Source organism: Choloepus didactylus, chromosome 21 (assembly GCF_015220235.1).
Source record: "Choloepus didactylus isolate mChoDid1 chromosome 21, mChoDid1.pri, whole genome shotgun sequence".
Taxonomy (NCBI): domain Eukaryota; kingdom Metazoa; phylum Chordata; class Mammalia; order Pilosa; family Megalonychidae; genus Choloepus; species Choloepus didactylus.
Window position 1 is genome coordinate 18,763,764 of NC_051327.1, and position 54,181 is coordinate 18,817,944.

At 52.9% G+C, this 54,181-nt stretch overlaps 5 protein-coding genes across 5 annotated transcripts; 4 read left to right on the forward strand and 1 right to left on the reverse strand.

Annotated features, from left to right (window-relative positions):
• The first annotated feature begins 296 nt into the window (after positions 1–296).
• FIS1 (fission, mitochondrial 1) lies at positions 297–3,966 on the forward strand. Its single transcript, XM_037815239.1, has 5 exons — positions 297–455; positions 1,276–1,408; positions 2,681–2,757; positions 3,217–3,322; positions 3,610–3,966. The coding sequence occupies exons 1-5, from the start codon at positions 411–413 to the stop codon at positions 3,705–3,707; spliced, it is 459 nt and encodes a 152-aa protein (XP_037671167.1). The 5' UTR covers positions 297–410; the 3' UTR covers positions 3,708–3,966.
• A 725-nt stretch (positions 3,967–4,691) lies between these two features.
• CLDN15 (claudin 15) lies at positions 4,692–10,921 on the forward strand. The gene is made up of 5 exons (XM_037815238.1): positions 4,692–6,147; positions 8,759–8,923; positions 9,707–9,788; positions 9,882–9,998; positions 10,096–10,921. The coding sequence occupies exons 1-5, from the start codon at positions 5,931–5,933 to the stop codon at positions 10,226–10,228; spliced, it is 714 nt and encodes a 237-aa protein (XP_037671166.1). The 5' UTR covers positions 4,692–5,930; the 3' UTR covers positions 10,229–10,921.
• Positions 10,922–16,181: 5,260 nt separating this feature from the next.
• Positions 16,182–27,395, reverse strand: ZNHIT1 (zinc finger HIT-type containing 1). Its single transcript, XM_037814744.1, has 5 exons — positions 27,295–27,395; positions 17,341–17,511; positions 16,806–16,885; positions 16,505–16,674; positions 16,182–16,403 (listed from the first exon to the last, which is right to left on the reverse strand). Exons 1-5 carry the CDS (start codon positions 27,314–27,316, stop codon positions 16,382–16,384), a joined length of 465 nt encoding a protein of 154 aa, XP_037670672.1. The 5' UTR covers positions 27,317–27,395; the 3' UTR covers positions 16,182–16,381.
• Positions 27,396–27,695: 300 nt separating this feature from the next.
• On the forward strand, positions 27,696–35,860 carry PLOD3 (procollagen-lysine,2-oxoglutarate 5-dioxygenase 3). The gene is given in 20 exon segments (XM_037814743.1): positions 27,696–28,401; positions 28,766–28,857; positions 28,993–29,129; positions 29,212–29,375; positions 29,496–29,608; positions 29,762–29,825; positions 30,342–30,439; positions 30,632–30,733; positions 30,947–31,072; positions 31,282–31,403; positions 31,779–31,883; positions 31,994–32,119; positions 32,371–32,512; positions 32,603–32,716; positions 32,923–32,991; positions 33,508–33,612; positions 34,521–34,667; positions 34,966–34,986; positions 34,988–35,092; positions 35,392–35,860. Coding segments are annotated over 20 exon segments (2,229 nt in total). The 5' UTR covers positions 27,696–28,283; the 3' UTR covers positions 35,551–35,860.
• Positions 35,861–38,031: 2,171 nt separating this feature from the next.
• On the forward strand, positions 38,032–40,689 carry MOGAT3 (monoacylglycerol O-acyltransferase 3). The gene is made up of 8 exons (XM_037813744.1): positions 38,032–38,314; positions 38,358–38,477; positions 38,633–38,740; positions 38,827–38,897; positions 39,175–39,379; positions 39,601–39,775; positions 40,195–40,397; positions 40,482–40,689. Exons 1-8 carry the CDS (start codon positions 38,032–38,034, stop codon positions 40,634–40,636), a joined length of 1,320 nt encoding a protein of 439 aa, XP_037669672.1. The 3' UTR covers positions 40,637–40,689.
• The last annotated feature ends 13,492 nt before the right edge of the window (positions 40,690–54,181 follow it).

A 54,181-nucleotide genomic window follows, 5' to 3' on the forward strand; every position in this document is an offset into this window, starting at 1 on the left:
AATTATGTGATCTCTGCCCGGTGGTCTACACTCCTCTTTCCCCTTGTCCTAGCCCGCGGGCAAGACGAAGTTCTCGCAGGTTTGGGTACCGGGGAAAAGGAATGTGGCGAATTTCGAGGAAGGGAGTTGTACTTGGCGACCACCGCGGGCCGGAGGAGGGGGAAGGGCGCACCAGTCAGAGCATGCGCATTAGCCTTCCCTGGAGCCGACGGCCTGGAGAGAAGAAGGGGTGGGGCGTCGCCAGGTCGGCGAGGGGCGGGCTCAGCGTCCGCTGGCAGAGGTGATTGGCTCTGCGTAGGGAGGGGCCCGCGTCCGCCGGGCTCCGGAAGTGAGTTTTCGCCTCTGCCAGTGGGCCATGGAGACGGTGGCTCTGTAGTGTCTGTGGAGTAAGGATTGCAAGGGTGGCGGCCATGGAGGCCGTACTGAACGAGCTGGTGTCTGTGGACGACCTGCTGGTGAGGCCTGGCTCTGAGAGAGGGACAGGGAAGATTTGGACGGGCGGGTCCTGAGGAGAGTCGGGTAGTGAAACCCTTCCATCTTCAGCTTTGCTTGGGGTAGCAGGACTACGGCTCCCGGCAGCCTCTGCAGCGTCCGGCTCCTGCCCAACGGGTCTGCTGAGTCCCAGAGGCTGATGGGAGTTGTAGTTTCTTGAGCCACCATTGCCTCAAATTAAGCCCCTAGAATTTGGGGTGGAGAGTCAGGGTATGGATGCCTTTATTGGCGGGGAAGGACGGCGACTAACCATAAAATTTCGCATATTGTTGTGTCTGGCACGGTGCTAAGTGCTTTTCATGCGCTATCTCAAATCTTTGTATTTCTAAGAGGTAGGCACTATTTTTATTCCCGTTTTACATTTAGGAAAAGGTCTACACTCGGCAGGGTGGGTAAAACAGTCTCGGACGCGAGACCGCGTGGGCTGTGGAACAGTTCTGACAGCGTGTTTACTGTTCACCCACACAGGGTCAGCTGCTCCAGGAGCGGTGTCTGGAGCTGCCACCAGGTGGCATCTCCGCCGGGTACCATTGTGGGGTTGGTGGGGGCAGGGGACGGGGCAGCTGTCCAAAGAGACTGCTTGCCGTTGAGTCCCAGGGATGGAGGTAGCAGAGCCTCGGGGGTGGGGGTGGGGGGGAGCCGGGGAGGTGCCCAGACACGCGAGGGAAGTGAGGCAGAGACCGGGGCAGATGGAGTGTGATTGGGAAAATGGACACCCGGGACCTGATGGAGAACGGTTTGCACCCTTCACTTCTGAATGATTCCTCTCCTCTCCTCTGGCAGAAGTTTGAAAAAAAGTTTCAGTCTGAGAAGGCAGCAGGCTCAGTGTCCAAAAGCACTCAGTTTGAGTACGCCTGGTGCCTGGTGCGCAGCAAGTACAATGATGACATCCGGAAAGGCATCACACTGCTCGAGGGTGAGGTGCTGGACCCCCCAGTCCCTCTCCCCTTCCCAGCTGCCATCGGGATCTAGCCTTCCTTCCTGCCACCAGCCTCATTCACCTCCTTCCTCTTCGGTGCCAAGATCCTTTTTCAGCATGGGACCTCGCAGCGTTTATCCAGTGGTTTCACTGCAGCAGAGGGCTCTGCTTAGTTGACTTCTCCCAGTGTACTCTTAGCCCATCACCAGACCCATCATTGTTTTGCCCAACATGCCAGTGAGCACCTTCCTGATCCAGTAGTCTAATCACAGTGGTAGTCTAATCACAGGGAGAGTGACTTGTCCAAAGTCACATAGCTAATTAATTAGTGGCTGAATTGAAACTAGAAGCTCCCGTCTTCAGTCCCAGGCTTGTGCACTTTGCCCTCCACTGTGTTGGCTTATTTAGCAACTATTGAGAACCTTCTGTGAGGGTGGTGTGGAAGAGTACGGAAGACTGACCTTAAAATTTCTGGGCAGATGGTGATTTTTAGCTTGAAATCTATTTCTCATGATTTGGGATGGGTCGTCATTTGTCAGAGGCAATGATAATTTAAATGTCTCTGTACCCCTGTAATCATTTATAAGCAAGCAGTGTATTATCTAAGGAAGCCTGTTCTATGTCTATAAAAATAAGAATGTATTTTAGTGCAAATAATCTCATCTAACATTTATCTATTTTACCGATTGAGATTTTTCAGGTTTACTTAAAAGCAGGGCATAGATGTAGAAGTGGTCCATCTAAGCATTGCCATTCTAGTTGAGGAAATAGTTCAGACACATGGGAAGATATACCTTCAAAACTACCTAGCAGGAAGTTCTGGTGCTTAGAGTATAACCAAATACCAAAAATGAGGTGGAGTCATTCAGGGAAGACCAATTGAAGCTGATTTTAAAAGGGAAGAGAGAGTGCAAACTTACTGTAGCCTTAACCTGGACAGTAAATAACTGTAGTTAAAGGACACAGCAGATGCCAAAACTGAGTAGAGATGCCTTTTGACTTCTCCAGTGCCTCATTTTCCTTTCAGTGCACTTGGATGAGCCATAGTTGACTTAATGTTGGTCCTCAAGGTGTTTATCGCCAGTGTGTTGGTGCAGCCTCGATTCATGCTGCCTCAGGGCCTGACAGAGAAGCTGAGAGAGACCAGACTGAGGACAGTGACTTTCCCAAGATCATAAGGGGGTTCAGAGGGAGAAGTGGTCTCTGGGATACAAGTATTAGGAAAAGGGAGAAGCAGCTTTTCACTTCCTCCCCCTTTCCTCTCCCCAGAGCTGCTGCTCAAAGGGAGCAAAGAAGAGCAGCGGGATTATGTCTTCTACCTGGCTGTGGGGAACTACCGACTCAAGGTAAGAAGGGGTTCCTCTTTCCCAGCCCACCCTGTTTGAGTGGGCCACATGCCTTTTTGTCTTCTCCTCCAGGATGGAGTCCCTGGACATCAGGAAGGTCTGAAGAAGGGCAGTGGGCAGGGGGCAGTGTCAGGTATAGAAGTGCAAGTTGCTATCAGATCAGGACTCTTGGGAGGTGAGAGAGAAGATCCTGGTGCTGAAGGTGTGGGGAACAGGATGACATCAGGATAGGGGTGCAGCCCCAAGCCTTGGGCTGTTATCTCCCCAGCTTATCACCCCCACACAGTGGGGTTGTTTGTGGACTCTACTCCATAGGGTAGGGCTGAATGGTGGGGTGGGGCAGGGGGTGGGGGTGGCAGAGGGAGGAGCCCCCAGGGCAGGAGAAGGGAAGGCCCCTCAGATGGGCAGGGGGACTGATAGACTCCTGAGAGAGTGTGTGTGTGTGTTCCCTGAGTGTAGGAGTACGAAAAGGCCCTAAAGTACGTGCGAGGGCTTTTGCAGACAGAGCCCCAGAACACCCAGGCCAAGGAACTGGAACGGCTCATTGACAAAGCCATGAAGAAAGGTGAAAACCTTCCCCTCTGTCTTCCTCCGCTCCCCACCGTCCTTCCCTCCTGCCCCCTTTGTTCCTCATCACCAGGTCCATTTAAATGGCCCACCTCCAAGCAGTGCCTCCTCAAGCCCCCGAGCCCCCTCACCAGAAGCTTCTTTCTCCAAGCTGGGAGTCCCTCATCCCTAACTCAAGATAAAGAAGCTCAGCTTCTGCTGGGCAGGGGGCAGGGGGAAGATGATAGCAAAGGTCCCTGGGGCTGGGACCCCTCCTGACGCACTCTCCGTTTGCCTGTACCCCAGATGGACTGGTGGGCATGGCCATTGTTGGAGGCATGGCCCTGGGCGTGGCGGGACTGGCTGGACTCATCGGACTTGCTGTATCCAAGTCCAAATCCTGAACGAGACTACACCTCCTCTGCCCAGAGGAAAGAGCCTGGCCCCGGCCCACAGGAAACAAGGCAGCCTGCCCAAGCTTCGGGGCTAAGCCTGGTGGTTCCTTGAAGAGGAGCTCATCCTAGCTGTCCCCTCCCTGTTCTTCCCCTGCACCCCAGCACTGTCTTCTGTGTCCTTCAACCTCTTCTCCCCTGGACCTTTCCTTTTGCCCCAGATCACGTGCTTTGGGATGAGTGTCAATAAAACTGGGCTTTAGCCTGAGAAGTTCTGCATCTGTATTGAAGGAGGGGGCAGGTTACATTGGGTACTGAGGGTGGAGGGGATCACAACTCCAGGCCTGGCCTTGAGTTCTTTGTCCACCAAGCCTCCCAGACCTCACACCCTTCCTTCCTCCCCCGACCCCAGGCACTTCCTTGAGCAGTGGTGGCAGCACAGGGCTGTGGCCTTTGCACAACCCTACAGTCCCGAGTTAAGGGCAGAGCTGAGGAGACAAGCTGGAATTTATGCATCCTGTCTCCTCTGGCCCACTCAGCCACCTCTAGGCATGTGGAGTTTTCCACACCAGGGGGGCACCCCATTCAGTTTCCTCTAAAACCTCTGCCCTGCCCTCCCTTTGTCTTCCTGCATCCTCCCCCTCCTCCTCCCTGTCCTTCTGGAAGGGGGGAGGGGGCACTGGTGGGGGTAAAGAAATGGAGGCTTCTGGCATGGTGTGGACAGGGGTCTTGGTAGAGGTTAGGAACCCAGCATACCCCAGTTTTAGACTCCAGGATAGAAGGTCAGGACCCAGTGCCTGCCCAGCCCTCCTCGTGCCAGGCTCAGCCTGGGCCTGTTTTGCTTCACTACATACCTCTCGTTCTACAGCCCAAAGCAGCCCAGCCTGAGGGGGGAGGAAAAGGGCAGGGGGAGGCACCGGAGAGGGGCACAGAGGAGCCTGCCTGGGGAGGGGGGTGCACTCGCAGTTAGCTGGCTTCCAGCGCAGTGGTGTCCTGTCTGATGGGGTAGGGGTGGCCCCACTGGCCAGAAGCTCGTCTGACTGTGACCTGTGGCTGCTCCTTGGGAGCGGGAAATGATACTGTTTATACCCCGCCAGGTGCTCAGCCCCGGCTTGGGGTGTGGACCCAGAGGTTTCTAATCCGTCATGATTAATAGAGCCATTGACAGCTCCTGATAACCAAGCTTGTTGAAAGCAGCCATAAGGTCACGGTCTGGGCCTGTGATTTATCCCCCTTGGGGCCCCTTGGCAGCAGGATCAAGTTCGTTGCTGAGAGTCAAAGATCAACCTCGTGGGGGAAATCTTTGAGCTGAGGAAGTTTGGAGAAAAGCGATCCCCTGGTGGCCTCTCCGTGGCCAGGGCAGTCCCCAAGTATCAGGCGAGTCCCACGTGCGGGAGCTTTGATGTGTGGCCCCAATCCTCATCCAGCCTGGGAAGGAAGCGGGATCTCTGTCATTTACAGTAGCAGAAGGAAGTTCAGGCGGGCTAAACATTCATGCCCGAGGACAGGCTGGTTTGAATCGAGGTTCGTTAGACTCCAGAGCCGCTGGTTTCTCCCTGCTACCTGCCCATCCCCCTTTTCACCCTTACTCCTTCTTGTAGACAACTGTCCCAACCTCAGGGTCTTTGAACTCCTTGAGTTGTTCTCACCATCTTGGGGGGCGGCTCTGCTCCCTCCCTATGGGGGAGGCTATTGAGGGGCAAGTAGACCTGTTCAGTCCGTCTGTCTCTCTGTCTCCCAATCACCCTTTCACCCCTTGTCCTCCTCACTCCATTCTCTGGCCCCCAGTGGACGCTGAGTCAGAGACAGACAGCTCCCCTTGGCTCCCAGTGCCTCCCGCGGGAGCCCTCCTGGGCTGTATCCGTTAGTCACCCCGGTCGGTCCTCAGCCCCCCTTCGTGGGGCGGGGAGCCTGGGGCAGCCCAGAAGCTGGGGGAGGAGGTGGACTTTTGGCCCGTTTAGTTTATTCCCTCCATCTCCTCGTCAACAACGGCTGCGCGCTCCTGGCTCATTCCACTGACCTATCTGGAAGCAGAGAGACCCGGAGCTAGGAAGCAAGACAGCAAGTGGAAGCTGGACCTGAGCCCAAGGCAGGGGCCACCGCGGGACTTCTGCCCTTTACCTCCCCTCTCCTCCCAGCCTCAACACCCCTCTTTTGCCAGCACCCCCAAGGGTCCCTGGGGTTCCACCCCTCCCCCTTTGGGGCCCCAGGCACCCCTTGGGACCTGCTCCCACCATGTCGATGGCCGTGGAGACCTTTGGCTTCTTCATGGCAGCCCTGGGACTGCTGATGCTGGGGGTGACCCTGCCACACAGCTACTGGCGAGTGTCCACCGTGCACGGGAATGTCATCACCACCAACACCATCTTCGAGAACCTCTGGCACAGCTGTGCCACTGACTCCCTCGGCGTCTACAACTGCTGGGAGTTCCCGTCCATGCTGGCCCTCTCCGGTACGGGGCAGGGGGGCACAGGGAGGCACCGGGGAGGGTGGGCACTGCCTCGGGTCAGGTGCCCGGCAGTCCCATGGGACACGCACATAGGAAGGCCTGGGTCTAGCCTGGAACCCCCCAGCCAGAAGTGCTGGGCAGCCCCACCCCTGCATCCGGAGTGGAGACCTGCTCACGTGTGCCTCTGCCCGCGCGGTACTCTCTCTCGTGGTGGCTACACGTGGGGGCGCCGGGGTCAGCCTGCTGGGCGAGTTACAAGATGGGCTGCATCTCCCCATCTGTAAAACGAGGATGATAATAGCACCAGTTCACAGGGTAGTCGTGAGGAACATATGAGAGAAAACACAGAGTGTTAGCATGATGTTAGCTTAGATGTGCACTCAGTACATTTAGGCAGCTTATTTTGGGGGTGAGGTTCGTTGGGCAAGGAGGAGGCCCCATCTTGGTGGCTGAGCCACACACAGTCTCAGTAGCCTCTCCAGGTTTCCACTGGCTGGGGCCTGGGGCCCCCTGCCCCTTGCCGAGTTCTAAAGCACCCTTTCAGAGTCCTGGTTCTGGTAGAAGGGAGTCTTCTTGCAGCCTGAGTGTCAGGTGAACGGGGTGGGAGGTGTGTGTGTACATGTGGCAGGGATTTTCATGCAGGGTACTTTTTGAGGTTCTTGGAGGACTGGTGCCTACAGCTCTTTTGGCCCAGAGTAGTTCTGTCTGGTGCTTGTAACATCTTCCTGCTCACCCCTCCTTTCCTCAGGGGTCTCCCCTCAGTGGGCCCCAGGCTGGAGACTAAAGAAGATGCCTGGAACCCTTTGCCAGGCCGGCTCCCCAGCCCTTCCTTGGGTCCTCCCAGAGCCAGCTGCTCTCCCAGGCACCACACAGTGGAGGCCAGGTTGGCAGGGGAGGGAAACCAAGGCTAACAGGGTCAGGAGCAGCACTCTGAGCAGTTATGGGGTCTGGGTGGGTCTCTGGAGCCCCCCTTATTCCCAGCTGTAGTAGCACCCTTCAGGCAGAGGCTTCAGACTTCCATCCAATTCTCCAGCACTTACTATGTACAAGGGAGGTGCCCAAAAAATTTAAAAGCTGAGGATGGACTAGGCCAGAGCACACAGCACTGGGTGGCCAGAAGGACATTGGAGGCTGCCTGCGCCACAGCCCCAGCCATCACCTCCTTACCTCCCCCCCACCCTACCCCACACACACACCCCGAGTTCAGGAGGCCATATCTGGTGTGAGGAGGGGACTTGATTGTGCATCTGCCCACCGGGAAGGTCCCCCACCTGGAGCTGCAGCCCTTGGCCTGAGGGACACACAGGTGCAAGAGTGTGCACAGGAGAAGAGCAGAGGGTGCGAGTGGAGGGCGAGCTAGGGTCCAGGTTTATGTCCCATGCTTCTACATGCATGCTGTCAGCCATGTTTGCAATAACCCTGCCACGGGGGGATGCTATTAAACCCGTTTTACAGAAGATGCCAGGTAGATGGGAGTGGGAGGAGCTAGAATTCAGACCCAGCGCCCATCTTCCAAGTCTCCACCAGTGCAAGTCCTAGAGGGAGGCTGCCCCACATTCGATCACCTCCCAACTGCACAACACCGCCCCCCCCCCATGTCATTACAGGCCCTCCAGCAGTCTCTCCTTTGGCTGCCAGAGGTTCTGGGCGATCCCGAGTTGGTCTCGGTCCCAGGTGGAGGTGGGGTGGTGGTGAATGGATGGGGGAAGGATATGGGTAGGGGGAGAGGGCTGGAGCTCCCAAGGTATTCCCAGAGAACTTTCTCCCTCCCTCCTCCCAACTCGGGCCGTTTCCCATCCTGGCAGGGACCCAGCCTTTCCTCTTCACACACTGGTAGTGCTGCCCCACCCAGGAAAGGGGGGCAAGGTCCTTGGGAGTGCTTGGCAGCTATCAAGATCAGAGAAGAGGGGAGAAGACCTGGAAGGGAGCCAGGGTTTTCCTTCAGTTTTGAGAAAGGGGAAACCAAGATACTGAAAGAACGTGGATTGGTCCTGGGCCCAGTATCCCACCTTCTGGGTCACCACTCCTGTCTACCCTCCGCCGTGGGCCACTGCTGCCCCCTGCTGCTTACTCCAGGAAGAAACCCAGTTCCAGATGTCAGGCGCGGTGCGAGTCCCCAAGCAAGGTGGAGAGGAAGGAGACGGGGTGCTCAGGTGCAATTTCTATGGTTCACAACAGAACGCTGGTTCTCGGGTCCCTCCGCCCCTGGGGACATTTGTCCAGAGATACTTTTGATTGCTGGGTCAGCGGGGAGGCCACTGCTACTGACTACTGGGTAAAGACCAGGGATGCTGCTAAACGTCCTACAATGCACAGAACAGCCCCCAGGCCAAGAATGAGCTGGCCCAAAATATCACTAGAGCAAGGCCGAGTAATCCTGTAACAGAAGTATAAGCAAAGGGTGCGCACTGGTGGTGGTGGTGGGGGGCAAGGTGCATTTGGAGGTGAACTGGGAAGGAGGGAGATGTGACTCTTGGAGCCTGGGAGGCTGGATGGGGCCCAAGGGGGAAGGAGAGGACAGAAGCTAAGCCTGAGCTGTAAGGGGCTGGCTGTGTTGCAGAGGGGAGAGGAGGGGCCGGGTCAGGGGACTGATGGCTGTGGCCCACCTCCCCAGGGTACATCCAGGCCTGCCGGGCACTCATGATCTCTGCCATCGTCCTCGGCTTCCTGGGCCTCTTCCTTGGCATAATGGGGCTGCGCTGCACGAACATTTGGGACACGGTGCTCTCCAGGAAAGCCAAGGTGGCGGCCACCGCGGGGGCCCTGCACATACTGGCTGGTAATTGGGGACCTGCAGTGGGGGTTGGAGTGCCTCACCCCTCCCCTTGACATTGACATTCCCACTGTGAGCCAGGCATGAGCCAGGAGTGGGAGGGGCTTCAAAGGTGAGAGTCAGTCTCACTACAACCTGGCAGTAAACACACTGACTATGAGAATACCTTACTGGCCAGCACTTTCCAACTTGCAAACATTTCTGTACACGTTACCTCACAGTGAGCCTGGGTAGGTGTTGCACTATTTGTTTTCCAGAAAGGTGCAGAGGCTTGCTGAAGGAAACGCCCCCAGTGAGTGGCAAGGCCAGGCCTAGAGCCAGGGTCTGGCCATAGGCATTCACTGAACTGAGGGGCTGAGCCCAAAGGAAAAGGAAGTCAGGCAAAGCAGGGCTGGTCAAGGAGGCTGCTTGGAGCAGCCAGGCTTTCCAGGATGGGTAGATTCCAAGGGAGGACACCATGTGATCAAGCCTCGAGAGTAGGAAGGAATAAAGCAGGGCCGGGACCGAGAAAGGGCATGAGAGAGCTGACGGCAAGCAGAGTGTGGGGGACGAGACAAAAGCCTGAGCCGTGGCTGGGATCTTGAGTGCTAGGTGGAGAGGCTTACAGGGAAGTCTGCAGGACGAGGAGGGGAAAAGAAAGGAATTGAATGAAATTGTTGCTCTCAGACTCGGTGCTCCACGTCCTGCTCTCCGGGCCGCCCTGCCTGCCCCTCCCCCAATTCCCTTCTGCCGCCGGGGCCGCCGCAGCAGGCGGGGGGCGCTAATGCGGACCCCTCCCGCCTGCCCCAGGCATCTGCGGGATGGTGGCCATCTCCTGGTACGCCTTCAACATCACCCGGGACTTCTTCGACCCCTTGCATAGTGGGACCAAGTGAGTGCGGGAGCCCCACCCTCGGGGCAGTGGGTGGGCCTCTGCCCTGCCGCCCGAGCTAGCGCCTCTGCCCCGCGTCGCCCTTGTCCCCAGGTACGAGCTGGGTCCTGCCCTCTACCTGGGCTGGAGCGCCTCCCTGCTTTGCATCCTGGGCGGGGTCTGCCTCTGCTCCAGCTGTTGCTGCCCCCCTGACAAGGACCCCGCCGCCAGGTAAGGGAGGGGGCGGCGGCGCGGGGGCTCGGGCGGAGGGGCGGGGCTCGGGGGCGGGGCTGCAGCCTCACCTGTGGCCCCGCCCCTCCCGGCCCAGCGCGCGGCTTCCCTACCCCGCTCCGCAGTCGCTGCTGCCCTCCGCGGGCCCCGCCGCCCGCCTGGCCCCCGCGGCCGCGGATGAAGAAGACGACGGCGGCTTCGGCAAATACGGGAAGAACGCTTACGTGTAGGAGCCCGGCCAGCGGACCCATCTGCTCTTCCCACTGCGCCCGGCGGAGAGAAGTCCTGCCAATGCTCTCTGGAATAACCAAAGGGGAGGGCCCAGAGGCCACGCCCAGCCCCGACCTCCCCAGGCCCCGCCTCTCCGCGCGAGCCCCGCCCCGGCCACGCCTCCTCTGTCTGGGCCCTCCCGGCTCCCGAGGACCCCGCCGGACCCTGGAGGTTGGACCCTCTGTTTCTTCTGAGTCTGGGCTCTGGGCTGTTGAGGGGGAGGGGTCATCCCCAAGTGTTTATTTTCTATATAAATACATTCAGAAGTACAGTTCTATTGTGAGCCGTTCAGGGGTCCAGGGAGTCAGGAAGCCACTGGCCAAGAAAGGGAAGGGGTGCCAGGGGTCCTCGCAGCTCACGGACCCGACTTCTTATCCAGCAGAAGACAGAAGGGTTGTGAGTGGTTTCAAAGTAACGGACATAATTACTGATAAAAGTCATCAAGGGGCAGAGATGGAAAGCCCCACTCTAGGAAGTTTAAAATAGCAGAGCTGCCCCTGGCACCGTCACTCGTTTTACAGTTGACCTGTTTTCTCATGGCTGTTCAGGGAGACAACTGGTCTACAGCCGTTTCCCACCTTGGAACAGGAGTGGTGTTTTGGTTTGCTAATACTGCCATTATGCAAAATATCAGGAATGGATTGGCTTTTATAAAGGGGATTTGTAAGGTTACATTTTACAGTTTTAAGGCCAGAAAAGAGGCAAGCAGGAGGATACCTTCACTGAGGGAAGGCCAATGGCATCCAGAACACCTGTCAGCTCGGAACGCACATGGCTGGCGTCTGCTCACCCTGGGTTGTGTTTCAGCTCCTCTCTCAGCTCCTGTGCGTCGTTGCTTCTTTCCCCCAAGGCATTTCTCTCTAGTGTCTGGGGGTCCTTGCTTAGCTTCTCTGGGGCAGACTCTGGGCTTCATCTCTTAGCTTAGCATCTCCAAACATCTGTCTGCAACTCCAAGCATCTCTAAGCATCTCTGTCAGCTCTGGCTCTACTTCTCTCTCTCTTCCTGAGCCTCTTAAAGGACTCCGGTGATCTAATTAAGACCCACCTTGAATTGGCGAGGTCACACCTCCATGGAAATAATCTAATCAAAAGTTTTCACCCACAGTTGGGTGAGTCACATCTCCATGGAAACAACCTAATCCAAATATCCCACAAGATTGGATTAAAAGAACATATCTTTTGTAGGGACATAATAAATCCAAACCAGCACAAGTGGGTATCAGAATTTGACAAACCTTTGAAATTATTTACCGAATTAACTGGGCTTAGCGCAGGTACATTCTTCTTCTGGGTAAAATTCCATAGATTCCACCAGTTCTCTCTCTCTCTCTCTGTGTGTGTGTGTGTGTGTGTGTGTGTGTGTGTGGTAACAGCAAAAAAAAAAAAAAACAAAAAAATAAAAAATAAAAAAACACCTCTCATTTTAACTACTTTCAAGTCTACAATTCAGTGGTATTAATTACATTCACAATGTTGTACCACCGTAACCACCATCCATTATGGTAATTCTATCTTTAACTTTCTGAGGAACCACCAAACTGTTTTCCACAGCAGCTGCACCATTTTACATTCCCACCAAGAATGTAGGAGAGTTCCTATTTCTCCCCATCCTTGGCAACATTTATTTTCTGGTTTGTCTGTTTTTAATGGCCATTCTAGTGGGTGTGAAATGCTGTCTCATTGAGGTTTTAATTTGCAATTCCCTAGTGGCCAATGATAAGGATCTTTTCATTTGCTTCCTGGCCATTTGTACATCTTGGAGAAATCTCTGTTCAAGTCCTTTTGCCCATTTTTTAAATGGCTTGTCTTTTTGTTGTTGAATTGTAGGAGTTCTTTATATATTCTGGATATTAAGCCCCTACCAAATATATGGTTTCCAAATATTTTCTCCCATTCTGTAGGATGTCTTTGCTTACTTGAAAATGCCTTTTGATGCCAACAGTTTTTAATTTTTATGAACATCAGTTTATTGTTTCTTTTGTTGCTTGTGCTTTTGTAAAGTCTAAGCATCCATTGTCTGATACAAGGTCCTGAAGATATTTCCTTGTTTTCTCCTAAGAGTTGTATAATTTTAGCTCATATATTTAGGTCATTGATCCATTTGAGTTAACTTTTGTATATGGTGTAAGGTAGAGCTCCACATTCATTCTTTTGCAGGTGGATATTCAGTTTTCCCAACACCATTTGTTGAAGAGACTATTCTTTCTCCCACTGAGTGGATTTGACACTCTTGTCAAAAATCAGCTAGCTAAAGATGTACAGGTTTATTTCTGAACTCTCAATTCCTTTCCCTTGGTCTATATGTCTGTCTTTCCAGCATATATACTTCTGGAGCTATACCCAAAAGAATTGAAAGCAGGGACTCAAACAGGTATTTGTACACTGATGTTCATGGTAGCATTACTTACAATAGCCAAATGGTGGAAACAACCCAACTGTCCATCAATAGGTACTGTGCCAGTTTCACAAGGTTTTGATTACTGTGGCCCTGTAATAAGTTTTTAAATTGGGAAGCATGAGTCCTCCAACTTCGTTCATTCTCAAGATGATTTTGGCTATTCAGGGCTCTTTACCTTTGCTTATGAATTTGATGACTGGCTCTTCCATTTCTTCAAGGAAGGCTGTTGGAATTTTGATTGGGATTGCACAGAATCTGTAAATCACTGTGGGTGGGTCATGTTGACAAGTCTCATAGTCCATAAACTCAGGATGTCTTTCCATTCATTTAGTTCTTTAATTTTGTTCACCAAGTTTTGTAATTTTCCATGTAGAAGTCCTTTATGTCCTTTGTTAAGTATATTCCTAGATATTTGATTCATTTAGTTGCTATTGTAAGTAGGATTTTTTTCTTGATTTCCTTTTCAGTTTGTTCCTTGCTGGTGTATAGAAACAACACTGATTTTTTCATGCTGATCTTGTACCCTGCCACTTTGCTGATTTCATTTATTAGTGCTAGCAGCTTTCTTGCAGATTCTTTGGAATTTTCTATATATAGGATCATATCACCTAACAGGGAAAATTTTACTTCTTCCTCTCCAATTTGGATGCTTTTTATTTCTTTTCCTTGCCTAATTGCTCTGGCTGGAACTCCCAGTACAATGTTGAATAGCTGTGGTGAATGTGGCCATCCTTGTCTTGTTCTTGATCTTAGGGGGAACACTTTCGTCTTTTTCACTGTTTACTATGACAATAGCTGTAGGTTTGTCCAAATATACTTTGCCAAGTTAAGGAAATTCCCTTCTACTGCTAGTTTTCTGAGTGTTTTTATCAAGGGTGTTGGATTTTGTCAAATGCCTTTTCTGCATCAAATGATGTGGTATTTTTCCTTCATTCTATTGTGATGTATGACATTAACTGATTTTCCTATGCTGAACCACCTTTGCATTCCTGGGGTAAATCCCACTTGGTCATGGTGTATAATCCTTTTAATGCACTGTTGCATTCAGTTTGCTACACCAGATTCTTAATGAGAGCTATATTCTGAGAAGGCTCTGAAGGACTCAGTGTCCCCAGAGACTGAGCCATGCATGGCTCATGAAGCCTAGCTCAGATGTGGTACTAGGTTATGGGCAGTTATTGGCATAGTCCCTGGGAGTACTGAGTAGGGTTGGTACCCACTGGAGACAGGAAAATGAGGCCCCAAGAAAGAAGCCTGGCATCAAATGGAGGAAGAGAGGACCAGGGCCCTACCCTAGTGTTTGTCCTCTGCAGCACTGAGGCAGCGGCCAGTCACTCGGCTGTGCCCCCAGGTCCACCCCTCCCCTTACTCTTTGACCTCATCCACTCACCTGCAGGTGAGGTACAGAACTCCCATAGCTGTCTTCTAGCTGGGCCCTCCCTCCCACACTTCAGAAGTCCACCCACCCTTGTATGGTTTCCCCAGGCTGAGCTCCTGGCACAGCTAACTCATCACTTTTCCCCAAGGCTGCAGTTCCTGCCATTCCTGGTGACAGCATCGCCCACCTTTTGGCCACACGGACCGACCCCTGTCATCCTGGCTTCTCCCTTCACCCCACCTCCGCCACCCCCTCCCCTCAGTAGGAGCCAAACCCTACTGATTCTCCTTCTGTGGTGTTTTTCACATCCATCTTCTCTCCCTTCTCCACTGCCTGTCCCCGGGCCACTGTCATCCTTTCTTGCTAACCCCTTCCATGTTCCTCTGCCAGAGGGTCACCTGCTGTCCTGCTGCGGCAGCTCCCCAGGACCTCAGAAAGATAGTCCGAGACTGTGGACCAGCCCCGCTCCACCTTTCTATCCCCACTCCTTACTCCATACAAACTGTGCTCTCCCCAAAAAAGGACCCCTCATCAGGCCTTCAGCACACACTCACGTCGGGGCCTCCCACCCTGCTCCACCAGGAGCACCAGTGCTTCCTGAGCTGCTCCCTACATAAAGGCTCCACAGCCAAGTAAGTCTGGGAAAATCTGATTATCCCACTCTCCTTCGCATTCTGTTCTCGTAAGGTTTGCAGGTGTCACGTTGGCCAAAGCCTGGCGTCCCAGTTATTAGTGTTGCGTAACAAACCATCAGTGGTATATCTGTAGGTCAGGAATTTAGACACAGCAGAGCAGAGATGGCTTGTCACTGTTCCATGACGTTCACAGACTCAGTTGGGAAGATGCAAATGGCCAAAAGTGACTCGATGGCCGGGGACTGGAATGATCTGGAGGTCATCTTCACCTCATGCCTGAAGCCTGGGCTGGGATGACTCTACAGGGGCTGTCAACAGAAGCTCCAATGTGGCCTCTCCAAAGAGCCTGGGCTTCCTCACAGCATGAAGCTTCCGGATAGCTGTTTTTCTTACATGGTGACTCATAGCTCCAAAAGCAAGCATCCTAGTGACAAAGCAGAAGCTGCACTGCCATTCTCTACTGGTCCATGCTGTCACAAGCCTGCCGAGGTTCTAGGGGAAGGGGACACAGACCCCACCTTTTGATGGAAGGACAAAGAATGTACAGCAGTTTTTTAAAACCACCCTACCTGGATTGTCTCTAAGCCCTGTCCTCACCACCATGCAACACGGAGCTGTCACCATCACCACTTGCCTAGCCGCAAGTCTTCAGAGAAACAGAGAGCAGACCCTCAGGAAAACACTGGGACTATCTGGGTCAACCCCCAAGAAAATTCCTGATGGTCAGGAGAAGAGCCTAAGAAGCCTGACGATGACTTTGCTAGATCCCATTAGCCTCTCATTAAGATCATTTCTTCAATAAACTCTTCCTAAGCACCTGCTTTGCTATGTACTCAATGGGGTACGGGGCCTTCACATAGCAACACCAAGGACAGTATTGCTCACAGCCTGCTCCGAGACAAGACGCGAGTGCAAGAGGCTCTAGTACCATCCCAGACTGACAGGACTCAGGGGCCACCAAGAACAGGAACCTCTGCACCATGAATTCCCCCATGCTTCCCAGACATGTCTGGATTTTCTGTGCTGCTAAGAATTTCACACAGGGCCTCCCTGAGGACAGTGCCCCCTCAGGAGGGGAGCACCAAGGACAAGGGCCCAAGCTCTCCCAATTGATTAAATACCAGAGGACAAAGTCAGGACTGGCTCCTCCTGCAATACCATTCGGTACCCCCTTCCCCTACTCTCTCCCCACTTCCCCATCACCCAGGCCTGGAACCCAGCTGTACCTGGAAAGTACTCAGGGGAGCTAGAGAAACAAAAAGCAAAAACAAACAAACCATGACCAAAAACAGACCCAGCAGAAGCCAAAAAAGACAGCGACATGGAGGTGGCAGGACAGGAGAAAACCTTTCATGGTCAGGGACACAGAGTGGGGACGAGAAGTGAGGGCCAGCCAGTGGGAGGGGGGTGACAGGCAGGAGAAGGGACAGCATGGTGAGTGGAGATGGTGGCCCATTACTCTCGCCCTCAGGACACCGCACAGCCAGCAGACAGGCTGCCCCTCGCGTCAAAGCTTTTATTAGAACAGCACTCGGAGGGCTCAGCCCACTGCCTGCCAATCTGTCCCTGGGAAGACGACAGGCCTTCCCTGAGAGGTGAGACACACGTCTTGTTGGGGACGGGGGAGCCCCTCTCCTTTTGATGACACCCTCCCTGAAGCCAGGGTGGCGCTGGGAGGGCCCCGCTCCCCAGGATGCCCAGGCTACACGGTCCACTTCAGGCACCTGCAGACAGAGAGGAGGCCCAGGTTCAGGAGGGAGGTCAGGTGAGGCTGGGGTGGGTGGGAGGGCAGTGCAGGGGGGCACAGGTGAGGTGCCAAGCTCACCTGGTCTCCTGGTGAGTGCCCAGGCAGCGCACGGTACAGTACCGGGCGCCACAGCTGACGCAGGTGTATGGGGAGGGGAAGCCGCAGACAGCACAGAAGGGGCGCTGGGGCCGGGCCGGGGGTCCCGCACAGGCTGTCAGGTAGTTGGGGCCCTCGGCCACACTCAGGTTCTATAGAGGCAAGAGGAGTGGGCTCCATGCCACCTCCTCCCACCCATGAAGCAAACACCCTTCAGGTACACACATCTCCCCAGGCTCATGCCTTCCCTGTGGGGGGCTCCCCCAGCCTGCTCCTCCCTCACCTGCTCCTCCAGCAGGGCCTGAAAGTTTTTTCGGAAGCGAAGTTTAAAATGATCACCTCGAGTTTTCTTCTTTTTCTTTCCTAGGGTTAAGAACAAGTAGTTGTGTGACATTTGCCAAGAAAGACACCAACTTTCTATGTCTCATCACCTCCGAAAGCCACCTGTCTGTTCCCTGGCTGCATACTCACCTGGCTTATCCATCTGCTTCTCTCTACCATCCTGTTCCATTTACCCCCACTTCTCCAATCCCAGTCTACCTTCACCTCCATGTTCCCCAAATCTAAGGCTTTATGTCAGAGCTGGAAGGGTCTCCAAGTCCATCTCCTCCATCTTCTGTATTCTATATACATGAGAGGAAACTGAGGCACAGAAAGGAGACAGCAGCTGGCTCACAGTCACAAGAGACAGTTACTGGTGGAGCCAGGAGCTCCCAGGTGATCTGCCTCCCACCACCCTGACGGGGACAGACCCTCTCCATCCTTCAGCCTTGTCTTCCCTGCCCCGAGCCCTTCCTTCCTCCTGCCCCCCGCCTCACCAGTGTCTGCATCATCATCAAACTGAGGCAGCCTCTTGCCGAGCTGGGGAAGTCCTGCATGGGGGTCGTCCTGGAAGTTGTCATTCTCCAAAGCCTCGAGCTGCCTGTTGATGCGGCGCTGCCGGGCAGCCCGGTCCAGCACGCGCCGCTGTCCGGGGTCCTGCGAGCGAACTAGATGGGGCAGGGCAAGAAGAACTATGAATCGGGGCAGAGCAGGGTCACAGAGGAGAAGCTGGGGTGGCCTTGGCTCTGGGCAGTGCGTGGAAGATGTCCGGGGCGGGGGGGAGCCACGGGTCTCTGATCTTGTCCCAATCACCCAGCCCTTGGCCCCCTTTATCTTCTCAATCTCTCAGCTCCTTCTGGCTTTGCTTCTTTCCCAGCTACCTGAAATGACGATTTCAATCACCCATACCTGTTCTCTGGCCCTTTGACCCCAGCCTTCCCTCTGAATCCCAGACCTAACCAGTGAAACGCTTCCTCTCACTGCTGGTAGAAATCGCACAACCGTGCCCAAGGGGGCCGCCATAGATTCAGAGCTTCCAGGCTCAACTGGGCCCTTGGGGCATTCGGCCTTCATGATCAGCAATCTCTTCCTACATGAAGGAAAGAAGGGCCACCCACCTGTCGAGATGCCCACCTTTCGGACCACCCTGAAGCATAATTGCATGGGCCCCCATCTTCCCTCTGTTCCAGGTGGATGCACCCCAAAGTCCCACTGTTGAAGCAACTCTTCTCCTCCAGCCCCAGAACCCATCTCCTCCCTCTTGCATCTTGAACCCCTTCCTCCCCAACTGGTACTTTCTCTTCAATATAAAACCCTGCTTGACTGTCCTGTGTCTACCCAGCTTCACAGCCACTCTTCTTTGAAAGAGTAGTGCACCCGATGTTTAGTCTACTCACCTCCCGTCTACTCTTCAACCCCTGGCAATGCTACTCCTACTTGACCATTCAATGGGAACCACTAGTACCAAATCCAGTGTGAATCCTGAAAATCCTCCTTTTACTTACACTCTCTATAGCCTGGGGTTTGTTCCACCTCCCTTGGGTTGGAACATTCCCATCCTTTGCTTCCATGACACAACTGAAGGCCTGCCTTCTCCACCTCGGGCTAGGCATCTCAGCCTCCCATCTTGGCTGCTTCCCCACCTCCATGAGAACACCATTCCTCTTCTCTTTCTCAGTATCTACACTCCTCCTGGGATTTCTAATCCAAACATGGGGCTCTCACTATCACCTACATGCAAATGACTCCAAAATTGATTCCCCCAATCCAGAATCTGCTCCTGAGCCCTAGAACCGGCTGTTCAACTGGCTGCAGGGAAATCACCTGCAGATTCTCTTGACACTGCAACTCAAACTTAAAGCCCGTCCCTCTGCCTCTCCTCCTGTGGACATAGAGATGTATGCAGATATCCAAACCAGAAATCTAGGAGGCATTTAAACCTCTTCCTTCATGACTGTATTCCGTTGTTCCCAGGTTCTGACTGTGCAAATGCTGCACCCATAACAACAATAAGCAGCACCAGGAGCTGGCACTTACTGGGCACTATGTGTCGGGCACTTTACCAAGCCCTTGGCGTGGTGAAATCAGTCATCCTCCCAACAACCCTATGAGACAGGGGTCAGTAGCTTCCCCAGTTGACTGATGTTAGGAGGTTAAGAAACTCGCCCAAAGTTCACATGGCTGATAAATGGCTGGGTCAGTGTGCCGGTTTGAATGTATTATGTCCCCCAGAAAAAGCCATATCCTTTGATGCGATCTTGTGGGGCAGACATAATAGTGGAGATTCAGTTGGAACGTTCGGATTAGGTTGTTTGCAAGGAGATGCACCCCACCCAACTGTAGATGATAACTGATGGGATATTTCCACGGAGGCGTGGCCCCACTCATTCAGGGTGGGCCTTGATCAATGGAGCCATATAAACGTGCTGACTCAAAGAGACTGAACAGAGTGCAGCTGTGAGTGACATTTTGAAGAGAAGCAAGCTTGCTAAAGAGGAACGTCCTGGGAGAAAGCCATTTGGAAACCAGAACTTTGGAGCAGACGCCAGCCACTTCCCTTCCCAGCTAACAGAGGTTTTTTCTGGATGCCATTTGCCATCCTCCAGGGAAGGTACCTGATTACTGATGTGTTACCTTGGACACTTTATGGCCTTAAGACTGTAACTGTATAGCCAAATAAACCCCCTTTTTATAAAAACCAATCCATCTCTGGTGTTTTGCATTCCGCAGCATTAGCAAACTAGAACAGATTTTGGTACCACAGAAGCGGGGTGCTTTTGCTGCTGAGTCTGCAAATACCAAACATGTTGGAATGGCTTTTCAAATGGATAAGGGGAAGTTTCTGGAAGAATTGTGAGGAGCTTGATAGAAAAGGCCAAAACTGCTTTAAAGAGACTGTTTATGGAAATATGGACTCTAAAGATATTTCTGATGAGGCTTTGAACAGAAATGATGAATGTGTTATTGCAAACTGGAAGAAAGGTGATCCTTGTTTTAAAGTGGCAGAGAATTTGGCAAAATTGAGTCCTGGTGTCAGATGGAAGGAAGAATTTGAAAGCGACAACCTGGAATACTTAGCTGAGGAGATCTCCAGACTACGTGTGGAGGATGTACCCTGGCTTCTCCTTGCAGCTTATGGTAAAATGCGAGCAGAGAGAGATAAACTTAGAACTGAACTCTTGGGTTCAAAGAAACCGAAGCTGATGGCTTGGAAAGTTATGAGCTTCCAGGGGGTGGAATCCCAGAAGCTACAGCCCAACGTGAGGATGTAACCAAACATGGAACCCAGCCGCCATTTCAGTACAAGCCAAGAATGGAGATGCAATTATCCAGAAAGGATTTGTGGAAACTCCTATTGTCTGATGGCTTTGACCCCTGCATGCTTCATGCAAAGCCAACAGAATTTTTGCAAGCTCTTTACAGACAGAGCCACTGCCAGTCGGGACTGGAAGAGAAAGACAAGGAGCAAATTAAAGGAAAAATTTCTTCAAAGACAGAGCCATGGAGGTTGAGGTCTGGAGTCAAGAGGCCTTGGGCTGGGAGAGTGGAGCAGCCCACACACATGGAAAGGGTGAGTATGCCCCAGAGGTCGAGGGTGGGCATTCCACCTCGATGCTCTGGAAGAGTTTTGCCACCTGAGGTCCCAAAGAGGGTGGAACACATTCCCACGGAATTGGGGAGAGCCTGGCTGCCACCCCACTGTTCTGAAGGGGTTGAGCGTGTGCCCTGGAGATGGAAGGGAATCCGGGAGCTGCCCCGATGTTTGAGGAGGGTGGGGCCGAGAAGGTGGTCTCCCCAATGTGTGGATATGTTGGAGCACTCACCTAAGTGTTTGGAGAGGAAAGGGCTGCCGAAAAGGCCCTTAGGAAGGGTTAGACTCCCGCTCTCTCAAGCCCCAAGGATGCAACATCATTCTGTTAATGACTCTCGGACTTTGAAATCTAATGGAGTTTGTCCTGCAGGTTTTAGGAACTGTTTTGGTCCTGTTAACCCTGTTTTCCTTACTGTTTCTCCTTATGGCAATGGAAATGTTTATCCTATGAATGTCCCTCCTTTGTATATTGGAAGCACATAACTTGTTCTAAGTTCACAGATCCACAGCTAAAGGAAAAGTATGCCTTAGGACTAACCACGCCTATATTTGATTTTGATGGGATCTTGTACTTAACTGTTGTTACTGAAATGATTTAAGTTTCTGTGGTATTGTGGGATGAATGTATTTTGTATTTGGAAAGAATATGTTTTTCTGGGGTCCAGGGGGTGGAATGTGCCGGTTTGAATGTATTATGTCCCCCAGAAAAAGCCATATCCTTTGATGCGATCTTGTGGGGCAGACATAATAGTGGAGATTAAGTTGGAACGTTCGGATTACGTTATTTGCAAGGAGATGCACCCCACCCAACTGTAGATGATAACTGATGGGATATTTCCACGGAGGCGTGGCCCCACCCATTCAGGGTGGGCCTTGATCAGTGGAGCCATATAAACGTGCTGACTCAAAGAGACTGAACGGAGTGCAGCTGTGAGTGACATTTTGAAGACGAGCAAGCTTGCTAAAGAGGAACGTCCTGGGAGAAAGCCATTTGGAAACCAGAACTTTGGAGCAGACGCCAGCCATGTCCCTTCCCAGCTAACAGAGTCTTTTCTGGATGCCATTTGCCATCCTCCAGTGAAGGTACCTGATTACTGATGTGTTACCATGGACACTTTATGGCCTTAAGACTGTAACTGTGTAACCAAATAAACCCCCTTTTATAAAAGCCAATCCATCTCTGGTGTTTTGCATTCTGGCAGCATTAGCAAACTAGAACAGTCAGCATTCAAACCCAGAACTGCCCAGGATCAGAACACATGCCTGGGACTCAACTACCTCCCATCTAAGAGCCAGGCAGCCACTAGGGTTGGGGTACAAACAATTAAACAAATGAGCACAGCACGGTTCAGCAGGCAGTGTGAGTAGGGGACGTACCAAGTGCTATGGCGCACATGGAGGAGGTGCTCACCTGGCCTTGGAGTGATCAGGGAAGATCTCCCGGGGGAGGTGAGTCCAGGATGAAGCCTAACCAATGAACAGAAGTTAGCCTGGCTGGGGGAGAGGGGACAGTGTCTCGGGCCTTGGTACCGGCACGAGAGCAGGCCTGGGTGGGAGACCGTGGTGCCTTCAATAAATTGACAGAAGTTCAGGACGGCTGGTGGGCAGGGTATGGGGGGAGGGGAATGGCAAGGGCAGCCAGACCCCTAAGAGACACAACTTTAAATATCTAAAGGAGCTTGGATTGGGGTATTTATGGTGAGGGTGACGGAGATCCAGTGAAGGGTTTTAAGAAAGGAAGGACACGACTGGATTTATGAGAAAATCAATCTAGCAGCAGTGTTCGGACCCTCATCTCTTATCTGGTGTGCTTGGTAACTTCCTAACTGGCTTGTTGTGATACTGACTTGTTTGGGGACAAACAGTGGTAAAGAAAAATATTTTTTTTAATACTTTTTTATGGAGATGACTTTTATTCATTACAGTTGAACACAAACCCAGATTCGCCCCTTCATATATGAAATCACATATTCAGTGTATGAATATTAAAGTAGCAAGCCTGGCATTGGGTGTAAACTTGTGTTGACAAAGATCTGAAACCAAAATGAGAGGAAATGCATTGCTCTACTTTGTGATGTCCTTTAGCTCATTGAGCATCATTTTGTCCAGCTCCAAACTTTTCTCGGATAAACAATATTAACAAGTAAATCTATGAATAAAGAAACATTTTTGTTAAAATAATAAATGAACAGAGCAGGGGATCTGAACAGTCAACTGGGAGTAGAAGACCTGCACTTACACAATAAGGCAGCCACAAGTCATGTGTGGTTATTTATATTTAAATTAGTTTACTTAAAATGAAATAAGTTGTAATCAAGGTAATCAAGATGGTACAGTGAGATGCTTCAAGGTTCCACCCATCCCCAATAGAAGCTTTGAATAAAACCATCAAGAACTGGCAGAGACACCTTTCTCAAAGCTCCAGGAAACAGCTAAAGAGCTGCAGTGACAGAGTGCGTACAAATTTTTTAAAAAAGGCAACTTACAAGCAGTAGGAGCTCCTGGTGCCCTGGCTGGCTCCTCCCCCATCCCCTTGCAGGTCAGCACAGAGCCAGCCCACACTACCAGTGCGGGTCCCTGGTCTGGGTTTCATAGGGAGCAGAGTAAGCCTCGTACACACACTAGGAGCATGTACGTCTGGCCCAATCTCCAACGGCAGCCCGAGGGACCGAACCAGAACGCTAGTTGCAGGCTCCCTTTCCCAGAACTTGCCCTATGTGAGGGCAGCTCACAGACTCTCCTAAAGAACACTATCGGAGAGCAGTCAAGTTGCAGCTGCCTGAGGCAAGGGATTTCTGGCTATAGGACACACAGTGCAGTGCCTGGGACCATGAGGAAACTGTTTCCTAGGGAAGAAGGGACATTCATAGTCGCATAAACAAGGAATTCCTAGGGCCACACATGCATGCCCAAGACAAGATGCATGCACAGAAAGGTTCAGTGGAGTCCTCTGCTTTGGCTTCATGCTATTCCCTAAACTCATTGTATGGCACTCACAGAGATCAATCTGTAAAGACTGGGAAAGGCAGTTTTTGTTTTGTTTTTGTTTTTGTTTTTTCTCCTTCCATTTCTTGTATTGTTAGTGCCCAGCAGTCAAGGAAAGCTCTGTCATAAAACTAGCTGGATACAAGCTTAAGGGACAGACACCTCAGAGACTAAATTTCAGAGATAACACATTAAAATATAAAATGTCCAGGTTTCAAAAAAGATTACAAAACATACAAAGAAACAGGAAGTGATGGCGCAGGCAAAGGAGAATATGATAGCTGTAGAAACCATCAATGAAGAAGATCATCAATGGGACATTCAAAACAGACTTTTTAAAAAATAGTCCTAAACGTGCTCAGAGAACTAAAGGAAAACATGGATAATGAACCAAATGAAATCAGGAAAACAACAGATGGACACAAAGAGAATATCAACAGAGAGATGGAAATTGTGAAAACGAACCAAACAGAGCTGAAGACCATAAGAAAAGAAATTTTAAATTCCCCAGAGGGGTTCAACAGCAGATTGGAGCTGTCAGAAGAAAGAATCAGTGAACTTGAAAATAAGACAACTGAATCATCCAGTCTGAGGAGCAGAAAGACGAGAGAATGGAGAAAAGTGAGCAGAGCCTGAAGAACCTGTGGGACACCATCAAGCATACTAAGGTGGGCATTGTAGGAATCCCAGAAGGAGAAGAAAGAGAGAAAGAAGCAGAGAGAATATTCAAGGAAATAATGGCTGAAAATTTCCCAAATGTAACAAAAACCAAGAATATACACATCCAAAACACTCAATGAATCCCAAACAGGATAAACCCAAATAGACCCACACTACAACATATTATAATCAAACTGTCAAATGCCAGAGATAAAGAAGGAATTCTGAAAGCCACAAAAGAGAAGCAGCGTCTCGTGTGCAAGGGAGCCTCAATAAGACTAAGTGCCAATTACGCATCAGAAACCATGGAGGCAAGAAGGCAGTGGGACGACATAATTCAAGTGTTGAAAGCAAAAAATTGTAACTAAGAATTCTACATCTGGCAAGACTGTCTTTCAGAAATGAGGGAGAGGTTAAGAAATTCCTAGATAACCAAAAGCTAAGAGGGGTGGGGAGTGGTTCATCACCACTATATGGGCCCTACAAGGGATGCTAAAGAGAGTTCTGCAGGTTGAAGGAAAGGATAATAGATTGAAGCTGCTCTCCAGTGAGTAAACATGGGTAAATACAAATGCCAAATGTTGTATTTTTGGATTGTAACTTATTACTTCCTATGGTTTCTAAAAGGCAAATGCACAAAAGGTAATAATTCAGTGGTTTTGAAACATGTAATTTGTAACAAGAACTACATAAAGGCAGGGCAGATGGAGGGGAGTAGGGGCACAGCTGGTGTATACTATTGAAATTAAATTAGTATCAAAGCAAATGAAATTGTTACAGATTTAAGATGTTAAATTAAGCCCCATGATAACTAAAAAGAAAATATCAGTGAATATGCAAGCTCACGGTAGAGTATAGTTGTCAGGGGTGGGGGGCAGTGGGAACCCGGAGTTAATGCATAATGGGTGTACGGTTTGTCTGGGAAGATGGGAGGTGGTGAGGGTACCACAATATTGTGAATGTGGTTAATCCCACTGAATTGAACACTTGGAAGTGGTTGAAATGGAAAAGCATATATGTTCCCACAATGAAAAAGAAACAGCAACTAAAGATACAATGACAATTAAATGATATATCCTGGATGGAAGGACAAAAGGCTTAAAAACACATTATTGGGACACGACAAAAATTGGAATATAGACTACAAGCTTTTTATCATTGTTAAAACTTCCTGAACTTGATAGCTACGTGTGCCGGTTATGTCTCCCAAATACCATTATCTTTGATGTAATCAGTGTTGATTAGATTGTAATCCTTTGAGTGTTTCTTTGGAATGCACCCCACCCAGCTGTGGGTGATGACTCTGGATAATTTCCATGGAGGTGTTACTCCGCCCATTCAGGGTGGGTCTAACTTGATCAATGGAGCCATATAAATGAGCTGATCTAACAGAAGCAACTCAGTGCAGCTGTGAGCGACATTTTGTAGAGGAGCTACAGCCAAGAGGGACACTTTGAAGAATGCACAGGAACTGAGTGAGGAGCTGCAGATGATGGGACAGTTTGAAGACAGCCATCGAAAGCAGACTTTTGCTCCGGAGAAGCTGAGAGAGGAAAAACACCCCAAGAGCAACTAAGAGTGACATTTTTGAGGAACGGCAGCCTAGAGAGGAACGTCCTGGGAGAAAGTCATTTTGAAACAGAACTTTGGAGCACACGCCAGCCACGTGCCTTCCCAGCTAACAGAGGTTTTCTGGACGCCATTGGCCATCCTCCAGTGAAGGTACCCGATTGCTGATGTGTTACCTTGGACACTTTATGACCTTAAGACTGTAACTGTGTAACCAAATAAACCCCTTTTATAAAAACGTTTTATAAAAACATTCCAACTTAATCTCCACTATTATGTCTGCCCCACAAGATTGCATCAAAGGATATGGCTTTTTCTGGGGGACATAATACATTCAAACCAGCACACTGACCCAGCCATTTATCAGCCATGTGAACTTTGGGTGAGTTTCTTAACCTCCTAACATCAGTCAACTGGGGAAGCTACTGACCCCTGTCTCATAGGGTTGTTGGGAGGATGACTGATTTCACCACGCCAAGGGCTTGGTAAAGTGCCCGACACATAGTGCCCAGTATGATGTATACAATCTACACTCAAGTGTTCAGAAAATGGATTCATAAATAGAGATAGACAGATGGATAGATACATGAATGGACAGATAGATATAGGCAGATAGACAGACAGAATGAATGGTATCACAAATGTGGCCAAAGTTAAAATTGGTGGAACGGGACATCTGGAGGGATGGGGATATGTTGAAATTCTCTGTGTGGAGTTTATATTATTTTTGTAACTGTCCTGTAAATTTGAAAGTATTTCAAGATACTAAGTTTTTAAAAATTAAATTAAATTAAAAACTCAGTTCCTCAGTTGCACCAGCCATCTTTCAAGTGCTCAACAGTCTCATATGGTTAATGGCTAACATATTGGACAGTGCAGATTAAGAACGTTTCCAACACTCCAGAAAGTTCTACCGGACGGTGCTGCTCTAGTCCCTTCAATCCATCTCCTGAGTGAAGGCAGAAGTGCCTTTCCAAAAGATAAATATGCTTTGGTCATCCCCCTCCCTTAACAGCTTTTGATTGCTCCCCGCTCCTCTCTCCATAGAGTTCAAACGCCTCAGCAGTGTATATTATGCCTTTCAAAATGTCGCCTTCTCCCAGCCCTCCAGCCTCTCTTGCTATTCCTCCGCAAGCTCCGAACGGCGAGTGTGGCTTCCTCAGCAACTTGCTTCTTGCTTGCCTGCCTTCGCACATGCGATTCCCACTGCCGCGAGTGAATGCCCGCGCACCTCCACCCAGCGGAACCGCAACTCGACTTGCAAGCCTCAATGCAAGCTTTTTCCTTCCCTCCAAGCCTTCCCGGTCTCCTCCTTCCCAGAGGCTGGGCCGGGTGCCTCTGCTCACTGCCGCCTGGTCCTGTGCTTCCCTCCGCCGTAGCACGTAGCACTCTGAAATGCTAGGGTAGATGTGCCTGGCTGCCCCCTCCCAGACAGCCAGTTCTTGGATGACAGGGATCTTTTTCCTCTCTCCATCCAGAGAGCAGGCTTCAATAAAATGTAAATGGATAGGGTGGGCTGGGCTGTCCCGACGCCAGCAGCCGAGGGCCGGGGAAGGAATTTGGGATGGACAACTGGATGAGAAAATCCTAGGGCAGGTTCCTATTTGGGAGGAGAGAGGGGGCCAACCGCCAGGGGCTCACCTACCCGAAGGCTTCTTCTCCACCATTGCTACAACACAAAACCGAAGACGTTACTGCGCACGCGTGCTAAGCCAAGTGGTGTATCACTTCCGGCGGCGTGTGCTTCTGCGCGTGCGCATTCTGAACTCGAAGCTTGGCCTCCTTGCGTGGTGTTCCCTTGGAAACAAGAAAGCTTTCCGCCATATTTCATAGGGGCAGAACTACTTCCGGCCACATTAAGTTTCTGCGCGTTGGAGGGCCCTCCGAAATGGGTCATTTTAAAGAGGTGCTATCGGTGGTCTTTCGGGACACGTCATTCTCTTTGGGGCCTTCTGATGATGCCACCATGGCAAAAGCAGCCCCCGGAGCTTCTCCGCGGGGCAGTAGAGCGGGTGGGCCGGACTTCCCACGGCGGTGGGCAGGCTTGAGTGGGAAATCCGAGAAGTCCCTAGTGGCCCCGTGACGAAAGCTCAAGCCCCAGCTCCCGTCGGGCCCCGGACCCGCCGCAGACTCCCCGGCCTGCGCCCTCCCTGCCCGCCGGGTCCTCGACTCGTCTCTGCTCCGCGCGCCCCACCCGCGCGCCCTCCCCGTCTTCCTCCTGGGGCTCCGGGCTTGGCCGCGGCGAGGACCCGCCTCCGCCCGCCGCCGGACTCGCGGCGACGGGTCACTTCCCCGATCGGGCTTCGTTTTCCTCATCTGTCACGCGGGTGGCGGCCCCGCTGGCTGGGCCCCGAGTCCTGGGCCCCCGGCGCCGCCTCCGCACGCTCCCCGCAGCCGCGCGCCGCCCCCAGGACAATCCTCGCCTTGTCCGCGGCGCGGGCATCTCGACTTTTCTGTGGCCTCGGGCTACGCTTTTTCTCCTGGGCGGAGCCCCAGCCCCGCTCCTCCTCGCCGCAGGGCCCCACAGCCCGCCCGGCGCCCCCCTCCCTTCCAGAGACCCCGCTCGGCTCGGGATCCAGGCGCGCGGCCGCAGCCCGGCCCGGGCCTGGGTGCCGTCCCCGCCCGCTTCCCACCATGGCCTCCCCGGGACCGGGACTCCGGCTTCTGCTCTTGCTGCTGCTGCCGCTGCCGTCGCCACCTCCTGTGGCCGCGGCCTCCGACCGTCCCCGGGGCAGCGACCCTGTCAACCCCGGTGAGAATACGGGGAGATCCCGGCCCGGGTGAGGGAGGCCGGGGTGACGTGTCTGCCATCCTGGGGTCGGGGACTCGAGGGGGCGGCCGGCCTCTCTCCGGCCCTACGCCCTCCTTGGGGCGGAATCCCTCGGCCCCTCGCCCGGAATTGAGGTTCCCAGCGTCCCCACGCGAACTGCCCCCGAATTCCGGGGTGTCACTCCTACCCCACTCGCGCTTGGGTGGGAAGAGTTTAAGAGGGAACGGGAAGAAAAAGAGAAAGAGCCAGTAGTGGGGGCAGAGGGAGGGGAAAGGGACCCTGCGCGGAGCTGGAAGGGAATCGAGCTGGGCGAGTGGGTCGTGAGTCAGTTCCTGGCTGGCGACAGAGAAGCTGCTGGTGATCACCGTGGCCACGGCCGAGACGGAGGGGTACCGGCGCTTCCTGCGCACCGCGGAGTTCTTCAACTACACCGTGCGGGTGAGGAGGGAGAGAGCCCTGCGGCCCCTGGAGGGTGGGCTGAGGGTTGGGGGCCTGGGTCCCCACATCAGCCGGGTCAGGAGGTACCACCTAGGCCGCTGAGCCCTCCCCTGGCGTGGCCGGTTTCCCCCGCAGACCCTGGGCCTTGGAAAGGAGTGGCGAGGGGGGGATGTGGCCAGAACGGTTGGTGGAGGCCAGAAGGTGAGGTGGCTGAAGAAGGAAATGGAGAAATACGCAGACCGCCAGGATATGGTCATCATGTTTGTGGACAGGTAAAGGGGCCGGGGGGTGAGGAGAGAGCAAGGACGCTGAGGGTTCCAGGCTAGCCCGCTCACCCTCCCCTTCCCCGGCCAGCTACGATGTGATCCTGGCCGGCAGCCCCTCAGAGCTGCTGAAGAAGTTCGTCCAGAGCGGCAGCCGCCTGCTCTTCTCCGCCGAGGGCTTCTGCTGGCCCGAGTGGGGGCTGGCGGAGCAGTACCCTGAGGTGGGCGCGGGGAAACGCTTCCTCAACTCCGGTGGTGAGTGGCAGAGAGCGGGCAGGAGCGGGGCGCTCGGAGTGTTCCAGGCGCCTGAGGGCTGGAGAGGGCGTTGGGACCAGGGGGGTCTCGGGGTCAGCGCCTCCCCTTCCCCCTCCCCAGGATTCATCGGCTTCGCCCCCACCATCCACCAGATCGTCCGCCAGTGGAAGTACAAGGATGACGACGACGACCAACTGTTCTACACCCGCCTCTACCTGGACCCGGGGCTGAGGGTGGGGTCGGCCTGCGGCTCTCGGGTGGGGGTGGGAGGCTGTGGCTGAATGGGAGGGAAGGGGTGAGGGCATGGGGGGTAGATGTCAAGAGGAGGAAAAGAAATGACACCTCACCCCCAGCCTTAGTGACCTGTCCCATCTCATCCCATCCAGGAAAAACTCAGCCTCAATCTGGATCACAAATCCCGGATCTTCCAGAACCTCAACGGGGCTTTAGGTGAGGACAGAGGCAGTCAGAGGTGGGTGATAAAAGTCCTCTGCTGCTGCATTTGGGAGGGGCTCCTGGTGGAACTGGGGGGTCCACAGTTATGTTAACCTCTTCCAACATCGGAGCGCCTGGCAGGAGGTGGCACCGTGCTGTCGGGTCACAGCGACCATCTGTGGAACACACTGTGTGCCAAGGCAGTGGGCCAGGGCTTTACTTATGGAGTATCCCTCGACTCAGCTGTCCTACTGGGGGGTTCTGGGGTTTGCAGCCTTTCACAGGTGAGGAGCTGAGGGCTGAGGCTCACCCAGGGTCTCTCGGGCAGTGAGTGGCGGAGCTCTCTAGGGTGGCAGCCGCTGGGCAGAGCCCTGCCGCTGCCCCCACGGAGCCATGATCAGGAGCACTGAGGCAGGCACCCCCTCATCCCCTGGAGAAACTGGGCATTCTCCATACCCCATGGTTAGGAGAACCGGTTGCCTGGCAGTCTCAAGACAAAGGGAGTCTAAAACCTGGTGTTTCTTCCCCCAGATGAGGTGGTTTTAAAGTTTGATCGGAATCGTGTGCGTATCCGGAATGTGGCCTACGACACGCTCCCCGTTGTGGTCCACGGCAACGGGCCCACCAAGGTACCTGATGGCTTATGCCCTTCCACACCCCAGTGCCCATCCCCAGGTGCTGGGAGAGGTTGCAAGGGCCCTGCTCCTTCCCTCCTGCCCTGTCCCCCTGCCTGTCTGCCCACCATCCCTAGCCCCTGGCCCAGGTCCCCTCCCCTGGCCTCCTCTGCCTCAGCCACTCGCCGTCTCATCTCCCCCCGACAGCTCCAGCTGAATTACCTGGGAAACTACGTCCCCAACGGCTGGACCCCTGAGGGCGGCTGTGGGTTCTGCAACCAGGACCGGAGAACACTCCCGGGGGGGCAGGTGAGGAGGGGGTGCAGGGGGGCCCGAGATCGGTCACCCTGAGCAGGGGCGCCAAGACAGGAAGCACATGTTGCGCAGTAGTGGGCGGGGAGGATTGCAGAGCTCCTGGGCGCCCCAAACCTGGGAGAGCAGCCAGCCCCTGGGGCAGGGCCAGGGGGGGCTTGAGGACGGTCTTGGGCTGTCCTCCGACCCCTGCCCTGCGCCGTTTCCCAGCCTCCCCCCCGGGTGCTCCTGGCCGTGTTCGTGGAACAGCCCACCCCGTTCCTGCCCCGCTTCCTGCAGCGGCTGCTGCTCCTGGACTACCCCCCAGACAGGGTCACCCTTTTTCTGCACAACAACGTAAGACAACACCACCCCCAGCTGGCCTCTCCCTTCTGGGCACCCCCCAGCGCCCCAACCCCTGCCCTGATCAGAGCTCCCTCCAGCCAAGGCTTCTCCTGCACCCCTAGTCCCTGCAAACCTCTGCCCCTTCCAGTCACTGCCAGCCCCTCTCCCACGCCGCAGCCCCCCCACTCAGCCCCCCGCCCACCATCACATGCCCTCTCCAGGAGGTATACCACGAGCCTCATGTGGCAGACTCGTGGCCGCAGCTCCGGGACCACTTCTCAGCGGTGAAGCTGGTGGGGCCGGAGGAGGCCCTGACCCCCGGCGAGGCCAGAGACATGGCCATGTGAGTCTCCATTGGGGTGGGGGGCCGGGGAGGGTCCCGCCACCCGCTGCACCCACCCTTCCCCGACCGTTAGCTGTATCCTCTCCACTCGCCAGTCCCCCAGCCTCCATACTGGCACCCTCCCGGGCACCCACATGCCCCATCCCTCCTCCACCCCCCTCACCCAGACAGGTGAGAACCTGGGGGTGCTGGGAAGGGAACCCACGGCTTCCTCACCTCAGTCTTCCTTCATCTCCTCTCCTTTTGCTGATGTTTCTCCCCAGGTCCCTCCTCTTCTGCTCAGAGGGTGGGGGGTTCCAGCCAGCCCACGGCCCCCCCCTTCCCCCACCCGCCCCCCGTGTCCAGCTCATCTGTCTGTTGGTCTGTCACCTCCAGGGACAGTTGTCGGCAGGACCCCGAGTGCGACTTCTACTTCAGCCTGGACGCCGACACCGTCATCACCAACAGGCAGACCCTGCGCCTCCTCGTTGAGGACAACAGGTCACCTGCCCGGCTCAGCCCCAGAGCCCCCAGAGAGTCCCCAGGGGACCCCACTTCCTCCCGGGCGCCTCACGCCCGCGGCCTGGCCCTCACCGCAGCCCCGTCCACAGGAAGGTGGTAGCTCCCATGCTGTCCCGCCACGGGAAGCTGTGGTCCAACTTCTGGGGGGCCCTGAGCCCCGATGAGTACTACGCCCGCTCAGAGGACTACGTGGAGCTGGTGCAGCGGAAACGAGTGTGAGCCTCCAGCCCCGGCACCCCCGCCCCCCCACCCGCTCCCGAGCCACCCAATCTCAGCGCCGAGGCACTGGTGCGGGGAGTGGGAGATGAAGTGGGGGGCCCAGCCGTGCTTGGCAGGGGAAGTGAGGGGGGCTTTCTGTTTCGGAGAGTGAGGTGCCCTGAGGGAAGGGGCTCCTGGGATGAACTGGGCAGGGTTTGGGGGAGCCACCCACTCAGCCTCCCCCCCCCCCCCGTCCGGGGGCTTCCAGGGGTGTGTGGAACGTGCCCTACATATCCCAGGCCTACGTGATCCGGGGGGAGACCCTGCGGACAGAGCTGCCCCAGCGGGAGGTGTTCTCGGGCAGCGAGGCCGACCCAGACATGGCATTCTGCAAGAGTTTCCGGGACAGGGTGAGCAGGCGGGGGTCCGAGGCTGGGGGACTGGGGGGCGGGGGGCGGCCATCTCAGGTCCCTGTCACCCTTGCCTCCGCCCCTCCCCAGGGCATCTTCCTCCACCTCAGCAATCAGCATGAGTTTGGCCGGCTCCTGGCCACCTCTCGCTATGACATCGACCACTTGCACCCCGACCTCTGGCAGATCTTCGACAACCCCCTCGTGAGTGGGGTTCCCCCCAGATGGAGACTGCACATGCCCCACCCTGCCCTGAAGGAGGAGGTGCAGGCTGAGGGGCACCCCCTGGGCAGGACCTGATACAGCCTGGGGAGGGGGCCGGACCGGGGCTGGGGCTTCCTGGGTGGGACGCAGGTGGGTGAAGAGGCTCTTCCTGTAAGGGATGTTCTCCCGATCCCCCGTGCCCCCAGGACTGGAGAGAACAGTACATCCACAAAAACTACAGCCGGGCCCTTGAAGACAAGGGGTTTGTGGAACAGGTGAGCCCCACACAGGTCCCCCGACCACCCCGATGGCCATTGCCTCTTGGATCCACCACCTGGATTAGTGGTTTTCAAACTGGGTTCCCCCGGGTGCCTTAGGGGTGCCGTATGGGTTTTTGCTGGGGCAAGAGGAAGACAAAGGCTGGACAGACAGCTAACCCTCAGTGTCTTCTGTTTTGCTTGTTGGGTATATTGGTGTTATGAGTAAAATTATATTTTTTAAAAAGGGATCCCCGGTGGTAAAGAAGTTTGAAAACCACTGTCCTGGAACCTGGGGTTTGCCAGATGGCTCTCAGCCCCGTGCCCACCCTCCGTCCCAGCCGCTCCCGCCCCATCCCCCAGCCCTAGTCATGGCCCCTTCCCAAGCTCTGACCCCGTCTCTCCAGCTTCCCTCACTGTCCAGCTCCCCCTGTCCCCTCCCTGCTTTTTCTCACCTCCATTTGCCACCTGTCCCCTTTCCCTGTTCTGCAAGCACCGCCCCAGCCCCGTCGTTCTCCCTGCCCCGTTCCTCAGCCGTGCCCAGACGTGTTCTGGTTCCCACTGCTGTCGGAGCAGATGTGCGATGAGCTGGTGGAGGAAATGGAGCACTACGGCCAGTGGTCAGGAGGCCGGCACGAGGTGAGGGCGCCGGGGCAACGTGGAGAGGACGCAGGGCCCCCGCAGGAGGGAGGTGCCCAGAGTGGGGGTCCCTGGGTCCATCCCCTGTGGCTGCTGGGACCAAGCACCACCAACCAGGGGGGCTTAAAAACCACAGAAACATGTTCTCACCCAGTTCTAGAGGCCAGGAGGCCCAAATGGAGGTGTCCGCCGGACACGCTCCCTCTGATGGCTCCAGGGGACGGTCCCCCTGGCCTCTTCCAACTTTTGACAGCCCTGGGCGTTCCTTTCTTGTAAACGCACCACTCCAGTCTGCCTCCGTCTTCACAAGGCCTTCCCCTGTGTCTGTGTCCAAATTCTCCCCATGCTACGAGAGTGTCGGTAACATTGGTTAAGGGCCCCCACACTAACCCAGGGTGACCCCAGCCTAGCTTGTCACATCTGCAAAGACCCTCTTTCCAAAAGCAGTCGCATTCACAGGGACTGGGGCTTAGGACTGTAGCAGATCTTTTGGGGGAGGATACAATTCAACCCTTAATAGTCCCCAAGGGGTGGAGACTACAGGGGGCACAACTGCACTCATTCATTCATTCATTCATTCATTTAGCACGTACTGGGCATGTCCTAGGGACCAGGCCCTGAACTAGGCAGTACAGCGGCTGAACTGCACACGCCAAGCTCAGCCCTTCTGGCGCCTGGGTCGGGGAGACAACCCTGGTTCTAAAGGCTGCAAAGGGAGCCCCAGTCTTGGGGGGATCCAAGGGGCCTCACAGAAGAGGCAACATCTTAGCTGAGACTCAAAAGACCAGACAGAGTGAGTTGTGCCAAGGGGTGGTAAAGAAGACCATTCCAGAAAGAGAAAACACAGGTTTTAAGGCCTGGGAGCAGGAGGGAGGAGGAGGGGGTGGCTCAGTGCCTGCTGCCCACAGGACTCCAGGCTGGCTGGGGGCTACGAGAACGTGCCCACCGTGGACATCCACATGAAGCAGGTGGGCTACGAGGACCAGTGGCTGCAACTGCTGAGGACATACGTGGGGCCCATGACTGAGAGCCTCTTTCCGGGATACCACACCAAGGTGGGCCACTGCTCCTGCCCCTGCCTGCCCCCCTGCACCTTCCCACTCCCCTCGCCCCAAGAGGCCCAATGCTTCCAGGTCTCGGGACCGAGATACCGCGGGAGGGCAGCAAGCAGGGGGCTGGGACACAGCTCGGCTCCGAAGCCAGTTAGCAGCGAGACCTCGGCGGTGCGGGGGCCTAGGGAGCTGCCACTCCCTCGGGGGCCCCTTGGGCCTCCCTGGGACAGGGGCCACCTCTCCTTGGGAGACACCTGGTCCCCGTGGCCCTTCCTCCAGCCTCCTCTCCCACGCCCCACAGGCCCGGGCCGTGATGAACTTGTGTGGTCCGCTACCGGCCGGACGAGCAGCCCTCTCTGCGGCCACACCACGACGCCGCCACTTACCCCCTCAATGTCGCCCTCAACCACAAGGGCCTGGATTATGAGGTCAGCCCGACCCCTGCCACTTCAGGGCACTGCCAGGGCCCCCGTACCTCATCCCCATCCCCCGGCCACCCCCCAGCTGCCCTCCCGGCCCCTTGCCTGACCTTCCACATCCTCAGCTATCCTGTGGGTGGCATCTCTGGGTCCAGCTGCCCCCCGCTTCCTCCTGTGTCCCCCATGCCTGCCGAGCCCCCCAGCCCCTGTATCTGCCCCTTCCCTCATCCCTCTGGTCTGCCTCTCTGTCCCCCCAGTCCCCCCCCATCTGCTTACTCTCCATTTCTGCTCCCTTCTCCTCTCCCCAGGGAGGGGGCTGCCGCTTCCTGCGCTATGACTGCGTGGTCTCGACCCCGCGGAAGGGCTGGGGGCTCCTGCACCCCGGCCGCCCCTCACCTCATTACCACGAGGGGCTGCCCACCACCCGGGGAACTCGCTACATCATGGTGTCCTTCGTCGACCCCTGACACTCAACCACTCTGCCAAACCTCCCCCGCCATTGTGCCTTCTTGGGGGGCCTGGGTCTGGTCCCCCATCCTTGGAGGGGGCAGGGTCTGTCCGTCTCCTCACATCCTGTGTGCGTGTTCCGCGAGCCCAGGATGAATGTGCTGCCTTAACCCACGACACAGGGCCGTCTCAGGAAGCTCGTGCCCCCTTCCTCTCCCCTCAGCCCCCAGGTGCTCGTGGGGGGAGGCCTTCTGGGGGTTCCTTGTGTGATAAATTATTAAGGTTTCTCAACCTCTCTCCTCCCCCCAATAAAAGAGGATTTGTAAGTAACTCTCGAGTCCGTTTCTCTGACTTATTCCATCTACCTATTGACCCCATATCCCCTCCTATCACTCGGAGCAGAGGAGGACCCCGATCCACCCCAAAGAGGAAGGGCGGAGAAGAGGGCAGGGCAGAAGAAGAATGCCAGGCCCGGAAGTTTCCCTTGTCCCATTTTCTCACTCCTGTTTGTTGTCTGAGCTGGGCAAAGCGCATCAGGAGGGCCCGGCCAAGGGAGGGACTTCCGATGTCACCGTTCCCACACGCCTCAGCCCCACACCCCTCTCCCTGGTTATCTCATTGGGGATGGCACCTCCTCTCTGCATAAAGGGAGCACAGCCCTGAGCTGGGCGCCAGGGACAGGACCAGGAGAAGAAAGTGCCCCCCGGAAGCATGTGTTCTAAAGAGGGGAGGCAGGAGAGAGGCCGGCGCCAGGCTGTCTTCGTTCAACAGGATCAGGAAAGGGGACCCCCTGGAGATGCATCCCAAGAAAGCTTCCTGGAGGAGAGGGGAATTGAGAAGCAGACTTGAAAGAGAAGAGAGAGACCTCCTGAGAGCATCTGGCCTCCAGATGCACTGCGGACAGCAGGACACGCTCCTTAGCTTGGACTTGCACTACCTTTCTGGACTTATTTCCCAACTGTTTCCTCTCAAAGCCTTTAAAAATTCATCAGGCCTGTTCAACTCATCTACTCCAGCTCACATGCTGTCAGCAGGTCCTTCCTTCAACCTGCCTACTGGTGAAACACCTGCCCAGGCTTCCTTCCTGGCAGGCAGGTGAGGCTGTTCACCTGTTTGAGTTATCTTTCTGTGTGCACAGAGCCTCTCTCTGCCTAGACTTCTGAGTCCATCTCACCCCAACCCCATCGCCCTTATGGTCTATAAATGAATGGTGGGTGGAGGTGGGCTGGGCAGGGACAGGAGATTGCCCCCTCCTTGGCAAGGTCCCTGGATGGGCAAGTCTGTACGAGGTGGTGGCGGGGCTCAGGGACAGAAGGCACCCCCGCCTGAGCAGTGCATCCTGGGTGCTGGTCTCCTACAGACCCACCATTCATTTACAGACCATCTACCATACGCCGGGCATGCTGAGCATAAGGCCTGTCCTCTGTTGCTTATGGTGCCACTGACGTGACTTTTTACAGAGAGCTGTTCTGGGAGAGCTTGTGACCAGGGGGATTGAGGGGTGCAGTGGGTGCCAGGCCTCCCCAAGGAAGGGTTCTTCTCTGGCTTGAAGGAGTCTGGGGGCAGGGAAGGGCGGGGAGGGGTGGGGGCCTAGGGCCTGAGTGCGGCCCTCCCTCCTCCAGCCCAGGAGTGCCTGGCTGTGCTCCTGCTGGCACGTAGGCAGGGCCTGGGCCCTAGCGGTCCCCTACCTGGTCTGGCTCTGCGGAGACAGGGACACACCCCAGGCCGGAGGGGCAGTCAGGAGGCATTTCCGGTGGTGATTACTTCCCCATCACGGTGAGGAGGACAGTGTGCTTGGCGGGGAAGGGGGCTTCAGAATACACCCCTGGGAACACCAACTCCCAAAGCCCAATCTCACCGTCAGGATGGGGTGTGCACCCTGAGCACCACAGCTGGTGAAAACCATAGAATTGGATCCCTCCCGCTACTACCTCTTCAGCCTCCACCCTCACCTGGTTCTGGTCATGAGAGCTTTTGGCAACTTTTGCACCAAGGCCACCAGCTGCACCCAGCCAGAAGGAGGAGGTCGGGGGTCGGGGCCTGGGATCCCGGGTCCAGGCCCGGCTCGGCCCCGCTGGCCTCGACCCCCAGGCCGGACTTTGGCAAAGCCCCCAGTCCTGAACACGGTCCAGGCGGCCGCGCGGCCCGGGGGCGAGAGGCGGTGGTGCTCCCCCTCCGGGCTTGGGCGGGGGAGGGCGGGAGGCGGCGCCGGGGGTGGGGCGGGATCGGAGCGGCCGCCCCCTCTCGCCTCCCGTCCCGCCCACAGTGGGGGTTCCGCGGCGCCGTGGCGAGCGCCGGGCTCTTGGCGCCCTGCGCGGTCCCCTCGGTGACTGGGGGGTGGGAAGTTGGGGGGGGACATTAAAGGGAGGGGCAGCCGCGCGTGTCTGTGTGTTTGTGCGCGGCGAGGAGAGGGGCCGCGGCATCCAGGGGTCCCTGCCCCACCCTGAGACCTGCAGCCGGGCCCGGGGCCGGGGCGGGGAACCCGACGGGCCGCCCTGGAGATGGCGCACCCCGCCGCCGCCGGGCTCCCCAGCTGCTTCTGGAGGCCCCCCCACCGCAGGGCCCCGGGCGCACCCCACTACCCCACCCCAGCCCCGCCCGCCCCGCGGCCGGCTCAAATCCCCGGACCGAAGAAGTTGAAAGATCAGTGCGAGGAGGAGCTCGGAGACGTCGGGGGGGTCTCGGATCCAATGTCCTTCGCGTCTCCCACCCGCGCACACGCTCTGGAGGGCGAGTCCGGCTCCTCGGCCGAGCAAGCCTCCCCAGGCGGGCCGCGAGCCCACCGTGTGTCCTCCGGGGGGGGTCCTCCCGGCCTGTGGCCTGAAAGGAGCTACGGGGATGGGAGCTGCGACAGCCCCGGGCGCCTCCCCCACCGTGAAGACCCTGCTCAGGCAGCAGCTGGAAAGGGTGGCCGCCTTGAACTATGCGTTTTCTTTCCTCTTCCTGGGTGAGAGGCGGCCTTGGCGAAAGGAGGTGCTGATGGAGAGCCCCCGGGGGTGGAGGGCGAGGGGAGAGGCTGGAGGGAAACGGCCGGGAGCGGGGGATGGTCGTGGGGGGGGTGCGTATAAAGCTAGCTCCTTTTCTCTCTCACCTGGCACCCAGGCGTTTTGTCCTCCCTTGTCACCCTTTACCTCCTCTTCACCCCTTTCTGGTTCCTCTCTGTCTTCTACTTCGTGTGGTTTTATCTGGACTGGGACACCCCCAATCGAGGTGAGCTCTGGACATGGCCCGGGGAGTGGGAGATGGTGGGGAAGGTGCCCCCAGAGGTTCCTTCACCCATATTTCCCTGCCCACAGGTGGAAGGCGTTTCAACTGGGTGAGGAACTGGACAGTTTGGAAACTGCAAAAGAGCTATTTTCCTGTCAAGGTCACTATCCGCAGAGATTGCCTCCCTCCCCTCCCCCACCTCCCACCCAGATCCACCCCAAACCCCCTTATCCTGGAGCCTGAGCCTAGGCTGTGACAGTTCAGGTGATGGGGCAGGGGGCAGGGGGCAGCACGGGGTTCCAAAGTGGGTCCCCTGTGCCCTCAATCCCATCCCAGGACCTTGAGCTCTGAAGTCTATTGGGGCGGAGGGCGGCTGTTTTCAGCTGCCTTCCTGCCTTCTGTGCCTCCCTCCCTCCATCCTGCCCGACACCCCAAAGCTGGTGAAAACGGCGGAGCTGCCCCCCAACCAGAACTACGTGATGGGCGTGCACCCCCACGGCGTCATGTGCACGGGGATCTTCTGTAACTACGTGACTGAGAGCACCAGCTTTTCCCAGCAGTTCCCGGGGATTAGGTGCACGCTGGCTGGGCCGGCCGGCCTCTTCTACAGTCCCCTCTACCGCGACTACGTCCTGGCCATGGGTGAGCCTCGGCAGGGTGGGAGGAGGTGCCCCCTGGCTGGATCGCCCCTCCCAGGGCAGGGACCCTGGCCTGAATAGCTTTGGAGCAGAAGTGCCCTCCATCCTCCCCTGGAGAGGGAGGAACGGAGAGAACTGGGCATGGGACCCCCTGACACCTTGCAGAGTGAGTAAAGGGCTAGGGAGCCACAGAGGTGACTGCCCCCCATGTACCCGTGCCCCCAGGAATGTGTTCCGTGAGCCGTCAGAGCCTGGACTTTATCCTGTCCCGGTCCCAGAGCGGGCAGGCCGTGATGATCGTCATTGGGGGTGCCCATGAGGCCTTGTACTCAGTTCCTGGCAAGCACTGCCTCGTTCTCCAGCAGCGCAAGGGCTTTGTGCGGTTGGCACTGAGGCACGGGTGAGTGGGCGCGTGGGCGGACGCCCGGGCCGGGTCGTCTCCCGGTGGTGGGGAACAGGGCCCTGTCGCGTCGGTCCCCAGAGCTCCAGGTCACTTCAGGGGCAAAGGGCAGGGCCCCGGGGCTCGCCAGTGCTGCCTTCACGTCCCCTTCCCACACTGTCTCAAAGGCGAGACCTGTGAGATGGGACTGATACCTGCCTTGCAATAATGTTGTTATAAAGACGAGTACACTGCCGTTTCCCAAGCGATGTGAGTACCTTCTTCTAGATCTTCATAGCCACGGTCGTTTGCTCCCAATGGCCAAGGAGAGTGGAATCTGGAAGTGGGAAGTGCCTGCCGCCCTCTGCATCTCCTGCATCGGGGCCAGCCAGGAGCTGCTAGCCTGACAGTCCCTCTTCCCTCTCGCCAGCCCTCCCCAGGGCCGCCCTGGTGCCGTTATATTCCTTTGGGGAGAATGATATCTTCAAGCTTAAGGCTTTTGAGAGAGACTCCTGGCAGCACCTGGCCCAAATGGTCTGCAAGAGGCTCATAGGCTTTTCCCCAGGCCTTTTCTGGGGCCGCAGCATCTTCTTGGCCAACTTCTGGGGCCTGCTGCCCTTCCCTAAGCCCATCACCACCGTGGGTGAGTGCCCACCCCTGGGGGAGGGTGCTGCTGGCAGCGGGGTGGGCAGCAGAGGCCTCTGACCTCTCCGTTGTCTCCCTGCAGTGGGTCACCCCATCCCGGTGCCCCAGTGCCTCAACCCCACCGAGGAGAAGGTCAGCCACTACCACGCGCTCTCCGTGAAAGCTCTGGAGCAGCTGTTTGAGGAGCACGAGGAAAGCTATGGTGTCCCTGCTTCTACCCACCTCACCTTTATATAGCCCTGGCCTCGGCTCTTCCTGAGCCCCCACAGCCGGAGCGCTGAGCCCTCCATCAGCCGTGCGCCATCCCTCCAATAAAAGCTGGCTCTCTCCCACCCCTACATCCGAGACTCTGGTCCCCGCCTACCCACACCTGGTCCACTCTGGTTCATGCTCGCTCTCTGATGTGCTACGGCTGGGTGTCACCACCCTGAATCGTCCGCAGCATCGAGCCTTCACTTTGTCGCGTGACCTTGGGTTCATCTCTTCCTTTTGCGGGCCCCTTCTACTTCAGTAAATAAAGGCACCTGCTTAGCAAAGAGCTGGAGGGCAACAGGACAATGTTGAGAAAGGGGAGGCTTCAACAAGTGAGTATGGATTAGATAGGTGGAGGAAGTAGACTGGCTAGTGGCATGCCATGATAAAAAAGTTGAGCTTGGTCGGGGCATTTAACAAGATGGGGGGTGGGGATGATCCCCAGTGGTAACAAGAATAGAGTCAAGTTCATACATAGCTTCTTTCTGCACCTCCTCCCCATCCTATATCAGGGATTTATTTCACTCGGCATCAAGGCCTTCTGCAAACCCAGTGTATTAGTCAGGGCTCTCCAGAGAAGGAGATTTAGGACCGGAAATGGCTCATGAGACCATGAGAATTGACAGATCCAAATTCCGTCTGGCAGGCCATGGTTGGGAACTCAGTGGTGACGTTGAATTCCCCAGGAGTGGCTGGCTGGCTGAAGTTGAGATAGAAATTCTTTCTGACTGGATGAAATCCTCAGTTTTCCTTTAAGGGCTGCAACTGATGGGATGAGGAGACTCCTCTCATTGCTGAAGGCAAGCTCCTTTGTTGATTGTAGATGTAATCAGCCATAGATGCAATCAACTGATGACTCAAAGCCCCAAAATGTGCTCAAGTAACAATCAGGCCAGTGTTCATCACCTGACCAAGTTGACACATGAAATTAACCAATACAGCCCACCCTTTGTCAGCTTGGCACTCATTCACATCTCCTTAAACCATGCTTAATCCCTAAAAGACAATAACAGTCACACTATTGTCTAATATAGTTTAACTGTCCTACCTACAACCAGAAATGCACTGACTCTTTCCCCAGAAGAGGATTCAAGTCCTTGGATAATATTCACTCTTAAACTTGACATCCTATAACTTAAATACCATGGCATAAAGTTAATACAACTTATGTGATAAGGGGATAAGCAAGGAAAGACAAAGGTAGTTGCTTAATGTACAAATACAAACATTCATGACAAAACAAGGAAGAAATAGTCGTAACCCTTACATTCTCGTTTCTGCAACTGATCAAGTGGTTGTAGCTCGTATTTATCACCACCTTCTTCCACTGCCCTTTCCATGTTCCCTTTACCCTCAGCAAGCACCTCAGCTGGCGTGGTTCTTTGCCAGGTGGGGCGACCCAAACCTTCATTCCTGAAGGGTTTGGGCCATTGGTTGTCCTGCCTGAATTGGGTTGTTGCGGTTTTCCATTGACTTTAATCACAAGGCATGGTGGTATTAAGAGACGCCGTAGGGGATCTCCTGAATTCCAGGCAAACTCTCCTTTACTTCCATTGTGCAGTAGCAGTCCCATTTCTCCTTGATAATCGGGATCAGTCACCTCAGCCAAAATTCCCTTTGCCTGTGGATTCAAAGGCAGGAGGAATCCAAAGTGGCCAGATGGCAGTCTTAATTTCCAGTTCAATGGAATCATCATTTTATCTCCTGGTGGAAGCACCCTTCCTTTTGGAACTAAGACCTCTAGAGCAGCAGAGCATAAGATCATGGGCACAGGAAACAAACATTTTTCTAGTGGATCACTAGGGGTAATGGTGAGTGGTGCCACTCTCATTTCTACCCCATTGAGTCCTGGCAATGGGAGAAAGAGCACCATGGAGTACATACTGATTTAGAGCATATATAGCTCCCTGAAAAACATTGCCCCAGCCCTGCAAGGTGTTTCCACCCAGTTGGAACCATAAATGAGTCTTCAAAAGGCCATTCTACCATTTTATCAATCCAGCTGCTTTGGGATGATGGTGAACATGGTAAGACTGGTGAATTCCATGAGCATGTGCCCATTCCCACTCTTCATTTGCTGTGAAGTGGGTTCCTTGGTCAGAAGCAATGCTGTGTGGAATACCATGATGGTGGATAAGGCATTCTGTAAGTCCATGGATGTAGTTTTGCAAGAAGCATTGTTTGTAGGGAAGGCAAACCCATATCCAGAGTACACATCTGTTCCAATAAGAATTGTCCCTTCCATAATGGAAGTGGTACAATGTAACCAACGTGCCACCAGCTAACAAGCTGATCACCTTGGGGAATGGTGCCATATCAGGGTCAGTGTGGGTCTCTGCTGCTGGCAGATTGAGCACTCAGCACTGGCTGTTGCCAGGTGGGCCTTGGTGAGTGGAAGTCCATACTGCTGAGCCCAGACACAACCTCTGCCCTTCCACAACGGCCACTTTGCTCATGAGCCCATTTGGCAATGACAGGAGAGGCTGGGGAAAGAGTCCCACCAGTATCCACAGAACAGGTTATCTTATCCACTTGATGATTAAAATCCTCCTCTGCTGAATTCACCCTCTGGTGAGCATTCACACGGAACACAAATATCTTCACTTTTTTTGCCTATTCAGAAAGGTTAACCTACATACCTCTCACCCAGACCTCTTTGTCACCAATTTTCCAATCGTGTTCCTTCCAAGTCCCTGACAATCCAGCCAAACCATTGGCCACAGCTCATAAATCGCTATACAAACACACCTCTGGCCATTTCTCCTTCCAAGCAAAATGAACAACCAGGTGCACTGCTCAGAGTTCTGCTCACTGGGAGAATTTCCCCTCACTGCTGTCCTTCAGGGATGTCCCAGAAAGGGGCTGCAGTGCTGCGGCTGTCCACTCTTGGGTGGTGCCTGCATATCACGCGGAACCGTCTGTAAACCAGGGGCCAAGTTTTCTCTTCCTCAGTCAACCGATCACAGGGAATTCCCCGAGAGGCCTTAGCTGTGGGTTGGAAAAGAGAAGGTAATGAGGCAGGAGTTGGGGCCGTGGGCCTTTGGGCCACTTCCTCGTGTAACTTATTTGTGCCTTCAGGGCGCACTCAAGCCCAATCTCATATATACCACTTCCATTTGATAATGGTGTGTTGCTGTGTATGCCCAACTTTATGGCTTGGTGGGTCATACAACACCCAGTTGAAGATGGGCAACTCAGGTCTCACAGTGACTTGGGGGCCCATGGTTAAGCATTCTTTCTCTACCAAGGCCCTGTAGCAAGCCAAAAGCTGTTTCTCAAAGGGAGAGTACTTATCTGCAGAGATTGGCAGGGCTTGACTCCAAAATCCTAAGGGTCTGTGCTGTGACTCTCCTCTAGGAGCCTGCTAAAAGCAGGGGAAGGGGGAACAGAACATTCTTGAACGGACTGTCATAAGATAGCTTTGTGTTCTCTGGGCTTGCAGCTATTTAAAGTTGATTCTTCTTATTCATGTATTCTTTGGAGATTTCTCCTTAAGGGCTGGTTGTGCTTTCTTTTCTTTGCCCTCTGTCCCTGGTTTCTGCCCATGTATTTGATACAGACTTTTTCTCTGGGAGTCCCATATCCTTATGGGATAGGGGAGATAGGGAAAACACACACACACACACACACACACAGACACACACACAGCTGGAGGTTGTTGTTCCTTGGAGCACAGGCTGGTATTGATGCAGCTGCTTTTCCTTCCTTCTTTCCTGCAGTGGAAACTCCCAGCCAACCACAATCTGGGTCCTGGGGTTAGAGCTCATAGCATCTAGAAAGCATCACCAATTTCTTCTCTTTTCTGGAGACTGGGGCTCCAGAGTCCCTTCCCCACTATTTGCTTTGGAAATATCGCATGTGGTCCATTCTGGCCCTCCTTGGGGACACAGGGCCTCCTTATTGCATCTTGGTGTCGCAGCCGGAACTTTAATGCTAAGGTCACGTGTCTTTTTCTCTGGGGTCTTCTCCTGTGGGGCAGAGGTACCACCTTCAAATGGGGACTGGTCGCCAAAGGGTTGGGGGCGGGGGCAGTGCGGGAATGAGAAGACCCCTGAGGACCATCTTCCGAGCCTCCCAGCCTTCCCATCCCTGGGAGCGGTGGGTTCTGTAGGGGGCGGGGAGGTGGGTGACTTGGGGGAGCCGGGAGGAGGCTCCAGTCCCCATCAGGCCCCAGTCTGAAATCTTAAACAACTGTGTCCTGGAGTGGGGGCGGGGGTTGACCTGAGGCCGGGGAAGAATACAAGAAGCCAGGAGAGTCCAGCTGAGAAAACCTGGTTGACCCTGGGGACAGAGAGATGCTCCCTGTGAGGCCTCTGTTGCTCTTGGCACGGAGAGGCCAGCTCTGGCATGAGAGGAGAGAGGGAGAAAGGGAGGGGCGTTCTCTTCCGTGTGGAAACGAAGGGGTATGGGGAAAGGCCACCGCTGGACCTGATGGGTGTAGGTAGGTTGAGGTCAGGCTTCTGTCTCTAGAAGAGACTTGTTGTCCATTTGTGGGTGTTGTGGGTGGGGTGCAGCGACAGCAAGTAGCATGTGCTCTGTTACTGCTGAGGGTCATGAATCACAGGTGTGCCCCTCCCGTGACAATGTCCCCAGTGAATGAGTGCCATTCCCTGTCTGTGATGCCAGCTTAGCATCCTTCCTATCACCATGACAGACCATGGACACTGGTGCCCCTGCCCCAGCCAACCTCTTTGTGAATGCGCTCTCCTCTCCAGGAAGCCAGCCCAGATGGTAGGAAGATATAGGCTTCAGGTGGCCCTTCCTGAACCTCCACCAGGATCCTCTCCTTCCAGGTTCTGATCCCAACCAACATGAGGGTAAAGGCCTTCTGGCCCACATATTCCCATCTTGCTTTCTAGGCCTCCATAAATAATGCCTCGGTCTTGGGTGTGAAGGGTTGGAGGCTCAAATAGAGAAGGAAGGAAAGCCCAGGAGCCAGGTCCACATCGCCTACCTCCCACCAATCTACCAGCCTCCTGGCCTGAGATTTCATGGGAAACACCCAGAAAGGCCTTTTGAAGAGGGAGGCAGGGACAAAGTGTATGTTAACCAGCCATTTCCCAGGAGCTGCTCTCACTGGGATTCCAATCACTTGGGACTAAATCTCCCAAAGTCAGCTCTCAGCTTGGCTTTTGCACTGAGCTCGGCTGATCTGGGCCAAGAGTCAAGACTCTCAATCTGGTGATCTCCAGCCCAGACCTCAGGGCAACGGGGCCTGTCCTAACCGGTTCTGCCCCCAGGCCACAGATCATAAGCTAGAAATGTACCTGCCACCTGGTGCTGTGACAATGACAACTTCTAGGGTACAAAAATAGGATAGTGAGTTGGAGGTGCATATATTATAGGGGATGGTCCATCTGCACAGGGCAAACAGCCGACAGAGCCCAGGCAGGAGAGCAGCGCACCCACCTCTGCATCCCACAGACCTGGCTTTGAATGCCAACTCCACCAGCAACTGACTATGACCTTGGACAAGTCACCTAACCTTTCTGAGCCTCAATTTTCCCCTCTGTAAAATGGGGCTACCTATGTCACAGAGTTGTCTTTGTTTTTGTATTTAATTTACCTTTTTATTAAAATACAACCCAGGAAAGTGCACAGATCACAAGGATACAGCTCAGATGTTCGTGAACTGAACATACACAGTGTTGTCGGAGAAGTGAATGACACAAATGCAAACTCATGGGACAGGGGATGAGAACAGACAGATGACTTTGGGAGAGCTGCCACACGTTGGCTTCCCACCCTTCTCTATGCTTGGGTTTCTCTCCTTCTTCTCCCCCACGAAGAAGCTGGGTGGAGACTTCTGGAAGGCTTCTTGGAGGAGGGGAAAGAGGCGAGCATTGTAGAGGGTTTGGGAAGAGGTCCTTCAGAGGCAGGTGGAGGAGCTGGCCCAGCCGGCCAGAGCAGCCTTGTGGTCTCTGGGGCAGGAAATGGATCAGGTTAGGGAATGGTTGCAGCTGTTCTGGAGGATCAGATCCAATCCGAAACCCCTAGACTTAGTCCTGAGCCCTGGGCCATCCCCACTCGTCGGGCACCTCCAGAGACCCTAAATGCTCTGGAACTCTAGGAGTCCCTCTAGTCCTTCTCCTGGTCCTGCCTCCCAAGCTCCAGTCCCTGCAGGTCCTCCCTATTGAAGAGTCACCTGTAGGGACCCAGGGCCCGGACCCCCTCCCCTCCATAGTGAAAGCAAGTTATTTCATGCAGCCACCTACTTGACCGGGACAGACATTGAAGGCCGTAAGACTTCCCCAGGGGGGATGGAACGTACAAATGGTGTCATAAACAAAGCATTAAAACTCCCCTCCCCTGATCACTGCTGATAGCAAATCTCTACACCCCGTGTCACAAGACCATGCTGAAACTCTGTTCTCACATCCTATGGAATGTCCTTGTCCTAACCCTTATAAACTACCCCCGGCACCTCCAGCTCTTTGTGGAGCGCTAACATCCATCTTTCCCAGCCGTCCGCCACTGTGGAACCATCTCTCCTGTCCGTAAGTCCCATTAAATTCATGTGCAACTCCGTGCCTGGAGTGTTCTTGGGTCTTGGGGCTGAGCTGGGTTGGGGAACATCACCCTACCTGCAGGTTGAACGTGACATCTGTGTACCCAATGAGTCTCGTTTCCTCAACTGCCTGCTACCTTCAATCACCTTTCCCTCCTTCCTCTCTCTCCACCCCCTGGAACCGCAGTCTGATTTCCTGAACTCTACTGTCTTTTTTCTAAATGTTTTTAGCTTCTTCCCTTACTCCATGCCCCCACCCTTCCCAAGGATTCTCTTTGAGATCACAGGCCTTGCCTCTCATCTCCTCCATCTAATGCCTTCTCATGCTGGCAAGATGCTTTTCCCAAAGCCCTGATTTCAACATGTCATTTTCCCTATTCATTCACTGTCACTGGACCTCATCATCCTTGGCACAGCATTTGAGGCATGTACAAACAGAACCCAGCTCAGCCTCCCAACCATCTCCAACTCAGCTCTCCTCCCCAACCTGAGCTCTTCCCACCATCCTTGGCATCCCTACCATCAAGTCACAGCTCAGTTGCCTATAGTCACCACCTGCTAGGTGTGGACTTGCCCAACTCATATAACTTCTAAGCCGTGGTCACCACAGACATCATAGAGCCATTGCCTCAGGCTTCAAATGCAATACATATGCAAAGCATGGAGCCTGGCAGAGGACTCAATAAATGTTGGCTACTGTCATTAGTATCTCACCTATCTCTTTCCCACAAAATCTTCTCCTAACCAAGCAACATCACAGGGATCCCTTCTGTGTGCTTGTAACATGTTGTGCCACCCATGATTTTGCAACCATTACCTTTTATTGTATGTTATTTCGCTTTCTCCAGGTAAATGCCAACGTGCAGGGCAGGGAGCATGTTGTGTTCATTTTTGCATTGTGACCGTGTCCTAGTGATGACGGTGCCTGATGCATGGGGAGTGATAAACAAATGGAACACACACACCAGGCCAGTGCAGAGGGAGGCAGGCAAGCATGGTTTGCGGCGTGTGCCCGGCATAAGGACGCCCTGCTGGGAGGGTGAGGGGTGGGGACTCTCTTCACAGAGCCACACACCCTGGTGCCGGGCTGGTCCACCATGGGGAGAAAGGGTGCCTTTTTCTAATTCACATGAAGTATGATCTGCTTGCCAAGCTGTGTGCCTGGGGGGCACATCAACCCGAGGTGGCCTTTGTGCAACTGAGACATTGCCCAGTGTTGGGTGGTGGCACACATTCCCCAGGGGCTCTTCTCTTTGAGGAAGTGCAAATGGCAGATGCACAGAAAGAAGGCGGGTCATGAGAGCCCTAAAGGGCATTGAGCTTCTGATTTGTTTCCAGAGTGCAGGGTCCTTAAGCTGCTTCCTTATATCATCTCTCCTTCCGTGTAGCTGGATAATAAGACCCAACATTGTGTGACTTCTCCTTGAAATCTGGAGAGCCTAATTTATAAATACTTGAACTAAAGGAGCATTTGGAGCTCAGCTTATCGCCTCGCCTCAGGGCTTGTGCCCGCCATGCCATCCTCCCCGTGGCCACCAGAGAGCTCTCTCTACTCACAAGGCAAATCTGTCACTCTTCTGCTGGCCCCCGCCCCTCTTCTCCGGTCCAAGGCGCAGCCCATCCTTAATGCAACTCAGAACTGCTTGTTCTTGCAAGGCTGGCTGTTTCTCACCGCTAAGCTTTGCTCAGGTCCTTCTCTCCAGCTGAGACCTCTCCCTTTCTCATCATCTCAGGGAACCTAAGATTCAGCTCAGGATCCACCTCCAGGTCACCTGCCCTGACCCATCTACATGTCCAGAGCCCCTTCTCTGCATTCCTATCATGCTTCCTAAAGATCAGCCCTCTCCCTCTGGTTTGCTTTGAAACACCAATTTATCTAAAGATCAGATATCTTGAGCTTCAGTAAAGGTAGTAACTGCACTGTATTGAAACACATTGAATATGTGTAAATCCATGAGCTCAGAATGGCACTAATAAGAATTGATTACCATTGATTGATGCTAAGGAGCCACTCATATTGAATATCGAGCATTTATCCTGCCTTTCTTTTATGAACTATGCTATCGTAAATAAAGTTTCCCTTTACTGGAGTATTCCAGCTAATAAATAAAAATGGGATGATGAAATACATCACCAGCTTGCACCTCCTAATAAATAACTGGATTTTAACCTTGGGCATCGATGTACGATAACATTCTATTGAGACAACCAGCTTTGACCTCTGATAGAAGATGCAATGCCACCCGTAAAACAGACTTTACCAAAGCTGGAAATTGACTTCTAAAGATTCTCAATCAGCAGCGTCCAATAGAAATTTAATGTAAGCCATATATATAGCGGGCCCTTTCCAGCAGCCAAATTAAACAAGTAAAAAGAAACAGGTAGACTTAATTTCAGAATCTGTTTTATTTAACCCAAAATATCCAAACTATTACTTTAATATGTAATTGATATAAAAAATAGTAATGCAATATTTTACATTTTTCTTTTATACTTAGTCTTTGAAATCTGTTCTGATTTCAATGTTTCCATGCTAAATTCTTATTGGAAATACTTGGTCTGTAATTCAATTTTATAAAATTCATAACTGAAAAACTAGATTCACATGCCAAATTGTTCTGAACGTACTAAAAGTTTTTCCAATAACTGAAGTGAATATGCATTTTAAAACTTAAGTGAACTAAAATTAAATTAAAATTGAATGAGTCTTCCTCGTGAGGTGGGACATGGATTCCGGGAATGAGCCTGACCCTGGATTCAAGGGGTTGAGAATGGCTTTTTGACCAAAAGGGGGGAAAGAAAGGCAACAAAATAAGGTTTCAGTGGCTAAGAGATTTCAAATAGAGTCAAGAGGCTATCATGGAGGTTACTTTAATGCAAGCTTCAGTTAGATATGCCAAATGGCCACAGTATGATAAGCCCAAGTCAACAGTAGTCCCCAAAACCCTAAATAATGCCCGGATCCCTATTTGACACTATATAAAAGTTTCACTCACTAAGTTTATTCTTCAGAAACTTAACTCCTATGCCAGCTAAGTCCCAAATCCCAGAGGCAATGGCCTCTCCAAGAACATTAGCCAGATGTGTCCCCTTTTCCCATAATGTCGACACCCCTTTCCAACATGAACAAGTTAGGGTGGTCACTGCCTAGACATCCCTGAAGATTGGGAAAATGATTAAACTAGGGGAAGGGGTAGCAACAGACAAGATGGAATTTAACAAAGGATTATGAATAGTGAATCTTTCTATAATTTTCTTTCTCTTAGTTGCTAAGTTACCAGAATAGCTAGAATGATAGAATTGAAATGGTGGAACTGTAACCCATAGACCCTTTGAAATTTGTTCTGTGGCTACTTGTTAAATCGTACTTTGAAAGTTACTACCTTTTTGCATATATGTTATATTTCACAATAAGGAAATAACTGAAACTGTGGAGCTGTAACCCATAACATTCTTTGAAATTTGCCCTCTAACTACTTGGTAAATTTCACTAGGAAAATTATCACTTCTATGTATATATGTTATAGTCCACAATAAAAAATATGATTAAAAAATTAAATTTGATTTAAAATTCACTCCCTCCATTGCGCTAACCACATTTCAAATGCCCAGTAGCCAGGTATAGCTGATGACTTCTTCACAAAGGGTCAGTGGGCCAGCGACTAGTCTATAGGCAATGCAGAGGAAAGAGGGTACATTAAACAACATCCTGGTGATGCAATCAGCAAAACACAGTTGGTAGAAAAGTTTACAGGATGAACAATGTCGTTTCTTCAACACGTAAGCTGCAGAAAGAGAGATGGAGGGTGTTTGATGGTTTGGAGCTGTAGGTACTCCAGAAAAACATGTTCTTAAACTTAAACCATTCCTGTGGGTGTGAAGCCATCATAAGTCAGACCTTTTGATGAGGTTACTTGGGTTAAGGTGCAGCCCACCTCAATCAAGATGGCTCTTAATCCTGTTAGTGTAGTCCTTAAAAGCGGAATGAAATTCAGATATAGAGAGAAAGCCATAGGAGCAGCCAGAAGCTGAAAGTCAACAGAACCCAGAAGAGAACGGAGAGACAAGGAGATGCTGAAATGTTGCTTGCCATGTGACATGTTAAGGACCAAGACTCACTGGCAGCCAGCCCCAGAATGCCACAGCCTTCAGGGAGAAAACATCACCTTGATGATGCCTTGATTTAAACTTTTTCCTAACCTCAAAACCATGAGCAAATAAATTCCCATTATCTAACCCACTCCATTTCATGGTATTTGCTTGAGCAGCCAAGGAAACTAAAACAGAGGGGAAACCTATAGATTAAAAGAAACTTAAAATAAATGTCAACTCTATTAGTTACCTATCACTGTGTAACGAATTACCCCCAAACCTAGCAGATTAAGACAGCAAACATTATCTCAGTTTCTACAGGTCAGGAATCAGATGGTTTTAGCTGGTCACAAGCTGTTGGCCAGGAAAGTAGTAACTCCAGGCTCGACGGGTTGAAGGACTTGCTTCCAAGTTCACTTACGTGGTTGTTGATGGGTTCTTTGTGGTTGGATGGAGGCCTCAGTTCTTTGTCAGGTGGTCTCTCCACAGAGCTGAGTATCCTCAAGTCAAGGTAGCTGGAATCCCCCATAGCCAGGGACAAGTAATCTGACAGAGAGAAAGAGTCCAAGACACAAACTGTAATCACTTCTTCCTTATACTACTGCTGACCCAGACCAACCCTGGTACAATGTGGGAGGGGACAACACAAGGCGTAACTGACTACCAGGATGCGGGGTCATTGGAGGGCATCTTGGAGACTGGCTACCAAGTCAGCCAATCGCCATGTCTGGATTCTTTTGACTCCTGGTTCAGAGAAACAAACATAACAATAATTTTTTAAAAGACGTTTATGATACAATTAGATATCTGAACACTTGCTTGTTATCTGACAATATCAAGAAATTATTGTTTATTATTTTAGATGTAATAATGGTATTGTAGTTTATATATATATATACACATATATATATTTTAAAGAAAGACTCCTTAGCCTTTAGAGATAAACACAGAGATATTTGCCAGTGAAATGATATGATGTCTGGAATTTGTTGCAAAACATTCAGGGAGGTGGGTAGTAGCTTGAGCTTCAGACAAAACAACGCTGGTCAAGAGTTGATAACTGTTGAAGCTGATGGTGGGTTTGAAATGGACCGAAACCTGTTGGTCGACTCAGGTTCTCCTTTTGAGCTTGTTTTGCAGGCTGATGCAACCTGAGCATATGCAGAAACTGTTGTCACTGTTTTGTCTCTTTACGCCTCAAAACTTTCATCTCCGTTAGAAAAGGCCTGAGCCCAATCAGGTCATGATTCAATGGATTTGGGTTTCATCAAGTGACCTCCCGCTCAATTAAGAGTATAAGGACAGAAAATAGTTTAAAAGTAAAGAGCATGGAAGACAAGAATTCACCTTTAACACATTTTTACTAAAGGAGCACTTAAGGTAAAAGGGACAAGTTTACAATGTAAAAATTAATTGATGCATTACCAAGCCTGGGAGCCCCCACTCCTCCAGATGCAAATGGACATGAGATCAGAGAGCTCCCTCTTGTCTGAGTTATAGAAAATCTATAGCATCTTGATTTAGAGTAACTTACAGTCATATTCTATTTTTACATTAAATAATGCTTCATGAACATGAATGTCTCACGAAGCAAAGCATTTCAACCCATGAGTGGTTCAAGATCAAACGAAGGTGTCCACATTATCAGAGACTTAGCCTTGAATGCCTGTAAAACTCTATGGATAATATTTTTACTAATTAAGCTATGATTTCTGTAAGAGCAATGTAACATACTTTTACTTGTATAAAAATTAGAAAAGAGATTACTATTACTTGTCTGTAACTTGTTAATATAGCTTTTTTTCATTTTATTCTATTGATTAGTTTAGCCATTACATCATGTTGATAAAATACATTTGATTAGGACTGTATTCAACTTTGCTACATTACTTCGACTTATCTATGATTAAAGTAACAGCTGCAGCCCCATCCTGTTTTCTTTTTACACAGAGGACTAGATGGCTACATGTTATCTGTATCTAAGAAGGTTGAGAGGGCCTTTCTGCTTTCTTGAAAATATTCAGTTTCTACCTGTTTAGCATCTCCTACAGTATAATCTTCTAATACAGGACTCAAAGATATGAATCATCTGTCTCAGTTATTATAGTAAGGCCTTTCCACTTTTTATCATTTGGACATTGTACTTGAGTGTTTTTAGGTAAAAGTTCTGTTAAATATGCTTCTATATCAGAAGAAATAACTGGCTCTTCAGTTTCAGAACAGAAAACATCAGGTGGTATATGGAGAGAAATAATCAGCGTTCTCATTATCAGATTCCTCAGTAGAGATATTATCTTGTAATAAAACCCAGACTGTTATCCTTAGATGAATTCCAAGATGCCAGGCAAATCCAATACAAGAGGTCCATCAAGAAGGAAAATCCAGTGGAAAACCTTCCTTTAACAAATATGGGCAAATCTATGCCTGCCCAACCAAAGCACGCCAATGCCCACCTCCCATTCCTATAAAATCTCCCTTAGCCCTCAAGTTGGGGAGGCAGATTTGAGCCTTGCCTCTTGTCTCTTTGCTGGTTGACCTCACAATAAAGCTCTTTCTTTTCTCAAAATCCCAGTGTCATAGAATTAGTTCCTGTACACAGCGGGGAGCAAGCACTTGCTTGGTAACAGATTCACAAAGCATCATTACACTGTTCCCTTCTACTTCTTTTTTAAATCATATTTTTTATTGTGGAATATAACATATATACATAGAAGTGATTACCTTTCAAGTGCAATTTAACAAGCAGTTAGAGAGCAAATTTCAAAGAATGTTAGGGGTTACAGTTCCACAGTTTTAGTTATTTCCTACCATCTACTTTTCTGTATGTTAGTCTCCAGAATAAAAGTGTGCCTTTGTTTTTGTTTTTTGGTAACAATTTTATTACCTGGCTTAGGTGGCCTGCTAGATTGAACTTCTTATGAGCAGAAGTG

Excerpts from the sequence above, each read along its gene's own strand:
- MOGAT3 (XM_037813744.1), top strand. The coding sequence starts at position 38,032 with ATGGCGCACCCCGCCGCCGCCGGGCTCCCCAGCTGCTTCTGGAGGCCC. Across the intron at positions 39,380-39,600 it reads CGACTACGTCCTGGCCATGG|GAATGTGTTCCGTGAGCCGT; the intron begins GTGAGCCTCGGC and ends CCGTGCCCCCAG. Across the intron at positions 40,398-40,481 it reads TAAGCCCATCACCACCGTGG|TGGGTCACCCCATCCCGGTG; the intron begins GTGAGTGCCCAC and ends GTCTCCCTGCAG.
- ZNHIT1 (XM_037814744.1), bottom strand. The coding sequence starts at position 27,316 with ATGGTGGAGAAGAAGCCTTCGG. Across the intron at positions 17,512-27,294 it reads GGTGGAGAAGAAGCCTTCGG|TTCGCTCGCAGGACCCCGGA; the intron begins GTAGGTGAGCCC and ends TGCCCCATCTAG. Across the intron at positions 16,404-16,504 it reads GGCACTCACCAGGAGACCAG|GTGCCTGAAGTGGACCGTGT; the intron begins GTGAGCTTGGCA and ends CTCTGTCTGCAG.
- FIS1 (XM_037815239.1), top strand. The coding sequence starts at position 411 with ATGGAGGCCGTACTGAACGAGCTGGTGTCTGTGGACGACCTGCTG. Across the intron at positions 1,409-2,680 it reads AGGCATCACACTGCTCGAGG|AGCTGCTGCTCAAAGGGAGC; the intron begins GTGAGGTGCTGG and ends TCCTCTCCCCAG. Across the intron at positions 2,758-3,216 it reads TGGGGAACTACCGACTCAAG|GAGTACGAAAAGGCCCTAAA; the intron begins GTAAGAAGGGGT and ends CCCTGAGTGTAG.
- CLDN15 (XM_037815238.1), top strand. The coding sequence starts at position 5,931 with ATGTCGATGGCCGTGGAGACCTTTGGCTTCTTCATGGCAGCCCTGGGA. Across the intron at positions 6,148-8,758 it reads GTCCATGCTGGCCCTCTCCG|GGTACATCCAGGCCTGCCGG; the intron begins GTACGGGGCAGG and ends CCACCTCCCCAG. Across the intron at positions 9,999-10,095 it reads GACAAGGACCCCGCCGCCAG|CGCGCGGCTTCCCTACCCCG; the intron begins GTAAGGGAGGGG and ends CTCCCGGCCCAG.